Below are 72089 nucleotides of genomic sequence, written 5' to 3'. Positions count from 1 at the left end.
TAGGAATTAGATGTTTAGAAGGAATATTTTAAAAGAACACTTTGGACTTTTGCTATCTCATGATAGATTTTGGCTTAGATTTGCAGAGCTGGCATTCTAGAAGTTGTTTCATTTCTTCCTGGGTATTAATTAAGCTACCACTGGACATCATTCTCACAAACAGTGGTTAACCGGGTCAAAGATTGGCATGCTTTTAATTTTTTAAAAGAAAAATAAAGGAGCTAGACATGAATAATTCCTAGAATTATCCTCAAGTTTAAAGAATTATACACAGTTAGAAGCAGTTTCAAGGAATACCTAGGTATAATTAATTATATCCCATACTTACTTTGAAATATTATCAATCATTGCTTATTCTAGTGTTATTTGCTTACCTCATTTTATCCAAAGCTTAAAAAGGAAAAAATTTTTAAACTCACCCTGAACTCTTGTTGAATTTGGTCTTCTGAGGGCCCTGGTCACAGTTCTGGGACCTTCAGCAGCTTTGTCAAGTATCAAATGCTCTTGCTTCTTCTCCCGAGGTTTTAACAGCGTTAGGCTGGTGTCTGCTAATCTGGAATAAACTTAAGTAACCTTTCTCAGTGTACTTGATCATGTCCCTAGTATTCAGAGTTGTTTTCCTTCCTCAGCTAAGAAGAAATAGAGGAAGAACATTCTTTGTTGATTCCTTTGCAATGGTTAATTCTGTGTGTCAGCTTGGCTAGGCCAAGTTGTTGGTTAAACATCAGCCTAGGTGTTGCTGTAAAGGTATGTTTTTTGGAGGGGATTAACATTTAAATTAGTAGACTTTGAGTAAAGCAGATTACCTTCCCTAATGTGGGTGGGCCTCATCCAATCACTTGAAGGCCTTAACAACAAAGACGGAGGTTGCCTTAAGGAGAAGGAATTATCCTCAAGACTGCAACACAGAAACTGTGCCTGAGTTTCCAGCCTGCCAACCTGCCCTACAGATTTCAGACTTGCCAGCCCCACAAGTGCATGACCCAGTTCCTTAAAATAAATCTCCCTCTCTCTCTGTATATACATGTATATATCCTATTGGTTCTGTAGCTCTGGAGAACCCTAATACCACCTTTCTAATAAGAAAATTATCCCTAGTGAAATAAGTCAGACAAAAACAAATGCTGTATGATCTTACTTACATGTGGAATCTAAGAAAACTGAACTTATAGAAATAGAAAACAGGTTGGTGGTTGCAGGGATGAGGGGATGGTGGGGAAAAATGGGTGAAGGTGGTCAGAAGGTACAAACTTCCTGTTTATATAAATAAGTTGTAGGGATGTACAATATGGTGACTATAGTTAACAATACTATATTGTATATTTGAAAGTTGCTAAGAAAGTAGATCTTTTTTGGTTTTTTTTTAGATTTTATTTTTCCTTTTTCTCCCCAAAGCCCCCCCGGTACATAGTTGTGTATTTTTAGTTGTGGGTCCTTCTAGTTGTGGCATATGGGATGCCGCCTCAGCATGGCCTGATGAGCGGTGCCATGTCCACGCCCGGGATCCAAACCGGCAAAACCCTGGGCCGCTGAAGCAGAGCACATGAACTCAAACACTCGGCCACGGGGCGGCCCCAGAAAGTAGATCTTAAAAGTTCTAATTATAAAAAAATATTTTTTAGATATGTGAGGTGATGGATGTTAACTAAACTTATTGTGGTAATCATCTCCCTGTATACACGTATATCAAATCATTATGTTGCACACCTTAAATTAATACAATGTTAGATGTCAATTACATCTCACTAAACCTGGGAGGGAAAAAGGGTTATTCTTCTATCTTTACTTTAAGCATGTTCTTTTGAAACTAGAATTGCACTTCTAATTTGCATCAATTAGTTGTATTTATTTGCAAGCGTTTCTTCATGGGTTCATGGATTTCCTCAGTAATAGCTCTAACAAATTTCTACTGTGCAGCTTCTTTTTTTTTTTAAGGAAACATCATTTATTTGTCTTTTCTAGAAAAGAACATTTCAAAATTACATTTAATAGAAAATAAAGTAAAAACATAAACCCAAAGTGCTTCTTCATACTTCTTTGTCACAGTTTTTTCAGATGCTCTTAAAAATATTTTAAGTCTTTGAGGAAATCTATCAGATAATGTTCATTTCCTTTTTTACAGAATATAATTAATTATATTTGGTGGATTATGGATGGAGGCGAAGAAGCGTATTTGAATGAATTTATGACATAAAAGACTGCAAGATTGATAGTAAGAAAGACGACAGAGTACAAATGCCAATTTGCAAGGGAGAAGGTAGAGCTGTCAATAGTGATAAATTAAGAATCTTTAGAATTTCTCCTAATAAGCTGGTAGCACATAGAACATGGCTACCTTCAGTTCCTTTCTCCTAACCTCCCCTGTTACCTGAACCTCAACTGTGTCCCACTGGAAGAGTGACTTTCCAAGACTGTCATGAGTGCCTTCTTTTTTTTGCTTTTTTTTTGGGGGGGGGGGGGAAGTTTAGCCCTGAGCTAACTACTGCCAGTCCTCCTCTTCTTTGCAGAGGAAGCCTGGCCCTGAGCTAACATCCATGCCCATCTTCCTCTACTTTATATGTGGGACGCCTACCACAACATGGCGTGCCAAGCGGTGCCATGTTCGCACCAGGGATCCGGGCCGGCGAACCCCGGGCCGCTGAGAAGCGGAACATGCGAACTTAACCGCTGCACCACTGGGCGGGCCCCATGAGTGCCTTCTACACCGGGACTTGTGTGCCAAGTAGGTACTTTGAGTCTTGGTGATAGAAACACATAGAAATATGGTTTAGTCCTTAAAGATTAAAAAAGAACCCACCCAGTTCCCAAGTGGGAGAAAAAATTCAGAACAATCAGCAAAATTTCTTTCAAGTACCCGTCTATGCAAAGCACCTTACTCAGGCACTTTGGAGTGATTAAAAAGCAATGTAGAAAACACTTCTCCTATCTTCCAAGAAATTACAGAGGGGCTGATTTTGTGAAAGCAGAAGACATCTTACCATTTAAAAACTCCCAGAGGGCCTTAGATTCTACATCCCACGTGTGGCAGCTCTTTTCCCCATTACCATCATTTCTTAGGATCCTCTATGTCCCAGCAGAGGGAAAGCCAACTCTGTTTCTTTCTTCAATACAATCATCCAGCAGCAACTGTGACAAGTATGTGTGCTGCAAAGAACTTTTCCAGAGTTAGGTGTCTCCAGGGCCACAGAGATCCCCCTCAGCACTTTGTGGGGAAGTTGACCATTTGAGAGTAGAGGATAAGAGAACCCTGTGTGAAAGCATTTGGATGCGTATAAGTAGTGTGTGTAAAGGGAATGTAATGTCCAGACTTGTGTTTTTCTTTTCTTCTTCCTGCTGGAACGAGTCTGAATATTTGTTGCCCAGTTAGTAGGAGAGATTACGGGTCTGAATAGAAGTTTCCTCGTCGGTCCAAAGGGTGATTATAGCTGATGGTTGGAAGTTTGGCATTTCCAGAAAGGAAGAGATGGCAGCACCCTTTTACAACTTTTGGACAGTGGTGAGAATTCTGGCCCTTTGTCTTTAAGCATTATATTAAAAGCAGACTTTGACTTTTTCTTTCAACATTTTATTCAAGAGAAAGGAGTCAAGGATGGGTCCAAAATATGTAGCCTGAGCCATTGGAAGGATGGAATTACCTTAACTAAATAAACTGAAGCAGACTCAGGGAGAAGCAGGTTCTGGGGGAAAGATGAGGAGTTCGGTTTGGAACATGTGAAGACTGAGATGCCTACTAGACATCCAAGTAGAGATGTTGAGCAGGCAGTCGAATACAAGAGAGCAGACCAGTCAGGACTGGCAATATGAATTTGGATGTCATCTGTGTACATGACAGTGAATGAGATCCCCAAGGGAGAAAACGTAGAGAGGTGAAGACAAAGAGCCAAGACTGAGCCCTGGACCACTCCTGTGTTTAAAAGTCAGAGAGACAGGAGGAACCATGGAAGAAGACTGAGGAGTAGCAGCCGCTGAGGACGGAGGAGAGCCGGGAGGGGGGCGTCAAGAAAGCTAGAGGAAGAAAATGTTTCAAGGAAGAAAAAAGTGATCAAGTGTTGAGAACACTGCTGATGGGTCCAGTGAGGATAAAGAAGGAGATTTTCCTAGGGTTTTGTAATGTGGGAGACATCAGTAACTGCAACAAGAGCAATTTATGTGGGGAGGTGGGGGTAGATGCCTGAGTGAGGGGGTTCAGGAGAAAATGGGAGAGGAATTGCAAGACAAGGAGGAATAGATGATTGTTTTGAGGAATTTTTCTGCAGAGAGAACAGAAACAGAGCAGGAAGCTAGAGGGGTAAGTGAGGTCAAGAGTGGTGGTTGTTTTTGTTCTTTTTAAGTGGAAGAAATAGTACCATAATTGTATTCTGATGGAAATGTCTGGTAAAGAGAAAAAAAAGTGTTGACGTATCCAAAAGAGGGGAGAATCGCTGGAGCAGCTTGGAGAGTGTCTCGCAGAACTGAAGACAGTCTAACCTTGCGCCAAAGTTTGTTCTCATTCTCTGCACAACAAATACCAGCAATTCTCATTATGGAAATACTTTTCGTAGGGACAGAATGGAAAGAGTTTGCAAGGCTCGTTTGCAAGCCACAATCTCTGTTCCTGGAGCCCAAGGAAAGGGCGTGTGGATAAAAATGCTGACCTCAGTGTCTCAGCTTTGGCGGAGGGTACATTTTTCTGGGCGTCCACACAAATACCACCCAGGCATCCTTTCTGTGGGTCTTTCAATGTACTAACACAGATTTTACCATTGTGATCATTTGAAGCAACAAAATCAAAGTTTCTTCTTTTATTTCAGAGAGAGTTGTTTTCATAGGAAATTAAGTCTGTTTACATAATTATACGGGAAATTCTGATTAGTTGTTTTTTTCTTTTGAGGAAGATTAGCCCTGAGCTAACATCTGCCGCTAATCCTCCTCTTTTTGCTGAGGAAGACTGGCGCTGAGCTAACATCTGTGCCCATCTTCCTCTACTTTATATGTGGGATGCCTGCCATTGCATGGGCCAGCCGACAAGTGGTGTGTAAATCTGCACCCGGGATCTGAACTGGCAAACCCTGGGGCACTGAAACAGAATGTGAGAACTTAACTGCTGTGCCACTGGGCTGGCCCCTCTACTTAGTTTTTAAAAAGGTTTCAGGCATTATCTTTGATGTATATGCAAACAATAAATTTCAATTTAAGTAGTGAGTTAGGTTAAGCTCAGGCTTGCTTACATCAAATCAGTTCTTTTTTTCTCCCTTCCACAGAGGTTCTCTATTAGGCAATGCATTCCTAGCCGACTCTGAATTACTGCACTATAGTAAGAGAAAATAATAAAACCACTATTTGTGTAAAATGCTGCTATTGTGTAAAAATGTTTTATTAGTCTGATTTTTAAATAACTGAGAAAAATTTCCCCCATGGGTATGGTTTAGAGGAGTTTTAAATAATTCATACCTTCCTAAGCTTTCCGTAAAAAAAGAAAACCAATTCAATCAGGACTTTTCAATATTTTCCACCAATTACCCCTACTAGCAGCGGAGAGCAAATACATAATCTGAAGAGTACAGGGGCAGGGCGAGTGAAATCATAAAATTTCTTTGAAGAAATGTTGGTGTTTTGTGTGGATCACAAGCGCAGCATTCCTTAATTATTTCTGTTATTTGTCACAATTGTTATTTAAAGAACCACGTATGTATTACATGAAAATGTTATGACTTTTCTCTTAGTTTAAATAAACTCCAAGGTAACTGAGCTTCTAAAGTACCTTTCTGTTTGCCTGATATCTACTTTAGCAATAATTTTTTTTTATGACCCTCTGACTCAACAAAGTAAATAAAAGTATATTTTATCACTATTAAAAAAAAATTTCTGGGGCCAGCCTGGTGGTGTAGTGGTTGAGTTTGTGAGCTCTGCTTCCTCAGTCCCAGGGTTTGTAGGTTCAGATCCCAGGTATAGACCTAGCACCGCTTGTCAAGCCACACTGTGGTGGTGTCCCGCATAAAATGGAGGAAGATTGTCACAGATGTTAGCTCAGGGCCAATCTTCTTCACACACACAAATTATCTCAAGTCTCCTTTTTAAGTATTAAAATCCACATTAATTCTTCATTTTATACCATAATCATACCATTTAAAAATGTATTAAATTATATTTAATATTTAAATAAATTAAATATTGTATTTAATAAATTATAATTAATGTTTTAAGTTATCATTTGGAGGAAAAAAGTGTCCTGCTTATCTTGTTGGTTGAATGAAGAAGCTGCTTTTCATAGATTCTGTCCATGTCAGAAAACTGGGCTGACAGTCCACTTCCCCTATCCAATATTATTTTGAACCAAATCTTAAATATCATATTATTTTATCATAAATATTTCAATATACCAAAACATTTGATTAAGAGCAATTATGTTAAGAAATTGAATTGATTTGTAGGAGTCAATGGCTTTGTGTATAATCCAGGTATAATCACGTGATTTATAAGGTGACAGACTATTCTCAGATACAAATATCTATCGTACAATAGATATTTCAGCCTTCTTGGACTCACTGAGAAGTCACATGTTCCAGTTTGTCTACTCTGGTCAAAGCGCAAACCATGTGGACCACAGATCTGCACCAAATTTGTTCTTGCCTCATAGAGCATCTTGCATTCACTTAAAGAGACTCCAGAGCTAACATCAACGGGTTCCCCAATTACACCAAAAAATGTCAGAGTTTTCAACCACTCTCTATACATAAACATTTTCTACTCTAAAGTATGCATTCAAGAAAAACACAAGTTCAACATGGAAAAGCAGAATTTTGCTTATTTTATTTGCACGTGTCACGAAACCCTTTTAAGGGGGAAAAAATTTGAAACAATTTTCTTCCAAATCCTTGAATAATACTGACACTCTCTGAAAATGTGCCATAGTTATCCTAGAGCTTTGAGAACCCAGTTATAAAGCTGCAGTCATAGTATATATAAATATAATATATACAACCCCAGTTACAATACTCCAAGAAGAAGTATGCCCCTGCTTGAGACCAGACGGAAGCTTGAAGGCTGGCTTGTGCATGTGTGTACTGGCGAGAGGAGGAAAGGCGAGGAACGCTGCGGGGGGTGAATGTGTAGGGCCTCCTGTTGATCTCTCTCCATGTTAGCACGCATTAGGGCATGAGTTTCTTGGCTTGGAGAAGAGTGCAATAGAGAATTATTTTGGTTTCCCTCCCTCTTCTCTCTCCATTTTGTTTTTCATTCTTTGACCCACCCACTGGATCCATCACTCTTTTCTTATCTTTCCTCCCAACTTTGGACACTGGAATGGGGGAAAAGAGAGGTTTGTGAAGAAAGCAGCCCTTCCAGGAGTTTTTTTCCTAGAGTCTCTCTGCCTCTGCTTTTGAGTAATTATTGATAATTTCATTCATTTTGTAGGTGCTGATCAAAGTGTAATTATGGGGAAAATAAGTATACCACACCCACCTCATGAAACTCTACTGCTGGCAATGCTATTTATCAGGATAAAACTGTCGTGACATTAATCTGTATTCATTCATTTAATAACTCTTGTATGCCTATGGAGTACCTCCTAAGAGTGAGGAAGCAAGGAGGAATCAGAAATTAATTTTTTAAAATGGTCCCTGACCACAATAAGTTTACAAAGGAGATAAAACCTGTACATAAAAATTATAACACAAGTTGGCATGTGGTATGTTCCATGTCAGTATTTCCTTTAAAATGGTCTGAGCCTCTTACTCAGTCAGAATCTCCAGTTGTAGGACTACATTTTAGCCAGACTTCCAGGTGGTTCTCATTCACATTAAAGTGTTTTATTATGTTTAAACATTTTTCTGGGAGAATATAAGAAGAAAGAGATAATTCCAGCATAAAGAGAATCAGGAAAAAAACAATAGAGAAGAAAATCAGGAAAATTTTATTACTTTCTCCAGTAGTGATTAAATGACTAGGGAGAGAGAAAGTAGTATTAGACTCTTCTCTGGATGGTTGACTTCTTACACGTCATCACATTGCAGATTCATCACTGTGAATTGAAGATTAGGTAGAAATTCCTAAATTGCAGTTAAATGGATTTTAAAATATGGAAATTTCCTTTGTACTTGCATGAAGCTTTGAAAAACACTGCTGGAACTGTAGTTCAAGCTCAGAAAATACATCTTTGTATAAAGCAACTTGATATGACTTGTGGTTGAAAGAGCATTAGTTGTCATTGAAATGACTTTACCACACTATGTTTTGCACGTAAGCACTGTTTTACCTTGTAATTTTAGGTTGAATTTATTAAGAAACACCATCAAGTCTGCTGCAAAAGCTAATTTTCAAAGCTATTTAGTGTTCAATAATTTTAGTTGAAGGCAGTTCTTTTTCAGAAAAATTTCAATCTCAGCTTGAGCTCAAACAATTGCAATAAAGATTTTACCATTGCTAAGCCACTGGCCTACTCTGTGGGAGGTTAAGTCAGGATAGTCGTACAATTCTTCAGTCATGTTAAATTCGGCATTGATTCCTTGAATAATCAACAACTGAACAGTATTGGTAACATCCACTGACCCATCAAGAGCCAAGAAAAACCGCTCAAAATCATTTGCTTTCTTGTTTAACTGACTATTGATGTTGCTTCTAATGTCCTCAACTCTCAGAGCGACTCTTCACATCAAATGGCTCATACCTGGTTTTAAACTAGTTTGTTTTTTCCGGACCCTTTTCTTCAGCTGCTGTAATCAAACACGATTTAATTAACTCACCATCAGTCAATGGCTTTCCTGGCTTGGCTACCAAATGAGCCAGTAGGAAATGTACTTTTGCTGCAGCCTTATTTTCACTTTTTTATTTTTGTGAAGAAATTTTGCTGTGATGAGATATTCCATTTTAAATTTTCTAAGTTTTCTGACTATTGTTCTCCTGTGAGTTGGGAAATATTATTATCAGTGCTTAGTTTAATAACGTCAACATATATTCTTTTAGCACAGCTATAAGTCACTGTAGAATAAATACAATGCTTTGCCATCTAATTTGATCAAAATAATCCATATTCCCCGTGCCTTAAAAGCATGACATTTGAAGTCCACTTTTTTGTTTTGACATGATGTGTAGGCACTGAATATTTTTTACGAAATAAAAAATAAAATATCACAGATACAGTGATACATAATGCACTTGAAACCCTGTCTAGTTGTAACTGTGTCAGTATGATCTGTCAAGTTATAACTGTCAATGTGATTCACTGTATGCCAGCAGCAGTGTGAAGCAATGATAGAACCACATAAGGTCTCTGTCCAAACTACTCAACTCTGCCATTGTAGCCCAAAAGCAACCATAGACGATACGTAAATGAATAAATGTGTCTATGTCTCAGTAAAGCATTATTATTATTATTATTATTATTATTATTATTATTATTATTTGCTTGAGGAAGATTTGCCCTGACCTAACATCTGCACCAATCTTCCTCTATTTTGTATGTGAGTTGCCACCACAGCATGGCTTGAAGAGTGGCGTAGGTCCGTAACCAAGATCCAAACCCGTGAACCCAGGCCACCAAAGTGGAGGGTGTCAGACTTAACCACTATGCCATGGGGCTGGTCCCCACATACAGCATTAGTTTTGGACACTGAAATGTGAATTTCATGTAATCTTGACATGTCATGAAATATTCTTTTGATTTTCTTTCAACTATTAAAGAATGCAAAAACCATTTTTAGCTCACAGGATGTTAAAAACAAGTGGCAGTCCACATTTGGTCTGCAGGCTATAATTTGCTGAACCCTGCTATAGAGGATGAACCAAGGGAAGAGTGTTTCAAGAGAAAGCCTAGAAAAGGGCCACTAGAACTCTCAGTTCTTTGATGAACTCAGAGGAAGTGTGACCAGAGAGCCAGGCAAAGAAAGGGTTATTGAAGATCTAATCAAAAACTAACATGGTCTGTCAGATGTTTTCCAGACAGGAAGAAACTATGGGTTCTGTTTTGCAGAAATTGATGTCCCCATTTTGCAGATCTTGCTATCTTACACAGAAACTCAAATGTTTGCAGCAAGACTTCTGCAAAATGTTCCAGCTTCAAGCCTTCTAAAGTTACCTTAAGCTCGTTAGCATCTTACATCCTCTTCCTCTGGGAAGGTCCAAGTAGCCATTTTCAGATCACGCAATGTATGTAGAAGCATGTTTACCTGCTACGCATGCACCCTGAATGAGCACAGTTATTACAAATAAACCTGTTATCCTCTGCTCTCTTGTGTATAAAGTCTCCACCCGCACTGAGCTCGGAGAGACACTGCTTTCGGGAGGTATTCCTGGTGTTTTCCGCTGGTGCAAGCAATAAGCCTTTTTTCACCAATGCTGCCTTGGTTATGCTTTTCAGCTCTGCATTCACCAAGAGACGAAACCACTGAATTCGCTTACAGATGCAGTTTCTGACAACGTCGTGGGGCAAATTTCAGATGTAAGTGGATTGAAGTGAATGGTAAGAAAATGGATATGGGAAACATAAGCAATCCTTTCATGAAATTTTGCTCTGAAAAGGGAGAAAGAAATGAGAGCTAGCTGGGTAATGATGTGATTTAAAAGAGAATTTTTTATTAAAATAGGAGAGATTTGAACATGAGCACTTAACCTTTATTTTCTCTTTCTTTTTTAATAAGGACAATAATACCCTTGACGTTTATTAAAAAGGTCAGATGAGGTAAAGTTTGTTTTGTACCCAGGATGATGCCTAGCTCATGATAGGTTCTCAATAATAGGTGTTTATATTTATATATGCTCAGTATTTTTTTTTTGTAAAAAACCACTGAGTTCACGTTCCTCATGTTACTTTATTAGGTTCTTAGACTATCTTATTTAAAATCAAGATTGTACTCTTATTGAGGTGTTTTGAAAAATCGTTAAATAAATCGGAAGTTAACCAATTGGTCACGATTTTGTAACTTCAGTCATTTTGGTTTTGTGACTTCCTCAGTTTTCCTCCTTCTAGACTGAGTTCTAATCTATTTAGTCTATCTTCACATGGGAGTCACTTTTTCCCTTAGATCATTTTCATTGTATTTTTTTGACCATAATACAATCATACAAATAATTGTACACATGAATCATACAAATCATGCTCTGATTTGGTACATTAGTGGGTTTATTTTTATTTTTATTAATTTTTTAATGTAACTTTTTTTTTCTGTAAGTCATACATGGAATTACCATATGACCCAGCAATTCCATTCTATACCCAAGAGAAAGGAAAGCATACGTCCATGCAAAAACTTGTACATGAACATTCATAGTAGCATTATTCATAATTGCCCCAAAGTAGAAATAACCTACATAATCCATAAAATGTGGAACATCCATACAAGGGAATATTATTCAGCCATAAAAAGGAATCAAGTACTGATATGAGCTACAAAATGGATAAGCCTTGAAAACATTTTACCAAATGAAAGAACCCCATCGCAAAAGACCACATATTGTATGATTTCATTTATGTGAAATGCCCAGAACAGATAAATCTATAGAGCCAGAAAGTAGACTAGTAATGGCCTAGGACTTGGAAGAGAAATGGGGAGCGCCTGCTAACGGGTTTGGGGTTTCTTTGCAGGAGGATACTTTAGAGGCTATGTCTGATAATCTGCTATGTGGACTCCCTGTGGATATGTTCCTGTTGATGTCGTTTTGCTGAAAGGGTCTTTTCTCCTCCTGCATCCATCTATCTTTGGTTGTGTGTGGGACTCTGTATATGTAATTCTATTTTTAGAGATAATTTGAAGACTAGATGGATATTATATTTCTTCAAAGAAGAATGTTGATTGCTTTTTTCGGGCACCTGGGAGTGTTGGCAATCAGGTAGCATCTTAATCCAATTCCAGGCTAGAGATTTTCTGAGCTACCCAGATGATTGGAAGCTGGGGGGGGGGGGGAGACAGTGCAAAGGCTGGTTTACCTCCACTTCCCCTTAATTCCTAGCGTGCAGCTGGTGTCATGCTGCGCCACATTGGAGCCTGAGGCAAAAGAAACATCAGTAACACTGATGCTCTTTATTTAAAAATGTGATATTTTGTTCATCATGGATTGATTTTATTTATTAATGTTAATAATATTGCATTAAAGTATTATTTATCTGGCTTACTAAGTTTTCTGGTCCCCCTAAATTGTGTGCCCAAGGATTCCTTCACTTACTTCACTCTACTCCCAGCCTTGAGATGTTTACATCCTGAGAGCTTGAAGAGAGAAAATTGTGGGTCTCCCTAACTTCCTATAAAGTCTCATAAAGATTTGGGAGCACTCCCTCAATTTCCTCCTTTATCATGCTCTGTAGACTTAACTGTCTAAAGACTTCCACACAATAAGGGACTGAAGCGGATGACACACAAATATTTATCTTCACTTTCCCCAGAACCAGCCCTAAAATGATAGCAGCAGGATAACAGAATGAAAACCCTTAGGGACTAAGAGCAGGGAAAAGAGGGAACAGTAAATGAGAGCTGCCCAGAAAGTTTCGGAAGACAAGACAGCTGATGGAGGAGTGATGACTGATCTAGACAGCAGGGTACAGGAAGCAGAGACCAGTGTCTACAGAGATAGATAAGAAGAAGTCAGTCAGTTCACCCCACAAAATCCCACAGAAAATGTGTTGTTCTCAGCATCAGTCACCAGGGAGAGGCAACAGCAATTTGCATTCACGTGTATGGTCTGTACTATGCATTTACTGTACCACCTCAGGATATTTGAACTCTCCCACGTATTGTCACAGTCTGCAGGTGGGACCTAGACCTAACACAACTGGATGTGTTCTAATACACTACATTGATGATATTATGCTTGTCCCAAAAACTGAGGGTTGAGCTAAAAGAGACGATACTAAGGTCATAAATGATATGACTGATTGGGGATGATGGATTAACTCCAAAAAAACTCAGGGCCCCACGCAGACTGTGAAATTTGGGGGGATTTCATGAGCTGGAGCAAGCTGTGGCATACTGCAGACAACTAGGAACAAATTGTTGTTGCTTCCCACCTCTCCGACTAAACTAGGGACTCAATATCTAGTGGGCCTATTTGGCTTTTGGGAAAATCATATCCCTCACTTAAGGATACCGTTAGTTTCAATCCATAAAGTTACCCAGAAAAAGGTTATATTTGATTAAGGCTTAAACAGCAACAAGGCTTCTTGGAACCGCAGACGGGTGTAGCCCAAATTATCCCGTTAGGACCATATGATCCTAATGACGAAATATAATTACAAATATTGGCTGCCTGCACTCATGCCAACCAAAGTCTCTGGCAAAAACCCATAGCCACTGCTCAATGGTGACCTTTGGGCTTTTGAACTAGAAAAGTACCAAATGCTCCTCTCTAGTATACTCCTTTGAAAGACTGTTACAGGCTTATTATTGATCATTTATGAAACAACCCCAATAACTGAAGGATATAGGATTGTATTAAGGTCAGAAATACCAGGCATGTGAGGGGTGATGTTAGAAAAGTATTCCAACAAGGAGGACGATGCCCAAAGAAGTGCCATCCTAAAGTGGAAATGGAAAATACAGCACACTACTGGGAGTCTCCCAGGAGGAACTCATTGTATTCACAAGCCAGTAATCAATCTCTTTTCCCCTAGGACTGACTATGGAGCCTCCTGAGCAGGATTTGCCAGCTGTTATTTGGCCCCTTGATGCTCAAACTCATAATAAAAATTGCCCTATTTGCCAAGAGGAAAGGCAGGATTTTCAGTTCTTTTGGAGAAGTATTTCCAGGAGGAAAGGTCCATCATATAGCTGGCAGGTAGCTTACACTGTCCCTTTACCTGTCATTTTGACTTAAATATTGGCAGGACTTGATACATATTCTAGGTTTGGCTTCCCACACCAATGGCTAACGCCAATGATGCTAACACCATCAAAGGACAACAACAACTATATACATACACCCATCCGGTCTGGCTTTCCTGGTTCCATTTCATCAGATCAGATCAAGACACTCACTTCACTGCCTATATCCCATGAAACAATGGGCAAAGAAACATCATGTTCAAGTATCATATTGTCCCCCTCAAAGTCATGGGTTAATAGAAAACTAGAATGGACAATTAAAACATCTGCTTTTAAAAATGAGGGGTAGTGATTGAAGGGCTGGTCCACAAAATTACAGCATTGTGTCTTGCAACGTAACATGAGGGAAATTAAAGGTAGATCTCCACCAGATAATTCGGTAAAATTAATATTGTAGAAGCTAATAAAACTTACTGATTTTGATGATCAAATGTGCTGCAAGATTGAATTAAAACACCCTTAGGATATTATTCCTGGGGAGACTTGGTCTGAAGAAAATTTTCACCAGAGCAATGATAGGTCCATTACAGTTCCCTAATCCCTCAACAGACACACACCATAAAATACTGACGGCTGTAGAACAGGCAGACAAACAAATTGTAAAGTTAGTTCAGAAATACGAGAAAGTTCACCCTGGAATTTTTGGATGGTTCAGCTGTTTAAATCCATCCCAACCCCTCACGGGTCATTACAAATGTGTGGGATATGCACGTAGATTTCGACTGTCTGTTTGATTATATGATATTGTCAGACAAGTAATGGCTTTCAAACTGAGAGGGATCATTCTGTCATAAAAAGGCCTTGATGGTGGATCAGGGGGATGGACTGTGCTGTGAGAGTTAATTCCTGCAGGCCTGAAATTGGCCTGAGCTGTTTTACTAAAATAAGAAATGTAGTCACATGACATTGACCTCTGGTCCAGGTGCAAAGTCTACTGATTATTAGAGCGGCTTTGTAACCATGGGTAGGAGGAGTTTCAGAGCAAGCTGTTTGCATCATTTATTGACAACAGTGAAACTGATGATTTGCACCAGGTCTGAGATGCCCAGAGGATTCTGTCATTGGAGCTAGTTATAAAGCAAGTAAACGCCCACATGACCAACAGGGGATGAGAAATCCTGATCGAGACTCCATCTTGGGCTCCCTGGTTCTGAGATGGTGCATGCCCACATTGGTAGTTCCTGATCTGAGAAAGTGTGTATAGAGGGCCCTTACAGGAGGATAACAAATGGAGCTTGAGCTTGGCTGCCCTGGACCTTCTGCTGTGAAGCAGCCTTTGGCTGAGATACATATCCTTACTTTAGTGCTGATGCTATACTGTTACACTTTTTTTTTGAGGAAGATTAGCCCTGAGCTAACTGCTGCCAATCCTCCTCTTTTTGCTGAGGAAGACTGGCCCTGAGCTAACATCCATGCCCATCTTCCTCTACTTTATATGTGGGATGCCTACCACAGCACGGCTTGCCAAGCAGTGCCACGTCCGCACCTGGGATCTGAACCAGCGAACCCCAGGCCGCCAAAGCGGAACGTGAGCTCTTTAACCACTGCGCCACCGGGCCAGCCCCTACCATGTTATACTGTATCCTTCTCCCGCAATAAACTGTAGATTTATAAGCACTGTCATTTTGAGTCCTGCGAGTCTTTAGCAACCAAACCTCGTTTAACTGTCACTGTAGGTGCACTAAGTGATGGGAATCTGAGTATTTTTTATATTATTCTAATTTCTCAAAAGGAAAAAAAAAGATTCTACGCATCCAAAAGTTGGCCAAAAACATCTGAGGTGGTGTATTTTTACATTCTCCTGAACTATTGGGTGATATTCCTATGTAGTTATAAGTTAACACACTATAGCGGTCAGATGCATAAGCTTCATTTTAGAAAGGCTATTCCTGAAAGGAATATCATGCTTTTTACTAGGAACTAGACCTGCCCTACGATGTCAATTTTAGATATTTTTATTTGAAATTGTTTATTTTTGATAACAATGGGTTTGTCCTAATGTGCATAGCTGTTTCCTTTCAACAGTGAGTTACAAAGGGGCTTGGTGTTCACTAGGAAGAGTGGTAATCTGAAGATGTTGGCATGTGATCTGGAAACCTGACATCCATAGCAGCAGATGGTGAGCCTTCTGCCTGCTACAGATCACAGAGAAGCCACCGGGTTGCAGGAGTGGTGAATGACAGAAGAAACCTGATGGCAACTGTGTGTTGGAGACTAGGCTGCTTGTTTTCCTCCACAACCTTGACAAGAGAGCAAACCCATAAGCAGTGTCAGAGGATCTAAAAATAGAGACTTTATTAAATCATTCAATTGAGCTTTGTTGAAATAATTATCTTATTTAATCACAATGCGAAGGGTCAATGGAAAGAACGAGATGAGATGGGGAAGAGTAAAGAGTACAGGATGGCTTGGCCAAGTGAGTCAACTGTGATATTGTGTTGAGCCTGTGATGCCTTTCCACATCCAGATAATGTCCACAGGGAGCAAGACCTGGAGCTCAGGATAAGGTCTAGACTAGAAGGACTAGGCATAGGGCCTCCCCTCCCACATAACGCCTGGGACTTATTAGTGGATATGAGGGAGGGGAAGACCTGTGCACAGATGAGATCAGCCAGGAGGATCTAGGTGAGGAGAAAAGGCACAAGGACAGGACCTTGTGAACATCCACCTCTTAAGGGTAGGAAGAAGGCAATCCAGTGAAGGAGCTGGAAAATCAGTAAGAGATGGGAGAAAGTGTATCACAGAAACCCACAAGAGGAGAGACATTCAAAGAAATGGTCAGTAAGGCCTGAATAGTCTCCACTGGAAATGACACTTAGAGGTCAGGTCAGGGCTATCATTAGTACTTTGCAGTGATAAGGCAGAAATCATATAGCAGGAGATTGACGATTAAATAAAAGTGAAAATGTGGAATAGTATATGTATTCTTTCCGGAAGCTTAGCTCTAAGGGAAAATGCAGTTGCCAGAGGAATAGTTTTTGTTTTGAACATGATTTTGAACATGACTATGTGCTGAGAGAAAACACACACAGTGGCTGGAGTTACAAGAAAGACGATAAGTGATGCAGCGAGTTCCTGAAAGAGGAGAGCAAGGTTAGACTCAGAGGACAGTTGTGGCTTTGCCCGGGTAAGAAGGCTCACCTCTCTTCCTGCAGCAGTGAGAGAAGTGGCTCTTGGTAGAGGCTGAGAAGTAAAGGCAAGTGATGAGATGAAGGCCTGACTTTTCTCCTTAGAAGCTTAGCTAGTAAAGCCAAGGAGAGAAAGAATGTTAACCAGAGAATGCAAATGCAGAGAAATCTACAGGGGATCGGAGCAGAAAAGCTGAAGGAAGTGACACCTGACTTCTATTTTCTCTGTGAAAAATGAAAAAATATGATCAGATAAGAGAACACAGTGAAGGGTTGAAATAGCCACTGGGGAAAATGTGGAGGGGATGTCATAGAATTGCTGAGCAGTAGTTAGGCCTGGGAATATATACCCTAAGCGTGCACCAATTCACACGATTGTATAGATCTCTTAAGTAGGATTCAGTACAAGTGTAGCAGTGGTTTCTGTGGTGGACAGAAAAGGACACCAGGATACAAAGGAGTTAAAGGTGTTGGAAATGGCGTCGTCAAAACCTATTACTCTCTTGAAAGCACACCTCCCCCAACCCCCTGAGTTTTCATGAGTCAACACATTGAGCACCTTGAGAACGGAGACTTCTTTTTTGGGGGTGCCTAGGATTAGTCCCTCATATTTGGAAGACATTCAGATATTTTTGATTGAGTGAATAAATAAATAAATAAATAAATAAATAAATTCTGACTCTGCTAAACATTTCTGAGTACAAGTACTAGCTTTAAATTTTTATCTCCTAGGGATGAATATAGTGATTATTTCCGAACATTAGAATTCTGTCCCAAGAGCTACATTCCTATAATTTACTTATGATTAAAATAATTAGACTGATGCCAGACTCTGATAAAAGCCATTCTGTAACACAAAAGTTTATTAGAGTAAAAATCCATGTGCAATATTCAACATTAAAATTATTTCACATCGCATGTAGGTTTTACCTCCATTAGTTTTTTTAATGTTTTTAAAGTCTGCATTTTAAATAATTTGCACATCTGTAAACAAATCTTAGTTTACCAAAGATACAACGTACCCATTAGATATTGAACATCAAAATTTAAGGATAGGAACTGATAGTTATATCCTATTGCACTAAATATTTCTGTAAAGTTTTGGACAGAGAAGAAAAAGATATTCAAATAAATCACTTGAAATGAGGTAAGTTGTATGAAAAGGTTTTAGTAGCAAATATCACCAATGCTGAGATGAGAATATTAAAAACATTTATGGAAAATTCACTTAAATGTTTGCATAGTCTGTTATTTTTTTAAAAACAAAAAATTAAAAGTTATCAAAATCCTTAGTAGAAAAAGAGAGAATTATCTAGTTCTACTTAAGATCTGTGTACATTCTTTCTCTCATTTAGAGAAAAGAAGTGATACAAACATTCAAAAGTCTAGCAAAAAGGAAAAAAATAATGAAGATTAGGACCAACATTTCAAGCTGCCTTTTGGAAAGAAAATTAAAAACAGAGGTAGATGGTTAAATATTAGTGGCCAAGTTACTCAAATGACTAATTTTTGTCTTGGAACACATTCACCAAATTTTTACGCTTCAAGCCAAATAGTAAATTTAGGAGTGGAGAGCAAGACCTAGCACGAGTTATTTTCCTTATATCGAAGAAAAGTAATAAAAATAAACCAGGCTTAAGACCCCTGTTAAGGATATGATTGTTTAAAGCACTACAGTTCATGCAGTTTTTAAAGCGAGAGAGTGAACCTTATCCCTAAGCTTCCTAGGTTTATTTGAGGCCAAGCCACAAGCCCCACCAGGCCTGATCAGTCAAAGTAGGACTGCAGGGTGCCTCGGCGCCGGACATCGCAAGTCCAGCAGTGGAAGCCTCCTCCCAGGGAATTGGCGTTCCGAATGTTAACCTTAATGGTACTGATACCTGCAGTGAAAGAGAGAGACCTGGTCAGTTAGATGGACTCACCTGGAGATGCCCTTATCGAAAGGAAAGCCTAACGATGGGTAGGAATCTTGAGGTTCTAACCCTTAAGTCTACCCCAACTCAGGATAGTCTTTCAATTTTATTTTCACCAATTATATTTCATCTAATCTCTTCCACTGCTAATATAAAACCTTCACCAGAAAGTCAGCGGACTCTGAAGTCTATTTTGTTCTATTGACAATTCGCAAGTCAACAGGTTGGATGAGCAGATGTATTTGTCAAATGTTCAAAAATGATCGAGCACTAAAATTTCAAGCCCTTTTAGAATTACGCTTTAACTATTTTGTCAGACTGTTTCTAATTTTATCATGCCAATTTAGTAGGAAAAGTATAATTTAGCCAACCTGAAAAGTTGACTTTACCTACTCACATATGAGCAGAGTTTACCTAACACAATTAACTTTACCAGGCCACCTTAAGGAAACGATGGACTAAAGCTCGTATGTTAATATCTGGGTTGTGTGGGCATACAGGTACCAAAGCTATTCAGACAGTAAATCTGGCACCATTTGTACTGTCATGGCTATGATGCGCATGGCCCAATCAACCAATGGTATTTAGGAAGAATCTGTTGTGTTTGGTAAAATGGGGTTTTAAAAAGAAAATCTATTCTCTTCAAGGAACTTAATATTTTGAGGGAAAGATGAGCTACAGAGCCACTGATGTGTCCACTGGTATAGTCAGGGAGGGGAAGGCAGCAGGAGCCATCAGGAAAGACTTTCTTGAGAAAGTAAAACTATGAGGGGTGTGAAGACTAAGAATAGGGTTTGGGCAGGGGCAAGGAATGGGCTTGGGAGAAGGGGCAGGCTTTTAAACATGAGCATGTTTTCTATAGATAGACATAGCTATCTTATTCAGATGGCTAAAGCTATATTAATACTGAATTGGAGAGAATTAAGTTGTGTGCTAAACTCTGCTTAACAAATTCCCTGTGTCTAAAAAAACTTTATTAAAAATAAAATTATCAATCAGATATTTGGTACTTAATAATTTTTTTTTTGTGGCGAGGAAGATATGCCCTGGGCTAACATTTGTGCCAATCTTCCTCCATTTTGTACATGGGATGCCACCATAGCATGGCTGATGAGTGGAGTAGGTCCATGCCTGGGACCTGAGACTGAGAACCTGGGCTGCTGAACCGGAGCATGTGAAACTTTAATCACTCAGCCACAGGGCCAGCCCCCTTAAATATGATTTTAAGTTGAGAAACAATAAAATCTTAATGGACAAAGAACCCGAACCCAAGCAATTGGGTTATTTAATGAGAAACAGAAAAAAAAAGTGGCATAGCATGAAGGGTCAATCTAAAATTGACAGGCCAATCCTTTTAAACTGATAGTACATTAAGGAGGGATGTGTCAAAGGGTCAAGTAATTTCTTCTCAGTACTATACCTGAAATATAAGACATAGATCAAAACATGACTCCATTTCAACAAGCATACCTGGCTTTCCTTGGCACTTAGGATATGTCAAGTATGCTGAGTGATAAACAGACATGCTTCTATACTCTACATAAGAGCCATGTGAAAACCCTTTCTTTCAACACTTTTCTCAATAATACTAGAATAACTAGTCTAAATTTTGAATATCAGGGTAAGCAAACTCCTACTCAAGTAGATACCTGTTCTGCCTCTTAGCTCAAAGCTGAATGACTTAGTGACATCCTCTACTGCCATTTCATTCCTTTGTTCACCATGCTTATCACACTAATAACTCACTTCTGTATCTGGACTCTTATAAGTCCTTTAAAATATGTAATGACAATTAAATTACTTTTAAAGGACCCTCAACAATTTCCCATTTGGGGAAGGGCTGAATACTCTATATGCTCATCTCCACACATGGGCACCAGGAGGCTAGAGAAGTCACAGGAGACTGATAAACTTACTGCTAAGGGGATGTCTAAGGAGCCTGGCATATATCTCCAACCTTTTGAGGTTATGATTGTTGAAAACAAAAATATTGTGCATCTACAAAATAATAACTTGGTACCTCTAAAAGGAATGGAAATTGAACTAGATATATCATACATCAGACTTAGCATGTCCTTTCTTCACTTCTTCTCCTTTGATATTTTCTTGTACGACAATATGTTTTATTTATTGTACATACCCAGCTTTTCAAACATCTTTTGAATCGGGACTTCATTGGCATCCACCATAACACGCTTTTCATCTAGCATTAAGACATTCATGGAAAGCCATTTGGATGACATCCAGAGCGGGTGATCTAAAAACAGCAACAACTGTTAAATCATGTCTGCTATCGTTGTCTAAAGCAAGAATGTGAAAGCGAAGACTATTAGAATGACAGCTCAATTCTTTCAGTAGTTCACTTTCCCTTGTAAAATTTTATTTCAACCTTAAGACAATTTATCTATAAATGTTATGAATCAATCTATACTCATTGTACATCTGGATTTCACCTTGTTTTCTTTAAAAAGTCATTTCTTGCTTTATGTGATGTTGTTTTATACCGACTTTTCCCAACTTCTCACTCTCATTTTCTAGGGAAGGAGAGGTTGTGAACATAAGCCCAGCCTTGTTCTAGTATGCACAAGTCCCAAGTGCCAGTTTCCTCCTTACGGGAGAAATCTTTTCTCTAAATTGCGAAAATTTGGGCTGCTATCTGTAGGTGAAAGATCCTCGGTCACTGAAGGAATCATTTTAGTCTGTGAGTATATAAAAGTAAACATACCATCTGGGATGACGGGTATTGGAGGAGTCACTATGGTCCATCCTGCTTTCTTGAAAAGATCAATCTGCAAGACCAAAAGACCCCCCAAAACCCAAAGAGACTTAAATCTACATATATTATTCTTATTCTTGGTTTCTGATAGCCCTTATGACTAATAATTCTTTTTGAGAAGCTGTCTTCTCAACTGCCAAAATAAAGAAATTAAATTTTCAAAACATTTGGATGATTTTGTCTGAATCTTAATTAAAAATATACATAAAATCCTCAGACTACCAGATTGAAGTTAAAAAGTAACAGAAATGTTAAAGCTTTTAAAAATATCCTCATGCTTTTCTCAGGTCTCAGAGATTTTAAAATGCCAAACATGCTTTCCTTGAGAAATTATCATTAAAGAAAATGAAAATATTTCCTACGTATTTAGTTATAAGAAAACAAAAATGTGACTATGTCAAATCCACAGTCCATCTACTTCATAGTCCATCACTGGGTGTCTATCACCAGGGTATAAAGACAAATGTTAGGGATGTACTCCCAAGGAACCATAATTGTCCTTAGTGACCTACTATAACTCAGCCATCCCTATGTTCACATAGCCACTTAGGATATCAAGAAATTACATTAAAATGAAATGAATAAGTAATCTTGGTCATTGAGTCTAAATATATGGGATAGAAATAAACAGTGACATGGTAAAATAGTGATTTTAAAAAGGTGTCCTGCAGCCTAGCAAATAATGCAAAATGACTCACTGCCCAAAGGGAAGTAGGCGCAGCAGGTGGAAGTAGGAGACCACAGGTGATGGGGATGGACCAGCTGCAGTGCAGCGGCTCTGCTCCCCCCTGCTGGGTGGGGCTGGCTGAGGGGGCCTGACCTACTGGAGAGAATAAGATACCCACTGCCCACGGGCACTGCCCTAGACATGCAGAGATCATTGTACTTGTAACTCAGCTGCTGTGGAACTTCGGCTGCAAATTATGAAATCATACCACTCTGTTTGATAAAAACACACACAAATGCATAAACTTGAGCCTTTGACAATGGCAGGCAGGCAAAGTCTGATGCCACTATACTAATGATCATGGTTACAACATATATTTGTGAGTGTTGGACGTGTTGTAGTAAACATACCATAAACAACCCAATGTTTGATCACAATAATGTTGAGCATTGCTGAATTTGTCATTTAGAACCACTAGGAACCATGGAAGTAATTAAAATAAAAATGGCAACTATTTCAGTTGCTAGACGCTATCGCTTTTCAAGAGTCCTAAAAACTCGCTTACCTGGTGACATGGTCGATCAGGGTTGGAAAGCACAAGACCAGGTCCAATGATATTGAAGGTGGCATCAATATGCATTGGATTGGGATCTTTAAAGGAGATGATGTGCACTTTGTAGTCTGGAGCAAGATGCCTACGCATCCATTCAATGCCCAGGTAGTTTGTAACCTGAGAATAAAAGGAAAACATAAATCTATAAAGATTTGGTTCTATGTTTAGATAACTAAAAATCTTTAGGATCAAAATATTTTAATTTGGAAATAAAAAGTAAAGTAATAGAGTGCAAAATTTCACAGGCAGCCTTTATCAACCTGGCTTCTTTGTGCAAAAATATCTCTTCCAGCTCGAATGAAGTCAGCAGCATCAAAGCATGGCTCAAACTCAGTCGTCACAAATTTTCCCTGAGCAGCCAATTTGTGTCTGTCTTCTACAGAACGGATGGGGTAATCCTGGTTGGAACAAGAATGCACATACACAATGCACTGGTTCATGAGGAAATTATTTATAGGGCATCCATTACTAAGAAAATTAGTTCAACATCATCATTTCCCAAAATACTACTACCCTGTTTTAGACTAAAACACGCATGGGGAAGATGCAGGTCCATGCTAACCAAACCAAAACAAACCAACCAACAATGAAAAAGAAAAACAACTAGGCATGACAGCAATTTCCCGATCCTTAGAAGCAAGTGGTACAGAGGCAGTAATGATTCTGAAAATATTCCATGACCCATACATTGACTTATGTAGCTATCTACAATACTGAAAGTCAACAGGATGAAGTCATTCTGTTCTTTTAGAAAAGAAATTTGGTCCTGAGCCTAACTCATACATAAAATGAGATGCCATGTAGCCCCTGCCAGATTTGACTGGGTGTGGTGGAATGATGGCATTACTTATTTCTGTCTTCAGATCCCAATAACAAATTTTGATTTTTTGATTCTTTTTATAAATAATCAAATAGCAGGTGATCCTATAAGAGACATACACATCTTTTACTATGAGTTTGGCCTGTAGACCAACTTCTTTTTCTAGAAGAAGAGAATGGAGTTCAGCCTAATGACTTTCTGTCTCCACCAATGAATAGCTGTGCGCCTTCAGGCAAGTTTTCCTCCCTGTAATGGAACGATGCTACCCCCTCATGGGGTTGCTGTAAAGAATAAACAGGACTGAGGATGTAATAATGCACTTAGCTCAAGACCTGGCACATGGTAAGCACCAAGTAAGTGTTAGCAATCATTATTTCTATTACAATATTATTTACTCTTGTTTTCATCATAAAACAATCATTTCTTTAAAAGTAGGTGATGCTCTCAGTTTCTGATATGCATAATAAATACAAGGTATCAGTGAATTTCTATCCCACTCTCTGTGGATTATCTAGAAGAGTTACTAATAAGCTCACCTATAATTAGGGACTCACCTGGTCATAAAGCTCATCAGCCATTGTGGGCTTAGGAGCCGTTGTCCACTTGGCACCACGGTGGAAGTAGTCTTTGATAATTGATCGGTATGCGCGGTACTCAAAGAAGCGAGCACGCCATGCCATGGGAGCCTCGATGATCTCATTGCCCACAACTATCAGGATGTCTCGAGGCATCGCACCATATAAACCTGTCAGACCAAAAAGGTCCAGAGGAACCTCAGTAATGATAATTTCCAAGACAAAAAAAATCTACATAATACAATGCCATTTTTTGGTAAAAAAAATGTACAGAAAACCTATATGTGTGTGCACATATATAACTATGTGCAAACGGAAAAAAATATGGAATGATACATACCAGACAGGTAACATGAATTCTGTGTGGGGATGGTGAAGCCAAGCCAAAAAAAAAGGAAAAGAAAAAAAGACTGAAGCAATCAAGTCCCTGTTCAAAAAGATCTAGAACCACCAAGTTTTCACCTTCTGTAAGCTCCTTTCTTGCTACATAGAAACAGAGTTCTTCAGGGAATATCAGTATCAGGAAATAAAAATTGGGCCAAGGATCACTTCTAGAACTATAAATTAGAACACCGACCTCAGGCACAAGAAGACTGTGTAGCAACGTCAGTTAGAAATAAACTAGAAATGTTTCTTTTCCACTCTTCTGTTCTTGAGGAAAATTAAATGGAATCCACTGTTCTTATGTAAGGAAATGATCATAAAGTTCAGAAAAACTGCTGCTTTCGAGGAGATTTCGATTTACAATGGAGTTTAGAATATATACATCTCAATCATATCAAAAAGAACCAATTTTTTCCTAAATAATCTTTGAAGTTTCAAAGGATTATGAAAACAAAAGAATCTCTGAGAAATTATCTGAGTTTTCTCCTTACACATTAAGAAAGAATTAAAAATTAAGACACTAGCAGTTTGGGTATCTGACATCACTTACCCGTAGACTCAAAATCAGGAGTTTTATACTTCACGGACCAGTCAATGGGGTCAGGCCTCCTCACTGTCACTCCCTCCATTTTTAAAATATTGCACATTTCTTCAATTTCAGCGACAGCCTTTTTCAAGTGATCTTTGGGAAAATAGTTGCCTCCACGCTTCTGGTAAAATGGCCAGTACTTTTCATATGTGTTGGCCTAGAAGCAGAAGAAAGTAAGCGAAATACTTATAGGAGAAAAATATGACTTATGATAGGTTCACAGGTGGTGAACAGTGATTTATATAACAACAGAATTGGGACTAAGACCATGCCTTGCCCAGTGTTGACTCCCAGCCCAGAGCACACTGCCTCTCCAGGAAAACACTCGATATTTGGTGAATGAGGAATTCTAACCCCCCTTGATGTTTTGAGATCTTTTGTTCCTTCTGCCTGAAATCTCATGCCCTACCACTCACAGCATACCGGCCCTGAGACAGGCTTGCAATCCTCTAGGGCCAGGTTTTACAAGCTTCCTAGATGAAACAGGACACAGATGTTTGCATTAGACAGTCTCAACAAAATCAAATAAGAGAAGAAACAAAATAGCATAAGAGAAGAAAAGCACACCTATTCTAAGGTGAAACCGTGGGCTATCCAGGCATTCTAGAATTCTGTCTAGAAAACAGCACTTCAAGATATTTTTTGGGAAAATGGGACAATGCCCCCTTAAAGGTTAGAGATATACTCTTAAACATGCTTTCTTTCTCTTAAAAACCCGTTATTGATTTCTCATTCATATAGAATTGCCACTTGGCAAAATTGAGCTCCAGTGCAAGTCTGCCTTTGGTGCTTTCTACCCTTCCCTGCCAGTGTGTCTCATCCCAGCCACACTCTCCTCTCCCCAATCCATCTGAGTCTCATATTGCTTCAGGTCCTTTTGTCACAGAAGAATGTGATCTGATAAATGAATTCACAAATTTTTAGCAGCTCGAAAAAAGCTTCATATTTAGAAAGTGTTCAAGGGTTATAAGTATTTATATATGTATCCAACTGAATGGAAAACAGTTGAACGCTTTAAAAAGGCTCAATTAATTTGCTAAACATTACCGTTGACTTAGGGTACATACAACAACTGTAAAATTTTGGTTTTCAGAAGTATAAAAATCTAGAAGGATTCTTCATTCAAACTGTTTTTCATGTGCCTAAGTTCTCAGCCAATTTAAAGAAATACATTGGGAAATGCAGGCGATGCGTATGGATGTAATTTATCAAGATAGATGAAGCAGAATTCTAATCAGAAGATCCAAATGCTAAGAAAAAGCCTTGGACCTTCCTCAAAAGATTAGTAAAGCAATGTATATTTATATATTTTAAGTTTTAAAAAAAGTTTAAAGCAGGTATTTTAAAAAATATTTCCTTATATCATTGATTAACTGACCAACTACCAGTCCTGACCATATCATATAAAGGTTTCCATCGCAAATCGGACAAGTTTAGATGGTGGTAAGTGCTATAAAGAAGGGGAAAATTGGGTAATGAGATAGAACGTGTCTAGATGTCTAGCTCTTTAATATGAAAGACAATGTCTTTTCCAGATTTTCTCTATTTCCATTTTCTCCTCAGCCTGATAACTATCAAGCCTGTGGAAGCAGACCTGACTCTTGTTAGTTTAATATCTAGGCTCACATCAGTTAGGCTGGGGCCGAGCCTCCTAGAGACGGAATAAGGATCTGAAAAATATGTCTTCAGCAAACACAAAGGATGCCAGTGTATCTCTAAAACGGGCTGGGAAACTTAAAAGTCCACAGGCCAAATGTGGCTCGCTGCCTGTTTTTGTAAATAAAGTTTTATGGGAACACAGACACACTCGTTCATTTACACATTGTCTCTGGTTGCTTGTGCACTACACTGGCAGAGTTGAACAGCTGAGTAGTTGTGACAGAGACGGACCTATGATCTGCAAAGCCTGAAATATTTATTATCTGGCTCAATACAGAAAAACTTTGCCGACCTCTGTCTAAATTATTAGTTGCTTTACTTCGAAGATCTATAAGCAAACAATAGGCTCAAGTTTTGGCCCATAAAAAATGTTTTCAGGGGCCGGCTGGTGGTGCAGCGGTTAAGTTCACACGTTCTGCTCTGGCAGCACGCGGTTCGAATCCTGGGTGCAGACATGGCACCACTTGGCAAGCCATGCTGTGGCAGGCGTCCCACATAGAAAGTAGAGGAAGGGGCCAGTCCCGTGGCCGAGTGGTTAAGTTCCCATGCTCTGCTGCGGCGGCCTAGCGTTTTGCCTGTTTGAATCCTGGGTGTGGACATGGCACTACTCATCGGGCCATGCTGAGGCGGCATCCCACATGCCACAACTAGAAGGACCCACAGCTAAAAATACACAACTACGTACCGGGGGGCTTTGGGGAGAAAAAGGAAAAATAAAATCTTTGGAAAAAAAAATAAGAAAGTAGAGGAAGATGGGCACGGATGTTAGCTCAGGGCCAGTCTTCCTCAGCAAAAAGAGGACTGGAAGCAGATGTTAGTTCAGGTCTTCCTAAAAAAAAAAAAAAAAATGGGGGGGGGGGTGCCAGCCTGGTGGCACAGCAGCTAAGTTCAGACGTTCCGGTTCTCGGTGGCCGGGGGTTCACCAGCTTGGATCCCGGGTGCGGACATGGTACCACTTGGCAAAAGCCATGCTGTGGTAGGCATCCCACATATAAAGCAGAGGAAGATGGGCATGGATGTTAGCTCGTGGTCAGTCTTTCTCAGCAAAAAGAGGAGGATTGGCAGCAGTTAGCTCAGAGCTAATCTTCCTCAAAAAAAAAAAAAAAAGGAAAAGAAATGTTTTCAGTATTAAAAATGTGAGTCCTTTTTAAGATCAACCCACTCTTTTAAAAAACAAAGCAAAACAAAAGCATTCCACTGTTTTCTACTCCTAGGAAGTCCTGCAGCAGCAACCAGAAGGAGAGGATAATAATGGGTCTTTATATTCCTCTCAGACACGTCCTGGTACTACTCATCCATTCACCACTTTCCCCTTCTCATGCCGGGCACATCTCTTACGGTCCACTAAGGGACAAGAAGCCTTTGAAAATTTAACACTGGGTTCCAGCAGATGCACAGCTGTGTTGTCTTGCCTGACACATTCCAAACTATCCTGTGTGACTGTTTATGCAGACTGAAGCTTGCCTTGATAAATATAAAGTAAACTTTCCTGGGAGAAAAACGTTATTTGAACAAGTGTGAGTTTCCTTGTATAGCTCATACTTGCCTAAAGATGGACAAAGTCCAAATGATCAGGGCACATGACATTTTCCAAGAGATAGTTGGAAATTATTTACACTTCCTTTATAACCCTGCTAAATGAGTTAGCAATTATTTACCAAGTATCTGCAAGATAAAAAACACTATATATTAAATGCTGAGCATATGCCATTTTTAATAATCTATTGCAGAGATATGGCTGCATTCCTAGAAACTTTATAGTCTTTCAGAGCCTAAAATCCTTCAGGAGTGTTTGCCAAGTGAATTTTAAATACTGTCTTCGGAAGGCTAGGAAATCTCAATAGAAACTTATTTATCCAGCTGTAAACTTATAATACATTAACCTTGATCGACTTTCTATTTTATAAATGGTCTGTTATCAAGGGCTTCATTAAAAAAATATAAAAGCAAAACAAAAAGCGTATACTTTATGGAAAGCATTAACTGTTTTGTAGCATAAAAAGCCATATGGCTTTTAAAAATTGTGCTTCCTGGGGATGGCCCGGTGGCACCGCGGTTAAGCTGCCATGTTCCACTTCAGCGGCCCAGGGTCCGTGGGCCCAGATCCCTGGTGCAGACCTATGCACCACTTGTCAACCTGTGCGGTGGCAAGCGTCCCACATATAAAATAGAGGAAGATGGGCACGGATGCTAGCTAAGGGCCCAACTTCCTCAAAAAAAAAAAAAAGAAAAAATTGTGCTTCCTGACAACGATGTTCCTCACTCCCATAAAATTTCTCTAGCACTTACATCTTCCAACACATCTTATGCTCTGGTTGTCTATACATAGTTTACTATATTACTTCATCTTTCATTGTTCCCAAACTGATTAATATATCTGTGTCATTTTTCTCCAACAAGAAGGTAAGGCCGTTCCTTCCAGGGGCCACACCCATCTTAGACTTACTAGGTAACTTTCCTCTCCCTCAATACCAGTTTAGTATGTAGCATAAAACAGAAATAACCAGTACGGCTGATGCTAATAAAATCTACAACCATTACACCTCTAACATACTTTTGTAACGTAATTGGCAAACGGGATCCAGACAACTACAACGAGTTGTGGTTTTCTCCTTTAAAATCCTTAACATGTAACCTTTTACTTTCATATTTAATCTCGTTAGGTAGATAGCAAACCTCTTAATATCTTCATTTTACTGAGGCCCAGAAATTCGTGGAATTTTGCACAAGATCAAACATCTGATAACTGAGACTAGCTGTCAAGCTTTTATCAAATACCTAATTCAACCCTAATTCAATTCAGTCTAGCATATTTTCCACAAGCCCATGAAATTACAAAGTCTAAAGTCATAAATCAAGTGACAAAGAATTCAAAATAATGTCTGAGAATTCTGATTCCATCTGATCATATGGTATAAAAGTCAATAATTTTAAAGACAAGTGGAAAGATAAATTATTGCCTGAATTTGAACCTTAACTTCATCCAGTTAAAAAGGTTAGGCGATGGGACTTCTTTTCAACCAAAGACTTAAAAAGATCATGCCTTTTTAAAACACATGGATGGAATATAAATTAATGTGAACAAATTTCAAATATGAGAACCAAAGATAGTTTCAGAACAATTAAATGTTAATAATTTTTCTATTACCCCATCTTCAAGGTCTAACTCCAGAATTATTTTCCTCAAGAAGACTTCCTGACTATCCAGCACTTGGTCATTGCTTTTTCCTTAGCTCTCCTGGCACTTCAATTCAACTGCCTTGCCAGCTACTTGGCATAAGCTACTTAGTATTAGTCTTCATTTCTATGTGAACATCGCATCTCTCCAAATAGAAAGCAAATTCTTTTGTGCTAATACCTCTGGAGCCGTGGTACAAGGTAGGCAACATTTCTGAGGATGATGCAATGATGTAACAGACTTACTTCCTCAATCCACCTTACAAATAAAAATGTAAACATTCAGGAAGAATTTAAGTACAATGAAAATATATTTGTAACCCATTATTAATGGAAGCTTAGGCTGTGTCTGCAATGTGGATGGCACTCCCTTAGATTTGGGATTCTTATGCAGTACAAAACCTAACACCAGCTCACAGAGGCCCTGGCCATAATATTACAGATAAAGAACATTAGCAGTTTAAAAAAAGGGAGATATTAGTTGTTGCTAGGGAAATCCTGTAAGGCTTTGTGGAAGGTTCCACTGGAGCTAGGTGGTAGTAAGAGGGGGAGGTTTTAACTGCAGACTGGAGGGGTGCAGGAAGATAGGTGGAAGAGACCTAGGTGGGAGCAGAGGCAGGAGGCTTATCTGGGGAACAGTGAGTAGTCTAGTTCGGCTGCTTACATGGTTATCTTATAAAGTCTGCTGAAAACCAAGGTGGAACATCAGAGGTGAGAGGGACTCAAACAGGAATGAACATCTGCTGACCTGCCACATTAACATACCTCTACGATGATCCAGCGATTGAAATGGGGAGTCCTGGCAAGGCAGACAAGAGCCAGATTATGAAGGATCTTGATTACCATGAGGAATCCTAAGCAGTAGGTGTTAGGGGTTGGAAAATAGGGGAGTGATAGGAGAGGGATGAGTAACATAATCAAATTTTGGTTTAAAAACATCACTCTGATAAAAGCTGGAAGGTTTGGAGAGAAGAGCGAATGCGGGAGACCAGTTAGGAGTTAACTGCAATAGTCCAGGCAGATGAGATTCTGACCTAATGGAGTGGCACAGGGATGGAGGAAAGGTTCATTTTGGCAAAAGACTTGTTCCATTTTAGAGAACGGATGTGGAGGATGTGACTGAAGGAGAAATAGATGATTCATTGCTGTTTTAGTTTGAGTAAATAGGAATGCCAAAAACTGAAAGGAAAGCAGGCAGAAGGGTCCAGTTTAGCAGTGGCTGGCGGCTGAACTCAAGATAAGCCCGTGGCAATATCCACTCAGGAGTTTAACATGTTGATCTGGACAGAGTTCAGGAGAGAGATGTGAACCAGAGTGGCGGTGGGACCTGCAGTTGTGAGAACAGCTAAGAGAAGAGGGCCAAAAGTGAAATTCTGTTCAACCCCAGCACCACAGACAGTGCAGGAAGGTGTGAGGAATACTGAAAGAACTAACATACCCAGAAACGGTGTCTCAGAATCCAAAGGAAGAAGTCTCATTTGTGTAAATAGTGTCAAATACTAGATGTTTCAAGTAAGACAACTTAAAATCAACCACTGGATTTGGGAGGTCCGAAGTAAGTAAAGTGACAGCAGTTAGAGAGGAGAGTGGGAGCAGAAGGCAGACTGCAGGTCAGGGGGCCCGCTTCGCCACATGAACAGCCTTGCTTTACCTTCACCTCCACGGTGAATGGGGGAACACAGGCATTTTCTGCTCTGCCCACGATCACTTCCTCTAAGGGGTCCCATTCGTTGTAAGAGGAGACAGGGCAGTCTTTGGGAAGATCATCAGTGGCCTTGTCATCAGCTGCACAGGAAGTCCGGGGGGAAGCTGTAGCTGCCTGGGTGCTCTGGAAAGTTCGCTGCACCCATCCTGTTAAGGTTCTTCCAAGCTTTCAAGAACAAAGAAAAGATTATTGTGTAGTCCTACACAATCCTTGTGGCGAGAAGGAAGTAGAGGTGGGATGAAAACCCAGGATAACATAGTCAGACACTTAAAATCCGTTAGGAGAAGGTAAACCTAGATATAGATAGGTGGGTAATGGAGTTACAAGTGAGTTTTACCTTCTTGTTTATTTATACATTATCTTTTTATCTATTATGTTAATTGCCATAACTCTCTAAAGCCCCTCAGACGTGTTTGTCCCCAATGAACATGCACCCCCGTTTATATCTCAGAATGGTTTTTGGCAATCAAGCTTTAATTAACTCTTCCACAGATGACGGGTCGCCCTCTTCCCAGAAAACCACACAAAGCTGTTCCAGGTCTCCCTGCCAAGTTATGCTGGGGGAGGGAGGCTCCTTTACCCCTCAGGATCAAAGGTTACCAATATTAGGCTTTTTTCCCCCCCAAATGAAAATGTGGAAGCATTTGTAAAGGACCTTATCTTTCAGAATAATCAGCTTCAAACCAAAAGTTTTTCGTTGCTGAGACATGCTTCAGATTCTTTGGCACTTCAATTCTGAGAGTGCCCCAGTGCCATCTGCTCCATTTTACGAATGGTCCACAGTACCCCAGCCAAGATCAGGATTAACTCTGGCACAAATTTAAACAACTAGAAAGGAGATCTAAGAACTTCAAAAAAGCCTTTTGAAAATGCAGGGCTTATAAAAATCTAGAGCGGGGTGAGTCTCTCACCCGCTGGGCCAACGCCAACCTCCTCCCCCCACCCCCTCCACCCCGCCCCAAATCTTTATCCTATTCTGTTAAAAGCCTCAGAAAGGAGGCAGGAGGGGAGCCAGGGTAGGGACCAAAGCAAGAGGGAGAGTGCCAGCTGTCCTGGAACCAGTTGCTGGTTGCGGGGGGGGGGGGGGGGGGGGGAGCCAAACAGCCCTGCTATTCCTGTCCTAGGAGCTAGGGAGGGTCTCCAGGCACGTGCTTACAGACCAGGGAAGGGGAGGGCGGGGACGAGGCAGAAACGCTGGGTACAGACCAAACTCGCTCCAATTCCTCTCGCGACTCAGGACTCCACGTTACACTTGGAGTGGGCCTGACCCCGCTTCCCACTTTGCAAGCCCAACCCCGTCCATTCACCCCACACGCATGCCCAACTCTGTGTCCTCTCCGGGCAATGAACGCCAATAACGCCACCCTTTTGCTAAGTGGTGTTACTTGTCGCCTCCAACCCCTCACCCCGTGCTGAAAGCTCCGTGGAGCAACCGAGGTCAGGCTGGGGAGGGTGGCGTCCCCTGCTCTGATGGCAGCCGCGGCAGGAGAGGCGCAGAGTAACTGTACCCAGCGGGTGTGGCCCCAACGCATGCCCCACCTTCCCCGGGGACACCGCCAAGCTCCCGGCAGCCAGCAAGGGATCTTGAAGCCGAGCTTCCTAGGGGGATCACGGGGACACTGTCATGCAATGCCGGCGGAGGAAAGCGAAGGAACGAGAGCGGGAGAGCAAGAAGCCGCCGGAGGAGGCGGGCGAGCGCACGCACCCGAGAACCTATGTAGTGCACCGCTTCAGCGCCGCGGCTCCCGCCGCGCAGACACCGCACCCGAAGCATCGTCCGCACCCTGCTGGTCCACGAGCGTAATGTTCCTGCTGCTCCGCCGCCTGCGTCCGACCCTCCCGAGAGCGCGCCTGCAGCGGGGGGCGCCGCGCGCGGCCTTTTGTAGCCTCGCCCCGCCCCGCCCCGACTGCCCTGCGCTCCCATTGGCTGCCGGCACAGGTGGGGGCGCCCGCGCTGGGGGAGCGGGTGCGGGCCGCGCGCCGGGCGAGGGTGCGGCGCTGGACCCTTCGTAGCCTGTGGGTCCAACGACTGGCTTGTACTGCGCTGCGCGAGGAGGCCGCTGGTGTCTCAGGGAAGGGTCGGAGGACGCGCCTTCTGACGAAGGAAAGCTAATAGTATACACAGATATTGTTTTAAGTTTACATTCATGGATTTAAGTATGCAGAGCGTTTAAATTCATCCGTGTGCACTGACTCAGCCCCTTCATCTTACAGTGAACGAAACCACCCGAAATTTAGGTGGCTTCTTAGGGCAACACAGATTTGAGACTGGAGGGGCCTAAGTCTGGAACTCAGGTCATCCGCTCCCCGGCGGGCTGCGCTCTCCACCCACTAGGCTGTTAGGCTTTCTTCGGAGTCCTTGGGGTTTCAATAGTCTTTGGCCATGTGCCCCTGGCTTGAGAAAATCATGGGAATAGAGACAAATGTGGGCCAGAAATAAGGGAGGACTACAGACAGTTTCTTCCCTTCCATTTCATGTATTTAATTTTTTGTTTCAATTTGATTAGGATACATTTGTTAGAAAAGTAGTTCCCTAACAAAGTCTTAATTGCTGCGGAATGTGCAAAACTAGAGGACTCAGTGTAACGTTTAAATTCCTAGCAGGAGAGGGGGCGGAAAGATCTGAGTATTTCATTTTTATACCTACAAAATATGTAATTGTTTTTAATGAGCTGTCTTAAATTCTCGTGTCGCAAACTTGTTTTCCAGAGTTCATGGATGAAAGGCACAGACAGGCAGGATGGCATGGTGGAAAGACTAGCGCAGAGAGAGTTGGGAGAGCTGGTTGCTAGTCTTCACTCTGTTATAGACTACTATGTGTCTTCCTGAGTTGCAATCTTCTTATCCTCAAAGGGAGAACAATTGCATTTATTGTCCCTAGCACACAGAGTCATTGAGGGGCCAAAAGGAGAGATTGTACATGCAGAACTTGGTGTGACACTAAGAGCTATCTGAATAGGAGGTAATATTTTACCAGCTCTGAAAATAAGGAGCCCTCTAAATGTGATAATAGAGTGAAGGGAGTCAGTAAGTCTTGGTTCATATCTTAGCTATGCTACTAACTTGCTGTGTGACCTGGAACCAAATTCCTCCACCTTTCAAATGAAGCTGTCACACGTCTAGTGAAAGCATTGGGAGATCATTTTTCAAAATTTAAAAAGTACCTTCTCTCAACAATTAAATGCAGCCACCTCTAAGGTCTAATTCTGTCAGTGTACATAGGGTGGCCAGAGATGGGCTCCTCCTCAATTTAAGAGTACAGTAAGTACACATCACACATGGTATTGACATCACCCTATACCATTTCTGTCTGAGATGTGAGGACATCCTCATATCACTCATGGCACACACTGTTTTAATTTTGCAGATATAAGAATTGGGAGTGCCTTGGTGAGGCCAGGGTGTCATTAAGTTTTATATAAAGAAAAACTCATTATAGCCATAGAACATACCCTTATCTCCTGGAATCCAGGGGAAGTGTGTGGACAGAGCTACCTAAACCAGTCCTACTGCTATAAAAGCAAATCAAAGCACTCCCTGCCTTTTCCTGTCTGATTTATTTTTTGCCCTTGAAAAAATTCTGGAAAAAGTTTTAGATTGACCTCATCAATCAGAAGCACAAGTCTTCCATATTGGTTTGTTTAACATTGGGCCAACTCTGCAAAGCATCCATGGTGATACCTGGCAATTCCTTGGTCTTCAGTTGCTACTTTTTAAAGAAGAAATAGAATAGATTGCGAACTCTTGCCTTCTTCTCCCTCATTGGCAATAGGCTAGTGTAACACTAGTAACTTTGACTGAACCAATAATTTTAGGATCTTGGTGGTCTCATAATTAATGGTTATGCGTATTTAAGTCTAATAGTAGTTTACTCTTACAGGTTAATCTAGAGGCATGATTTATGGCAGCATGCCGGTAAAGGACGAGGAATAGGAAACACATCAGAAGCATGGCAAATGATTCTGCTCTCCAATTTTTCCTTCATCACTCTTGCTTTGGGGATAGGCCCACTCTACCTGGTTCCAACCAACAAAGTACAGCGTTTCTGAAATGTGTCCTGAGATTAAAATAAAACAAAAAGCTAGTAAAGTCTTTGGGTCAAGAAAATGAATGACAAAAGAGCCTATTGTAAGAATTCATTATTTTACTATCATGGTTGACATGAGAATCTGTACATAGAAAGCAACTATAACATATTCCTAGGACTTAGAGATTTAGCTACTCTCTGAAACTGGTAACACACACACACACACACAATGGATTACATTGGCTATCTGCTGAGGCCACCCATTCTAAAAGACATTTGTACATATAATTTAGGGGACAGGATATCTGTCAAATTAAATCAGAAAAAATATGGGATTACTCAAGTTTGAACAAGGTGGCTAAAGTATATTCTCATGACTGAAATGTAGTTAAAGAATGATGCAAGTTTTAAAAAAGTGTTATTTGGACTCATTAATAAAATGTCTCTGGAGGGATACACGAGACACTGATAACACAAATTATCCATAAGGTGGGATCTGAGTGACTGGGGGACAGGGGCAAGAGGGAGATTTTTCACTGTATACCCTATTGTACTTTTGAATTTTGAACATGTGAATGAATTACCTACTAAATAAACAAATAAATATTTAAAAGAATGCATTTACAGAGGTGTGATTGTCAAAATGGAGTTTTGTTTTTTTTAAAAAAAAAGGAACCTGGAGTGCACAATCTATCACAGTCTATTCATCCAGCTCTATCTATGGATGAAATCAGAATATTCTGGTCCCTGGAAAGGTGAAACCTATTGAGGGCAAGAATAATTTCATGGGTTTTGAGGAAATATCCTTTAAGAATGTTCGCCTCCTCCAGCTTCTGAGCTCACCAAGCAACCTTCTCATTCCTGAGAACCTTGACATGGGGAAGGGGTTACCCTGCAGGTTAAGCACACGTGATCTGGTGGCTGGAAAGATAGAGTCCTCCTTGTAAAATATTAAATCAGTAGTCTAGTTTATCCTTTATGGTCTAGTGAGTTTGGTATGTATAGCTCAGTCTTTGCTCTCAAAGTATGTTCCTCTTCTTTTTTTTGTGAGGAAGATGGGCCCTGAGCTAACATCTGTGCCAATCTTCCTCTATTTTGTATGTGGGATGCCTCCACAGCATGGCTGATGAGTGGAGTAGGTCTGCACCAGGGATCCGAACCTGCAAACCCAGGGCTGCTGAAGTGGAGTGCACAGAACTTTAACCACTCAGCCATGGGGATGGTCCACATGTTCCCCTTCTTAATGTTCTCCATTTCCTGCCTGCCTAGTCAATTCTGGGTAAACTGATGAAATCCAGTTTCTGGACACATGCTGTGGGACTGGCTTGCTCCAATAATACTGTTCTCCTGGCTCACAGCACCTATCATACCATCCTGGAATTGCCTGCTTGTCTGTTTGTCTCTTACCAGACTGTTGGCTCCAAAAGGGCAGGGAGCCTCTTTCAGTCACCACTGTATCTGAGCACAGTACCTGACACAACACAGGCTCTCAGTCAATCATTCAGTGAAGGAAGTGCTCCTCTGAAAGCCCAGGCTGGGATAACTGGGCCTCCTTCTTCAACATCTACCTTGCAGTCTTTGATTTCAGCATCCTTTGTGTCTCTGGAAATCCTCTCACATAACTTCAACTATCCCCGCTATTCAGATGATGTCCTAGTGGTTCTAGCACCACTTTCTCTCCTGGGTGCCTGATCTACGTTTCCAACTACCTGGCGATCAGAATGTTAGCCTAGGTGAGCCGGCCCCGATGGCCTAGCTGTTAAAGTCTGATGTGCTCCGTTTCAGTGACCCAGGCTCAGTTCCCAGGTGTGGAACCACACCACTCACCACTCATCTGTCAGTAGTTGGTGTGGCAGCAGCTCACAAAGAAGAAACCAGAAGAACTTACAACATACACAGCTATGTACTGGGGCTTTGGAGGGGAAAAAGAAGAAAAAAGGAGGAAGATTGGTAACAGGTGTTAGCTTAAGGTGAATCTTCCCCTGCAAAAAACCCAAAAAACAAAAGAAAGAATGTTAGCCTAGGAGCCTAGATACCAATTTTCTGCTACACCTTGGGCAAGTCATTCCTTCTCATTCAGCCTGAGATTTCTCATCTGAAAATAAAGGCACTGGTCACTAGAAAATCTCTAAGGTCCCTTCCAGCTCTGAAAATACTATGCTTCTACACTGGTATTTTGTCAGCATCTCAAACTCAGTCTGCCTGCAGTGGAACTCCACCAGCCCTTCCTCTTAACTCTTGTCAATGGTTCCATCCTTTTCTAGTCATTTAGTCTTGAAATTTCTCCAGGCATCTCTGTCTCCTCCCCCTCATCTAGCCCTCCATGTCTCATGAGCTGTAAAATCTTATGAAGGCCTCCTCTGCACTGACGTTTTACAGATCCTTTTAGGATTTTTGTTAGTTGTCAATAGCTGCATTATTAATACCCATCTTTTCTCACTGAGGGGGACCCTTCATCAGATGACAACTGCAAAATAGTAGCTCCAACTAACTTAAGTCCAGCTTTCTCCCAAGTATTTAAAATAACCTCAGCTTAAGTTAGCACTCAAACTGATCTGACTAAGAAAATTGAGGAGTCTGCTCCAAGGAGCCTTCTTATTTCTTTCACTTCAGTCTTCAGATACCATTATGGAATTCAAAGCTGTAAACACTATTCTCCTCTCTTAGGTCCTGAGTAAAGTTAAACTAAAAGGCAAAGATCATTGCATCTGATAGTGTCTTGATATCACGAGTATATGGCAGGCAATTTTTGTTAATAGAAAAACAACTGCATCTGTTCCAGTCTCATCCTAGCCTTTTTGTTTTTTAAATAACAGCTTTATTGAGATATAATTCACATAGCATAAAGTTCATTCTTTCAAAGAGTAGAAGTCAGCATTTTTTAATATATCCATAGAGTTGCGCACCTATCACCACCATCCAATTCTAGTACGTTTTCATCATCTCCAAAAGAAATCCTGTACCCATTAGCAGATGCTCCCTTCCTCCTCCTCCCAGCCCCTGGCAAACTCTAATCTACTTTTTATCTATTGATTTGTCTATTCTGAGCATTTCACATAAGTGGAACCATAGAGTACGTGGTCTTTTGTGTCTGGCTTCTTTCACCTAGCATAATGTTTTTAAGGTTCATCCATGTTGTAGCATGTATCAGTACCTTATTCCTTTTTAAAGTCAAATAATATTCCATTATACAGAGATACCACATTTTATCAATTCATCAGCTTATGGACATTTATATGGTTTTCATTTTTAGCTTTTACGAAGAATGCTGTTATGAACATTCGTGTACAAGTTTTTGTGTGTATGTATATTCTCATTTCCTGTGGATATATCCCTAGGAGTAGAATTGCTGCATCATATGATAAGTCCGTGTTTAACATTCTGAGGAAGTGGCAAACTGTTTTCTGAAGTGGCTGCACCAGTTTTACATTCCCACCAGCAATTTATGGGGGTTCCAATTTCTGCACATCCTAGCCAACACTTGTCTGTCCATCATTTTGATTACAGCCATCCAATGGATGTGACACGATATCTCACTGTGGTTTCAATATGCATTTCCCTAATGATTAAAATGTTGATCATCTTTTCTTGTTCTTATTGGCCATGGGCACATCTTCTTTGGGTCACCTCAGTCTTAGGATAAGTAAAAATTGAAATGCCTTTATTTGGGGGAGGAACTGAAGCCCATTTAGAGGAACTAACATCCTGCTTTTCAAAAGGCAAAATTAATAGTTGTTTTAAAATACAAAGGAGGAACACTTCCTTAAATACATTGCATAGGACTCTGGGGTTTAAAACACCCTTTTATCTTTAAAAAATTATGAAAGGTAACCTCAGAGCTAAATGATTGCAAGGAAATTTCTCTTTTAGAGTAGATAAATAAGTAGTAAATACAGATGACCCTTAAAGAACTAAACAATGGGCTTGTAAGAGACATTATCATCAATAATCCTCTCTTTTGGAGGAGCCTTTGAGACTTGCTTAGAAGTTAGTAGACAATGTAACAAATCAATTCCACTGCCTTGCAAAAGGTAATCATTTTAATACAAAGAATCTATACAGAGAAACTGAATTTACATAAAAGATAAAGTGTATGTGGCAGCGGGGGGCTATCACAGTGCCCCGCCCTATAATAGTGCTCAATTAATATTTGTTGACTTTAATTAATTTAAAATCACTTCCACTCTACTTAGCAATGACAGTTACTATTTACTGAGTGCTTACCACGTGCCAGATACGAGCTTCACATGTTATCTCATTTACTCACGTATGAGGAGGTATTCTTGTAATAATCTCGGTTAGATGAAGAAACTGAGTCTTAGGTTAAATAAATTGTCCAAAGTCAAACAGCTGCCAAGTGACTGACAGAGCCAAATTCAAATCCAGACCTCTAAGACTTGAAGGCTATGCCCTTAACTTCTATACCTCTGGATTTTCTCACAAATTCTCAGAGAAATATCTACTGAACAATACAAGGTATATACGTAGTTCAACTACTTCCAATATTAGATACTCTCCTGTAAGCTTCATGTTGTGTCACAGGCTTCCATTTACCCTTCAGGATATCTCTGCAGTCTCTGACATATTGAACTTCTGTAGGTCAGTTATAGTTAAATGCTGAAGATAGAGAAAGACCAGAACATAAAATGAGGCCTCTAAACAAGCGCAGAAATGGCTTAGACACTTTATCGAGAACTCTGCCGAGGCATGGAAGGTATTTTAGCATAGGTGTAGCTGCTGCCCACTGCGCTGCAGTCAAAGAAGGAAGAACATTAGGAAGGGGAAGGACGCTCCATAAGGGTCTGTCCCGTGGGAATGGCTCTAGAAATAGACTACATATTCACTCACAATTGAGTCCAACCTTAAGAGTTTTAGCAGGGGCTAAAATAGCTTCACCCACCTTGCTGAAAAAGCTGTATCTCAGATTTCCCCCCAAGTTGGCACTTCTCTTTCCTAACCCAACAGCCACTTGTGCTGGCCAGGGGTAGGTCACATCTAGTCACACTCAAGAGTGAGGAAGGCATATTGGCCAGTTCCAGAAATGATGCAGAAGTTAGTAAATCACACGCATTATGTTACGTAACATCAGCACCACAAAGATTCCTGTGCCCGGAAACGCTTCCTGGTTTTGTAGGAAACTTCATTTGGATGCCTTAGTGGTGGGAAAGCAGTTGTTGCTGGACCATCTCCCTCATCTCATTCTTTCAGCCCAAATTCCTCTCCCAATATTTTTTCAACCCTCTTCTTCAAACTGACTCTCTATTTTCATTTCTGGCCTAGATCCTAAGAAAAAAAATGCTATGAAATAAAAAATGGATTGACTGACCGACAACTAGAGAATGGTTGAGGAATTTCATTACAACGTATTCAGCATTTAGAGGAGTGTCTGACTCTTAATAAATAAATAAATAAATAAATTTTTCTTAATGAATATTTCTTAAATGAATGAGTAAATTTAGAATAAATAAATTTCATCATAGGACAAAAATGCAGCCACTAAGAAGGATGTTTACAAAGAGTTTTAATAATCTAGGATGATTCCAACATCATGATATTAAGAAAAAAAAGAACATGAAATTATACCTATAGTATTCTCTTAACTGTGTTGAATATATATGCATATAAAATCCAGGAAATAAATTCACCAAAATTTTAATAGTGACTATCTTTGGACAAAGATATAATGGGTATTCTTTATATTTTTTTTTCTGCCTTTCTGCAACTTGTTCAGTTTTCTCTAGGAGCCATTATCAGAAAAAAAAACCCGTAAATGCCATTTTTTTAAGAAGCAAAGTGTTCTGTGTATTCTTAGAGGCAACTCGCTTATTGTCACAGATGTTTTCCCTTGCAGCTCTGCCCCGAGAAAACTGTGGACACTGCTCTGGGAGAAAACCCCCTGTAGCCACCTGGCTCCTCTCATGTCCACACACGTGGTTGATCTGGCGGGATAGGGAGATTAGTGTGGGAAGGCACTTCTGTCTGTCTGTTGTGCACTTTGCTCAGCTCTCTCAGGTCTGTGTTTGCTATTTTACTCCTATCTGTCTCACTTGTTGCTGGTGAGGAATTTTCCAGAATTATCACTCCCAGCAAAAGGCACTTCTCTAGTTGGCCCTAAGGAAATGGAGAAGTAACATTTGCCAGTTTTCTGTGCTCTCTAGTATTCCTACTTGTCTTGGGCAACATCCCAGGAGAAAGTACTAGAAAGGACTCCCCATTCCACAAGATCATTTAAGTGTCAAAACTTCCCTGGCAGTCATGTTCTCCCCACTAAAGAAAGATCTTCCCAAACAGAACTATTTAGAATTTGCAAGCTTGGGATCCAATCCAAGTGGGAGCCAATTTTGAACTCTTGCTTAGGAACCCCAAATTTCTGTTTCCACCAAGCTATTCAGTATTTAAAAGCAAAGCTATACACTAGGACTGAGGATTGCAGGCCTAAGCCACAAATATTCAGCTGTAAGATGGAAATGAAATGATCTGAGAGGCATGAATTTTTTATGAAAGACTGATTTGGAAATGACAAAGTATGACAGTCAACACGTGATCTTTTCTAGAAAGTTATGTTGTTCATGTGACAGCAATTAAGTCACCTCAGGGGACAGATTCCTTGCATATCAACATTCCCAAGAAAGTACATCTGCAGTGTGAGACACTTGTGCTTTTCTGGCCCAGCTCTGGAGCAACCAGATTTCTGACACAGCAGCCAATTTATGGCTGGGAATATCCAATAACCCCAAATTTTCGTACATAGACAATTAAGATAAGTGTTTACCACTGTAGGACTGATTCTTCACTGACTCTGGTTAGATCAAATAGTGATATTTCATGGTCTTCCTAGTTTCTGAGGTCCAAAGCCTTCTCTAGCCTCTGCAGGCAGAGTGCGGGAGTCCCTACCTGGGCCCAGCGCACCCTGTTAATACCTCTATTACAGCACTTATCACATGGCTGCCACAGCTTGTTTACAGATCTGTCTTTCACCAGACCGAGACCTCTGGAGGGCAAGGGCTGCAGCTCTTGCATCTAGCCCAGTGACTGCCACTTAATAAATGTTTGTGGAACTAATTGCCTAATCAAATGTTAATATTTTCCCCTCAGAATTGATACCACATGTTAAAACAATGTTTGAAATATATTAGAGAGGCATATTTATAGAATTTTAGAACTTGGAGGGACCTCATTTTGTAGATGAGATAGCCATGGCTCAGAAAGGCCAAGATGACCCATCCAAATTCATCAAACATTGCTGAGCAGTGCAATTCTCTTTTTCAAGAGTTAAATGAGCTTTAGCAAAATGGACTTTGATTTTACTTTCTGGGAATTCAAATCTGTAAACCTTTAACTTCTAGGTTTAGCAAAATGGTGCTATAGACCTCAAGAAGGGTTTTAAGTGTGGATATTATAGGTAGGTGTTTTGTATAAGTCTGCTCTCTAAACTTGTGGAAGCTATGTATCAGAGAAATTTTATTTTAATAAGTTAAAACTGTTTTCATGAGTTTGTGGGAAATTTTATTTTTACTTTCCATTACAGGTTTTAGATTTATAGTAAAATTATAAATATAGTACAGGGTCCCTATATACCTGTCACCCAGTTTCAGTTTCCCCTAATGTTATCATCTTACATTACCATGGTATGTTTCTCAAAACTAAGGAACTAACACTGTGCATTACTGTTAACTAAACTTCAGACTTTATTCAGATTTCACCAGTTTTTCCACTAACGTCCTTTTTCCATTCCAGGATCCAACCCAGGATACCACATTACATTTACTTGTCATGTCTTCTCTGGCCTCCTTTGGTCCGTGACAGTTTCTTAGTCTTTGTTTTTCATGACCATGACAGTTTTGAGGAGTACTGGTTGGGTTTTTATAGATTGTCCCTCAAATTGGGTTTGTCTCTTATTTTCCTCATGATTAGACTGGGGTTACAGGTTTTTGGAAAGAATACCACAAATGTGAAGTGCCCTTCTCACCACCTGATATCAGGAGGTAAATGATACCCCATGGTATCACCGGGGATGTTAACCCCAATCCTTTGGATAAGGTGGTATTTGCCATGTTTCTCCACTGTAAAGTTAGTATTTTTCCCTTCCATTCTCTATTCTTTGGAAGTGAGTCACTAAGACCAGCCTAGAAGGTGAGAGGGGTTCATCTTCATATATTATTTGGAATTCTTTTGTAAAGGAGATTTCTCTCTTCTTCTCCCTTCATTTGCAGAAATTTGAGTTTAATAGATAATAGCAGTTTCTTGATTTGTGGGAAGTTAATCTAAAATTATAGTTGTATAAGACAGTGAGTTTGGCAGATACAAAATAAGCATATGGTTCAGAATTTGAATTTAAGAGAGAAACATCTCATTGGGGGAAACCACTATGGCTGAGGCATTTCATATCGATACACTTTCCAGATAACTGAAGTTTATTCCTTCAATCATCAAAAGTTTTTTAAATATATAAATTTCTCCCATTCCTATGACTGCCTTTCTAAGATGTATCATATGCTTTTACCTTCTTGAACAGAATATCCTGAATACAATTTAATCATTTTACAAAAATTGATCATTATCCTGAAATTCACAGCAATAGCGATGGTTGAACTTGATGATCTCTAAAGTTTCTTCCAATCCAAGTTTAATAACTATCAGATAAAATTAATGAAGTTATGTCTGCAGATAACCAAAGACTTCTTGTTTTCAACTTAAGGTTTTTACCTTTGGGGTGGGGATGCCATAGGCTCAGCCTTAGTTCTAGACCAGAGAGAAGCAATAGGTGTCCACATACAAGCATCCAGGATAGGACATACGAATCACTTGGGGGAGGTTGTTAAATGGCAGATTCTGATTCAGGCGTGAGGTTCTGCATGTCTAACAAGCTCTCAGCTGATGCCACTGCCGCTGGTCCATTGATCACTCTTTGAATAACAAGGACCCAGGGAACCCCACATACCTAACTTTGTAGTCTGGCTGTTGACAGGGCTTTATGAGGCCAGGGAGTGCCTGGGTCAGGGCAGAGCTTTTCTCTCATGCTGCAAAGACCTTTATATAGACAGGGATCACTCGCAGAGTTTAGTCAAAGCTTAGAAAAAGGAGTTAAGCGACAAAAATAAGTAACTTATTCTTCTAATATAAGCCAAAGGAAGGAAAGAGAATTCTCTTCCTTAAGAGAACTACTTTTCAGGCAAACATTTCCTCAACTGTGGTTCCTTTGATGTTGAAAAGAAGAATCTAGACCGCATCAAAAAGACAATAAGCTCGTTTTATGTAAAGATCAGCTTTGTGGAGAGAAGGTCCACTTCTAGAACTTAAGGCTTCTTATCCTAAAATCACCCTTGAGGATTTTAGGACAGTACGAACGTGCGTTTGATATGATCGCTTCTACTACTATTTTCTCAGAAACAGAAGGTGGTTTTATCTGTCCTTCAAGATCTTAGCCACAGCAGCCAAACCCTTACCTGCTTTCATATTAAGCTAATATGACATACAGAGTCTACTTATTTAAATATACATTGAAATGATGGTTCCTGAGTGAAACGTAGTATCTTTATTAGGGCAACTCATAAAGGGCTTGTTGACTGGGAGAAGTGTTTCACATCACCCTGTGCATGACAGCAGACTTGTCTGGGCTCTAGTCAGAAAGGCAGGGCTGAGGAAAGAATGCTATGCATGCCGCGATGGAGACCCAAATTCTAGCCCCTGCTTGACCATTAACCACTTGGATAATATCAGCTACTTGGACAAGTCTCTTAACCTTTCCAGGCCTAACTGTACGAACTAGTTAATCTCAAAGTTTCTTTCAAGTCCTAGTTTTCCACCACTCCATTCTGATATCTCAGAAAGATATTTTGCATACATTTCAAAACAATGCCCATCCCTATTATAATGCCATTAATAAAGCTGGTTCTCCCAACTTTGAGCCTAACCCCTGAGCAAATAGCAGCTTGAATGTTATATCAAGTGATCATCAGAGGAAAAATAGCTGAGATTTTGACCTCACTTTTTCGTTTTTTGTGTGTGTGAGAAATATTGGCCCTGAGCTAATATCTGTTGCCAATCCTCCCCTTGTTGCTTGAGGAAGATTGTTGCTGCTGCTAACATCTGTGCCAATCTTCCTCTACTTTATGTGGGATGCCGCCACAGCATGACTTGATGAGTGGTGCTAGGTCCACACCTGGGATCCAAACCCATGATACCTGGGCTTGCTGAAGGGCAAGTTCATGCTGGAGCGCATGAACTTAACCACTATGCCACCAGGCCAGCCCCATTGACCCCATGTCTTTTTTTTTTTTAAAGATTGGCACCTGAGCTAACATCCGCTACCAATCTTCTCTCTCTCTTTTTTTTAAAGATTTTATTTGTCTCCTTTTTCTCCCCAAAGTCTCCCAGTACCTAGTTGTATATCCTTCGTCGTGGGTCCTTCTAGTCATGGCACTAGGGACGCTGCCTCAGCGTGGTTTGATGAGCAGTGCCATGTCCGTGCCCAGGATCCAACCGGGCAAAACCCTGGGCCACCGAAGCGGATGGCGTGAACTCAACAACTCGGCCATGGGCTGGTCCCTGACCTCCTTTCTTAAATAGATATGTTTGTGGTTGTAAGCTAGCTAGTGGTTTAGTCAATATTACACTACAGAGTTATTGCTAAATTCTCCTTTTCCCCAGATAATGACCAAAAATTAAAGTTATAGCATAAATTATTACCAGTCAGTAAGATTCTGAATTTATCATAACTGGGTAACAAATATTATATTAGAGTTCATTTTAGACCAAAAAAAAAAAAAGATTCTAGTCTCATTGATTGAATTATAAAAGGTAAAGAGGAAAAATGCTGCCTGAAAACTTTTAGCTTGGTAAATATGTATCTAAGATTGTGGCAGCCACTTACGGCAGAGGGGGATGCAGGACAGCATGGTAGTAAAGAGCCTGGGCTCTACAGCTGTACGGCTAGATTTGAAGACTGACTCTACCACCTACTGGCTGCAGGACCTGGTGAAGTGATTTAATCCCCCTGTCTCTCAGCTTTCTCGAATGTAATAGGGATAACACTAGTACAGAACTCATAGAATTGTTATGACGATTAAATGAATACATGCAAAGCACTTACAACACCACTCCCTACAAGTTAGCATTGTTATTATCATCTTTAGGAACTGAAATGGGGAGAAGGGGAACTAGTCAGGACTGGAAGGCAAGCTTGGTCACATCAAGAAAGAAAAAGACGCAGAAAGCAAGTTCAGAAATGGGGAAGATAGTACTTTCCACATCTGCTTCCTATGTTGAGTATTCTCTGCACATGACTATAATACTCTTGAATAAAACTCTTCACTATTTGCATGCGCGTGCACGTGTGTGTGTGTAGTATTTCAAAGTGATTTCACATATATCATCTCATTTGATTAACAGCAATCTAGGGAGGTAAAGTCTCATGCACCCAGCAAACACTGCTGAGTCTCACAGAATGTGGGTAGGGCAAGCACAGGTGGACCCTGAGAGCCCCAAGGCACAGTGCAGGAGAGCACAGCAGAGCACAGCAGGCCATCCATTCCCACCTGGATTCTGAGAAGTGTTGCTGGGCTCTTCATATATCACCGGAGATGGGATGCAGAGCTATTTAGTTTCCCAAGATGATCTCCTCACACATTTCCTGAAAGTACTGTATTTGATCATCATATCTTCACGTTCACTGACTGTACTTCACGTTCCTTGGCAGTAAGCATATCTTGCATGCCTTCCCCAGCCTTAGCTATGTGTCAGAAAGTGGCCATTTAAAGCACTTTCTCTGTTTAGCTCTGATACTTGTATTGCTGCGTTTCGTTGTGCTTTGTTTGTTTTTGCTATGGTAGCAAGGCAATATTCTATAGAACAGTGCCACAAAAATGTTTCCAATGGAATTAGGGGACCAGTAGAAAATGGCTATATGGTGATAACAGTGAAAACAGGTACCTGAGGGGCACTGTAGATATTAAACCAACTTGCTATTTTTCCTGTTTAACTTGAGGGGTGACTCAGGGGTCTCGAGGATTTGTGAGCTTGTTCTCCAGAGGATTTGTGAGCTTGTTTGCAGAATAAAGAGAATGCCTTTGGGGAGGCTGCGATCAGGAATGGCAGGTCCCCAGCAGCTCCTGAAGCCCAGGAGTCAGATTGCCCAGGGGCTTATCAGAGCGACCCCTTTGTTTCCCAGAAGCTCCTCCTGCCAAACCCCTTAGTTCTGTAAAACCCTCCTGCTTTCTGTTCTTGGGGAGGTGGATTTGAAAGAACCCAGGCTCCTGCCTACTCCTTTTGGCCAATTCCAATAAACCTTTCTCCATCTCCCAGCACTCATGTCTCAGTGTTTGGTTTGCTGTGCATCGGGCACATGAATTTGAGATTGAAGGGTTCCATATCAACAGGACATAATCCCTAGCCAAATAATACGAAATATGTATCAGTGAAGTTATTGGCTTATATTATTGATTAAAATAATAATGAACATTGACGTTATATGTGCCTGGCAGTATGCCAAATGTTTTATGTGAATTTAATCATCAGGATACTATAGTATGCAAACAATAGGAGCTCCATAAATATTTGTTTAGTAAATGAATCTATGAGGTAGGAATTACTTTTATCAATTTTCCTAATGATGAAGATTAGGTTTAGAATTTTAAGCTTTGCCTAAGGTCATACAATGCTTAAGTAACTAGCGAACCTAGTCTGTAGACCCCAATTTGATTACAGCATAGTCGAGTGTAGTGGTTCAGAGTGGGACTTTGGAGCCAGCCCGATCACCTAGTTTTGAATCCCAGCTCTGTCACTTACTACCTGTGTGACCTTGGGGAAGTTGCTTAACCTTTTTGTGCCTCAGTGCCTTCATCTTTAAATTAGAAATAATTCCAACCTCCCAAGATTATTGGGAAGAGAATTAAATGAGATCATACATGCAAAGCACTTAGAACTGTGCCTGGCACTCTATAACTGTTTAGTAAAGCCATATATTACATACCAATAGGGCTTTCTAATTTGCAAAAGAAATTTCCATAAATTATCTCATAATATCCTTATAAGGTAGGTAATAGTAATTATAATTAATATAATAGTATGTCACTTAACCTTCACAATAATCCATTTTATAGATTATAAGAATCAGGCTCAGAAAGGTTAAATAGATTGCTCAAGATCACAAGCAAGCTGGTAGCTGGCTCCTGTTAGGAGAAGGTAGAATGAAAGGTTAAAGATGACTAACACACTTTGTCAACTCTTATAAATCAGAAGGGAGTAGAGGGAAGACAGGTAGGAAAACAACAGCTCATTCAAGACAGAATGAAGCCATGTGTTAAAAGGGGTGCAGGTTACACACTGAGGAAAGCCAGAGGAATCCATGGATTCTGTCTGAAGGTGGTATGTTTGCCTAGAATCATCCCAATGGCACCAGACGGGGTCAGACACTGTTTCATGATAATGAAACATAGTGAGTTTACTTGAAGTCAGAAAAGTTTGAGCGTCTGGGAGTAGCAGAACAACATGGAAAGAAGTTTCCCAAAGAAAACTTCAAAAAATGCCTAGGCAATCATGGCCACTCCCACACATTTCTGGATGTGGGAGGGAAACAGTGACCCTCATTTCAACGGACAAACGAAGTATTCAGTACCGAGGATAACGTGAACAATGCGATTATTCTGAAGAAATTCCCCTATCTGCTTGAGAAGATTCAGAATATGTATCTTCCTCCCTTTATCTTCAGCTTTGCTGCTTTGGAACCCAGTGGATCCATTTCTTCTGGAGTCAGTCCTCCCATTTGGAGGCCAAAAGGTTATGAGATCTCTCTCTTTCTCCTCTCTCAGGGTTTGCATTCTTCCAGCAAGGTCTTGCCAATCAATGAGATACAATGATGCAGGAAAGATATTTCTGTCTCCTTGGCCTGACCTTCGTGCTTTGGAAAATAGAAATTAAAGATTTCATTCCATTCTTGGATGGGGTGTAGCAAAGGACTAGAGGAAACTTTGATGAAGTAGAAACTTGTGAATTACTAGGAATAAACTATTTTCAGATAGATCTTCCCTATTTCTGTAGACTGGCCTGTTTCTGGCTCAGTTCCCAAAACCAGATCTTATTTAATATTAGGTTATCTCCTAGCCAAGTTTGAGAGCATGAAAGCTCTAGGATTCATTATGATTGACTAGAATTCTCGAACCTAATATATCTCAGATATAATACTCAAACCAGATTTTCTGAGATTCTTCAAGCTCATTCTCCTAAATTCAAACCAAATCTCCACTAATTGAGGGAAGAGACATATTTAATTATTAAGCACCTAGCATTTTGCTCAATGTTGCGGGTGGGGAACAAAAATAAAACATGGAAAAGAGTAGTACAAATTCCAAAATGCCTTAAAGATCTCACTGGAGACGTAATTCAAAGTCACATTAAATAATTGCCTAACAACACAAACAGAATGTAACTAGATACCTAAATGTATGGATAGTGCTACAGGATCTGAGACTAAGGCAAGAGCAATTTGAACCAAAGATGCGGAGCAGGAAGTTACATTTATGTTGAGGATTTATAAAACAATGGACTGGAGTAAAGGGTTTATTTGGGAGAATGAATACTATAATTCTGTCCTCTCCTCCCTTACGGTGCTTTGGATGTCACTCTCGCCCATTTCTTAGCACATTGCCTGGCACACAAAATGAACACATTGAAATAGGTATTCAAGGCTTTCCACAACTGAGTCCCATTTTACCAATCCAGCCTTGCCGCTACTCAGTCATTCGTTCAACAGATCTTTATTCTACACGTACATGCTTCAGGCTCCGTGGTAGGTATACAGCATTCAGAGAAGAGCAAGACATATTTTCTGTCCTTAAAGAGTTTAGACAGACAAGGACAGCTATGATACAGTAAGATAATCACTCTAAGAGGTATGCATAGGGTATTGAGGAAACCCAGGGCAGAAACACTTATCTTGGAGGGGGGAGCAGGTCAAAGGAAGTTTATTAACTTTAAAGTGATGAAAAATAGACTTTTAAAATAAAGCTTACTAAACTTTATAAACTTTCCTTGAAGCCACCATTAATAAACCATTTTCAGATGGTGTCTTCCCTATTTCTGTATGCTGGACTTCTTTCTGGCTCGGTCTCGAAGATTAGATCCTACATAATATTGGGTCCCCTCTTAGACAAGTCTGAGTGTTTGAAAGATCTAGGATTTATTAAGATAGATATAACCCGCAAACCAGACAAAGTACAGCAGTTTCCTAGCTGGATTAATATAGTGGCAACGTGAGGAGAGACTGGAGGGATGGAGTTTAGTTAGGAGGCTGTCGCAATAAGCCGATAAAAGTGGTAAAGACTCCAACCGATAGTAGAAAGAGAAAAGGGAAGATGAATGTTTACACAAATCAGCGGCACATGGGTTTCCAATTCGATGTTATACCCAACCTTAAGATACAGTATTTGAACATTAGCAATGATTATGGCAACAATCCTGAATTTTAAGACTATTATAATGATTGATTTATTGAAATTTTTAAAATTTACTGACATTTTTTAAATGTCAAACGGGGGAGAGATGAATGGTAGGAGTGGCCGGAGAAGCAGCCTCAGTCAGGAGCAGGGACATCCTCCTTGAAGATCATTATCCTTGAGGTCTACCTGAGTTTGCTCTGAATAGTGTCTGATGTGTCCGGATAGAACAAAATCTAACCCCCATAGCATGGGTCACCAGACTCCATTCCCTAATTTCAAACAAATTCAATTCAACAAGTGTCTACTGAGCACACCTACATTCTAGCACACTACTAGATTCCTGTAAAGTTACCATAGATAGATTTGTGTGTGTGTGTGTGAGGAAGACTGGCCCTGAGCTAACATCTGTTGCCAATCTTCCTCTTTTTGTTTGAGGAAGATTGCCACTGAGCTAACATCTGTGCCAATCTTCCTCTATTTTGTGCATAGGATGCCTGCCACAGCATGGCTTAATGAGCCATGACCAGGATCCAAACCTTCGAACCCTGAGCCACCAAGCGGAGTGCACAAACTTAACCACTATGCCACTGGGCCAGCCCCGACACATATTTTTAAAATTAGTTTCCATCCTTAAACAACTTGCTATTTATTCAGAGTAACAAAATATCCACTATATGTAAGACAATTAGAAAAAAATAGAATGTAAGTGCCAAAGGTATGGTAAAGACAAAACTTGCCTTCTTTTCATTTCTTAAACGCAGCCAGCATTTTCTAACATCAGGGCACTGGCTAAGGCCTTTCCCTCTGACTAGTATCCGCAACACCCCCCCCACCCCCCCCACCCCCCCCACCCCCCCCCCCCGCCCTCCATCTCCCATTCTTCTGCCTGGCTCCTTCTCATCCTTCAGGTTTCAGCTTAAATGTCACTTCCTCAGAGAGGCCTTCCCTGCTTTCCGTGTAAAGTAGTCTTTTTCTGTTTATTTTCCTTCATAGCAATTTTCGTCATCTTTAATTTTATTCACTTATTGAGTCCTTAAACGTCTGACTTCTCTGCCAGACTACAAACTTCAAGAAGGTAAGGATTCCATTTTTTTTTTTTTTTGCCACCATATACTCAGCCTCTGGTACTACCTGTAAGTAGCACACAGTAGATGTTCAATAAATATTTGATTAATAAATACATGAATATTTTTATTACTTTTATTAGTCAAATGGTTTGAACAAACATCACTGGGAATAATTATCTTAAAGACTTAACTTCTAAAAAAATGATGACATAAGCGGTTTCCTGAGAATATGCAAGGACAGACTGTCAGAATGGTGTTCTGTGAACTCTTGTCTGCAGGTCATTTGTAGTCTAGCAAAGATTTCTTTTCTTTTTTTTTTTGAGGAAGATTAGCCCTGAGCTAACATCTACCACCAATCCTCCTCTTTTTTTCTGAGGAAGACTGGCCCTGAGCTAACATCCATGCCCATCTTCCTCTACTTTATATGTGGGACGCCTACCACAGCATGGCTTGCCAAGTGGTGCCATGTCCGCACCCGGGATCCAAACTGGCAAACCCCAGGCCTCCGAAGTGGAGCATGCGAACTTAACTGCTGCGCCACCAGGCCAGCCCCCAGCAAAGATTTCTGATGACTCTAATCACCTCCCCCTTCCTCTGACTCTCTATCTTGTAAAAAATAAGTCTAGCTTTGACATATGACAACAACTAAGGGTTGAAAAATTTAAAGAACAATTTTAAGGATGTCCTATTTTAGAGAGTTTTCATTATATACTTTAAAATAAGAAAATCTGTTTGGTATATTAGCTATCTGTGGAACTAGGTCACTTGATATCTCTGCATGAACATGTTGAGATGAAAGCATCTGCAAATCATGCTTTTTCAAGTGTGCTTAAACGAATCTCTATACTTATCTATTACAACTCATAATCATTGCTACCTTTCAAATATATTAGGGTTGAACATAACACGAAAATGGAAACATAAGAAAAATTAGCATTCTGGGGTATATAGATGACTCACGCTACCGGCTTAACCATTTTCTTTAGATTTTTCACAATTACAGTATGTTTCACACCCTGAAATACACTTAATATCTACTATTATTGACTGCGAAGGCACACAAATAATGTACAATCATTATTCTAAAAAAGAAACAGGTTCCAACTATTTCTTTCGAACTTTAGACTTACTGCTAATGAAGAACGTTTACAGTTAATTTACTAAAGACAGATTGTAACCTTGAATGTAGCAAGTGAAATCAAGAGAAAGTATTTGTTAAATGCATCTCTTCAGGAAAATCGCACAGAAGATTTTGTTTAGCAAGACTATTTGAAACAATTCAAAGCTAGAATTATTTCTAGGCTATAGCAAGGTAAGTTCAGTTTGTTTGGATTTTGATCCACCACTAAATTTTGGATTTGTGGAGAGTCTCATTTTCATATTTAATACAGCAATTAAATTATAACTTGGAAAGTGAGTTCTACATAGTCTGAGGCATGTAGAAGTTATGTAAAAATAAGTAACTATATAGACAACAGACAATTCATACACCTGGGTGTGAATCTTGGCAAAACCTAGTAGAAGCCACAGTTGAGAACACTTCAAATTCCACAATCCTGCAGCCTTTGGGCTTATTTGGTTCTGGACTCCCTCTAGTGGTTCAAACTTTTGGTGCTTTAATTGGCACTACGGTTCACAGAATCAGCAAATTTGGGGTCTTATTAAAAATAAATAAGCAAAAGAACCACACAATTCCTATTAGAATAGTTTTCCACAAGAAGACTATGTCATCGAATGGTATGATAAATGTGGATATTAAGATAGTGGAAATAGTAGTGATAATGTTTGTTTTTTATATTTGGTTTTTTATTATTATAGTAATAATAATTGTTTTTTTATTTCAGAAAGTACACAGCTGTTCTTGAAAAGCCTGAGTTTGCAGTCTTTGTTCTTCAAAGAGAACAAAGCCAATAAGACTAAGAGAAAGAAGAAAATAGGATATAATGGGTGACATCCATTTCGGGACCTCCTCTTAGTATGCTATTTTCTGATTCCTTTTAAGTTATTCTCTCTAGCACTGGAGCTGGAAACATACAGCAGAGACCAGACAAGTGACTGTGGAATCCAGAAGTCAGCCAGTGTCTGCCCTGAGGTTTGGGTAGAGTGAGGCCAGGAAGTGGCATTGGTCTTAAGCTCCCAGGTCTGACAGTACTTTCCACTGAGAAGACATCGTTATAGAGACCGCAATCGATAATCTGCACCGGTAGGGGGAAAAAAAACCCGGTCCCCAGTGATTTAAGACTCTATCTGTAATCTTAATTTTCTAATCTCATAAATTTGGATTGCAGAGAAGGTGGGAAAACAGAGGTAGCAAGGTGTAAGATAAAAACAAAGCATATTTTCTTGACTTTGAATATCTGTAGCTCCTTTTGACGAGCAGAATTTAAAAGGATGGGAAATATATTCCAGCTGATACAGAGGAAATTCCCTGTGGGGAGGGGAAAGAAAAGGTGGAAAGACAATGGCAGGCAGTAGTCTTAATAATGTAGACAAGCATAGTCTCTAATACAGGACTTAATACTGCTGTGCCTCAAAAAGACAATAAGCATTCATCACAGGAACAGAAAACGTTATAATTAAGCTGTTGTCAAAGAACACTCAAAGGAGTAAATCGGGAGTCTGAACAGAACAGATTGTGCCACAAATGCGTCAGATGGCCTGCTTTTCCTTCTTTCCCGTCTCGGAGGGACTTAAAACGCTACACTGTACTTCTTTCTTCTTCTGCTGGTGCTTTTCTATACGAAGGGCACGCCTGGACCTTCCAAGCTGGTTGGAACCCAGGTTATCAAAGGCGCCAAGGCTGTCTCAGCTACTCCAAGTCGCCTAAGTAATTAGCACCAGAGCACCCCACAATGCGGCAGCCATGGGGACTGTCGAGGTTTCTTCATAAAATAGCAGAGTCTCTAGGCTGATACTCCCATAGCGCAGGTGATGCTGCTCGAGTCCGAGCGCCAGGGTAAGAGTGTGCTATGCCGGTGACTCCCAAACCACCAAGGGACACGCTTAATGACCCAGTGAAGGTAGCTTCCGCTGCCTCCCAGACACCCGCCACGAAGACCTCGTCAGTTAAGCTCTGGAAGGGGCGACTGGACTTCATGAAACCGGACACCACAACAAACTAGACCCGAGCGGCGGCCGGAGCGTCGTCTAACTTCCCGATTGGCCCTCTCGGCCTCCACTCAGGGGCTAGCAGCTGGGCGTCTTCCCTGGCGCATGCGCGTCCCCTTCTTCCGGCCGAGGAGCGTGGTGTGCTCGGTTTTCCTGCCCGGGTGGAATTTCCACCCAGCTTTGCTCGGCCTCGTTTTCTCCCTGTGCGATGGCTCCGGACTCAGGTCCCTTTCCCGAGGGGCCGCTCTTAAAACTGCTACCCTTAGATGCTAGGGACCGGGGCACGCAGCGCTGTCGCCTGGGCCCGGCCGCCCTCCGCGCCTTGGGCGCGCGCTTGGGCTCGGCGGTGAGGATCTCGCTGCCTGACGGCGGCTCCTGCCTCTGTACCGCCTGGCCGCGGCGGGACGGAGCGGACGGCTTTGTGCAGCTGGATGCGCAGTGCGCGAGCCCCGGGGCGGCAGTGGGGACGCCGGGGGCGCGGGGGAGCCTCCGCCTGAGCTGCCTCCTCCTGGTGCCCTGCCCGCCCCTTCAGCGCCTCACCGTGTGGCCGGTGTTGCGCGAGCGGCCGGGGGCGCTGGGTGCCCCGAATGCAGTCGCGGTGCTGGAGGCGGCGCAGGAGCTGCTGAGGAACCGACCGGTCTCCCGGGGCCACGTGGTGACCGCTCCGCCGGGTGCCCCCGGCCCGGTGGCCGCCCTGCACATCGTGAGCGGGGTGCCCAGCCCGGATCCGGCCGGCCTGGTCACGCCTCGCACCCGCCTCGGTCTCGCCGGGGAGCCTCCGTCGGAAGCGGAGCCGCAGGCCGAGGTGCCCTTGGGGGGCCTGTCGGAGGCGGCCGACTCGCTGCGGGAGCTCCTCCTCCTGCCGCTCCGCTACCCTCGCGCCCTGAGCGCACTGGGTCTGGCAGTGCCGCGCGGGGTGCTCCTGGCGGGCCCCCCCGGCGTGGGCAAGACGCAGCTGGTGCGGGCGGTGGTCCGGGAGGCGGGCGCCGAGCTGCTGGCCGTGAGCGCCCCCGCGCTGCAGGGCGCCCGGCCCGGGGAGACCGAGGAGAACGTGCGGCGGCTCTTCCAGCGCGCCCGCGAGCTGGCCAGCCGCAGGCCCACCCTTCTCTTCCTGGACGAGGTGGACGCGCTGTGCCCCCGGCGGGGCGGCCCGCACCGAGCCCCGGAGAGCCGCGTGGTGGCCCAGGTGTTGACGCTGCTGGACGGCATCGGCGGAGACCGCGAGGTGGTGGTTGTGGGATCCACCAACCGGCCGGATGCGCTAGACCCAGCGCTGCGCAGGCCTGGGAGGTTTGACCGAGAGGTAAATAGGCCGGGTCGGTTACCCCGGTGCCTCGGGATACTCTACCTGTTCTGGCCTTGCCTGAAAGTCGGGGAGGCCGGAGTGGGGCTCTTTGTAATGCAGAGAACACATTCTCTCTCCATATGTGATCTTTGGTCCGGGACCTGTTTTTCCCCCGAGTCAAATTATTCTGAGAACCAAGGTGGCCAATAGGGATTAGTTTTATTCAGTTCCTAAAGATGTAATGTTAATTTTTAAGGGACTAGATCCGCTACAGGCGTATTAAACTCTTACGGATTTGGAATGAGAGTCTAGAAGGATAGCCTCAAGAAATAACTATGTTGACATAAAAAGGGAGAAGGCAGGGAAGAACCAAATCAGAGCAGACGTGAACTCTTCTGGATTTATTCATTCCTTGTCAGGATACCAGCGTCCTGTCCCACAATTGCTCCCTGAGTTGCCAGGAAGGTTGAGTATTCAAAGCTGTCCTATTTTATAAGCTTCAGTCCTAAATTGATTCTTGATTTCTATTAAATTGTGTGAATAGTGGTTAATTTAAGTGATGTTTGAACTTTGTGGTAGGATCTAAAGAGAGATGATAGTTGCGCACATTGAGCTTAATCTCTTTAGAACTTGAATGGATTTCTTCCTTGCACCGTCTTAATACCTGTTTCCTGAATAAGCTCCATAAGGGCAGGGACCTAGATTATCTGGTTTGCTGTCGGATCCATGGCTCCCTTGGTAGGTTCTCAAAAATAACAAAAACCTATTAAAAACATATAATTTTCACTGCACAACTTTCTAGCCAGTGATGCTCCTCTGGAAAATTAGGATTTTCATATATTCAGAATCTAAGCCATGCTTAAGAGTGCTTAGTAATAGTTCTGAGTTTGTTCACTAAATTATTATACATGTTTGTGAGGGTAAAAAATATTTTAAACCATAAACTTTAATATTTCTTTTTTTGCTTTCTGTATAGGTTATCATTGGGACTCCCACGCTTAAACAAAGAAAGGAGATTCTACAAGTGATTACCTCGAAGATGCCCGTCTCCAGTCAAGTCAATCTGAGCCTCCTCGCAGAAATGACAGTGGGCTATGTTGGCGCAGACCTGACCGCACTCTGTAGGGAGGCTGCCATGCATGCTCTGCTTCATAATGAGAAGGTAGAAATAGTGATTTATCACCATCTACATTAATCTTTTTATTAAATGTAAGAGATTAATATGGGGATAAAAAAAGTAGTAAGTACATTTTCTTGGAACTTTTGATATCTTCCACAGCTGTTTCTTACAATACAGTCAGCCCTCTGTATCTGCTGATGGTTCTGATATCAGGGCCGACTAAGGGACTTGAGTATCCTCAGATTTTGATCCTGTAATCAATCCCCCGTGGATACCAAGGGGCTACTGTATATTTTTACATCTCAACTCCATATAGATAGCAAATGACTGAAAGTGAAGATGGATGGCTGAGTCCTCCAGGTCTACCCAGGGCATTTTCCCCCACTCCCCTAGTAACTCCCCAGTGCTGAAGCCCAGAGCAGTCAGGAAAAAGTGTGGCCCCAGAAGAATCAAACATTTCTTTTTCATTTCGAATTTTGTTTATTTTTGAAGCACTTTTAGACTTAGAGAAAAGTTGCAAAAGTAATATAAAGAATTTCTATGTATCCTTCACCCAGATTCTTCGAATGTAACATTTTACCACATTTGCTTTATCATTCTCTCTTCATGTGTGTGTCTTTATATATGTGTGTGTGTTTTCTGAAACATTTGAGAATGTACTGCAGCCGTGATGCCCCTTTAGCCTTGAAAACTTGAGTGTATATTTCCTAAAAACAAGGACTGTAACCACAGTGCAGTTATCAAGATGAGGAAATTAACACTGACATGGTACTTCTACCTAATCTATATAGATCTTATCCAAATCTCACCATTTGTCTCACTAATTTCCTTTATAGCAAAAATTTAAAAAGAAAAAAAAATTATTTTCTAATGCAGGATTATATATTGCATTTAGTTGTCATGATTTCTTAATCTTCTTTAATCCAGAACCTTTCTTCAGTCTTTCTGTTATGACTTTAAATTTCTAAGGGTACAGGTCAGTTATTCTGTAGAATATTCCTCATTTTGGGTTTGACTGATGATTCCTCATGATTTGATTCAGGTTTTGTGTTTTTGGCAGGAATATCACATAAATGATAGTGTTCTTCTCATTGCATCTCTTAGGTAGCAAATGATGTCTCTTCATCCTCTTACTAGTGAAGTTAACTTTGATTTCTTAGATAAGGTGGTATCTCTGAGTTTTCTCCATTGTCAAGATACTCTTTTTCTCTTTGTAGTTAATAAATATCTTGTAGGGAAAATAACCTTTTCCGACTCAGGAGAAGATTGAGTGCCTGGAATTTTATTAAAATTTGTCTTTAACAGTCTAATCTTTAATTCATGTCTACCTTTCTTAAAAATGTTTAGGATATTTGCTTAAGTATTATAGTTTTCAACATTATGGATTGGAAAATTTGTTCACTTTTTATGTTTTAAGTAATCTTGAATCCCTAAACTCCTTCAGAAAAAAATCAATGTCAGCATGCTGAGGATTCTGGCACAAAGTTTTTAATCTCTATTGTAACATTAAAATTGTCCTTTGCTCTTGTAAAATTTTTTTCTTCTCTGAGGAAGATTACAGATGAGCTAGCATCTGTTGCCCTGAGCTAACATCTGTATTAGTCTTCTTCCACTTTGTATGTGGGTTGCTGCCACAGCATGGCTTACAAGTGGTGTAGGTCTACACCTGGGATCTGAACCTGTGAATCTGGGCCACTGAAGCGGAGCACGCCAAACTTAACCACTATGCCATGGTGCTGGCCCCAGATCGTATAATTTTTAAGACTCAATTTTGAGTTTATTTAAACTATAGAAGGCTGATGTATCATCCTAAATTTTGAAAATGTTTTTACCTGCATAATTTCTGTTCTTCTTCATTTCCTTTTCTTTATTTTTGCTCTTACAATGAAGGTGGGGAAGGAATTGTGTGAACTTGTAATTCCTCATCTTCTGGGTTTAGAACCAAAACTGCTTCAAAGTCCCGTATATAAAGGTGTAAGAATATATGCCTTTTGAGGGGAGGATGAGCATACAGGGGATGGGAAAGGAGATTTACACTTAGGATTCCCTCTGCTTTGAAGTTCCAGGTTTGACCTTAAGCACCTTGGCTTAGGTGGACCAGCCAGCTGCCGTCTCCTAGGGTGGAGCCCACTGCTGCTCCAGGAGGGGCCTGCCCAGGCGTAGTCACCACAGGTGATGGCTGAGTTCATAAACAACCAGGGGCAGTGGAAGGAAGAAAGGCAAAAAGGAAGAAGGGACAGAGGCATCTGGGAAGGTACTGGTTCTGTCCTTTTCTTCTTTCCCCTGACAGGCAGCTGAGGGGGCAGCTGCTGCCTCTGTCTGTGCCATGGCAGACAAGGGACATAGTAAAATTCATTCAGCTTTTTGTGACGTATTCCCATTAAGGGATTAGAAATATAGTTTGACACATGCACATATACACACAGAAAGGAAAGAATTTTATCTGTCTGAAAGGATTATGAGAATCAAGTGAAATAATGTACATCCAAGTGATCTTGAAGTATAAATGAGGTCTTCAAATGTTAGTTAGTTACTAAAAATTAATTAATTAGTATTCAGGTACCTAACATCTAATACTGCTAGCTAGTAAGGAAAAAAAGCTATTTAAAAAATTATTTAATAGTGTTCTTTGTGAGAAATTATACAAGATAAAAAATTATAAAGAAAGTAAAGGGTCCGGCCCTGTGGCTGAGTGCTTAAGTTTGTGCACTCCACTTTGGCAGCCCTGGGTTCACTGGTTCAGATCCTGGGAGTAGACCTACACACTGCTCTTCAAGCTATGCTGTAGTGGCATCCCACATAGAAGAACTAGAATGACCCACACCTAGGATATACAACTATGTACTGGGGCTTTAGGGAGGAAAAAAATACAAGAGGAAGATTGGCAACAGGTGTTAGCTCAGGGCCACTCTTCGTCACCAAAAAGCATAAAAAAAAAAAAGTAAAATTTGCCTGAAATCTCACCTCCCAGAGATTATTATGATTAACATTCTTTTGTTACACTGTTAAGAATAGGTCTATACCTATGTATTCACTCGTATAATCTTACATATATGGGATAAAATAGTTTGTTATTGAAAATGGGAATTTTGGGACAACTGAATGTTCAGAATTTGATATCAGAAGGCAAATACTTAAATATAATACAGATACTACAAATAGAAATATAGGGAGTCTTTAACTGTAACAGAAGATATGCTTCACTAGAATGGTAAAGGAAATTGCAAGAAGAGTTCTCCAAAATATAATTTTAGAGTGAAGACAACCTTTCTAAGCATAACATAAAACCTAATAGCCAAAAAGGAAATAATTTACTAATTTGACCGTTTTGGAATGACAAAAAAATACGATAAGCAAAGATAAGACATGAGAAAGACTGGGAAAAATACTTTTAGCTATGACAAAAAGACCAATTTCTTTGATATACTTTGATATAGAAAGAGCTCTCACAAATCAGTTAGACCAACAATCCAAGAAAAAATGGGTGGTAAGATATGAACAGGTGGTTCACAGTAAAAGGATTATGAATGGCCAGTAAACATGAAGAATCTTCAACTTTACTTTCTTTAAAAATTAGTCTCTTTCAGTTCTTTTTCTTGTTTAAATTTTTTGTCTTGAAATAATTAAAACTTCAGGGAGGAGTCGCGAGATAGAGAACTCCCTCTAAATCCTTTATCCAAATTCACCAATTTTTAACATTTTGCCAAATTAGCTTTATCAGTCTGTCTGTCTTTCTCTCTCTCTCTTTATATGTATACATATTACTTATTTTTTCTGAATTGAGAATGTATTGCATACATCATAACCTGTTGTCCCTTAATGGTTTAACATCTGTTTCCTAAGAACACACTATGTTCCCATACTGACCATAGTATGGTTGTGTATAATCATTATATTCAAGAAATTTAACATTGATACAAAATGTTGACAGATCTACAGTCCATGTTCTGATTTTTGGAATTGTCTCAATCTTTTTAACATTTTTTTCCTCCAGTACAAGAGCTAGTCCAGGATAATGTATTGCATTTAGTTTTTAGTTTCTTTAATCTTGAATGCTTTCATAGCTTTTTTGTGTGTGAGACATTTGATGTTGACATTTTTTAATAGACTGTCTCTCAGTTTGGGTTTGTCTAATGTTTCTTCATAGCCAGATTCAGGTTATGCATGCCTGTTGGGAATACTACATGAGTGACAGTGTGTCCCTCTTAGGGTTTCACAGGTGGAGGCACAAGATGTCCTCCTGCCCCTCATTGGTGATGCCTCTAATCGGTGACTGATGTGATCAACCAGTCAAGGATTTGTCCAGTTTACCCACTGGATAGCTGCTGTTTTTCTCTTTGCAACTAATAAGAAATCTGTGAGGAGACCCTTTGAGATCATGCAAATATCCTTTTGTTTTTAATAACAAAAGACTGGAAACAACCTAATGTTTAACGGAAGGATGTGGTTAAATTATGTATACTCATACAATAGTGTCTTATGCATTTATCAAAAAGAGTGACGTAGAACTGTATTAGTTGACATGAAAAGATTTGTAAGATAAGTGAAAAGTACAAATTAATATGTAGAGTATGGTCCCATCTGTGTATCTTTTTGAAAGTATATACATATGCTTATTGTCATAAAACATATGGGAAGAATACACAGGAGACTGCTGACATCCTCTGGGGTTGAATATTAGCGGGAGTTGGGTGGGAGAAGCATTTAATTTTGTGTACTATGTATATAATTTCTTTCTAATGATAACAAAATTTACAAATTCAAAAGAAGATTAAAAAAAATTAGGCCCACCTAATTTTTGGTTTGATTTTTCTTTTTTGGGTGTATTTCTTCAGAACCAGGACAATCCGATGATTGATGGAAGAGACTTTTTTGAAGCTTTTAAAAAGATTCAACCCTCATCATTTCGCAGTGTCGTTGGACTGATGGACATAAAGCCTGTTGGCTGGGAGCAGATTGGTGGCCTTGAAGATGTAAAACTGAAGTTAAAACAGGTAAAATAGAGAGTGCTTAAGCCAGTAGAATATTACACTTTAAGGATAGTGCACATATGAAGAAAACAAGCTACGCTGACACTGTTCTTGCTGCCGTCACCAATGTGATCCTGACATCTAAATCCAGTGGTCACTGTTCAGTCCTTGTTTAACTGGACTTCTGTAGGCACCAAATACCATTTTTTGTTTTTTCCAACCTCACCCTCTTTTTGTTTGTTTTTTTGCTTTAAAGAACTTATAATCTAGAACAAGGGTTAGCAAACTTTCTCTGTAGAGGGCCAGATAGTAAATATTTTAGGCTTTGTGGGTCATGCGGTCTCTGTTGCAGCCACTCAACCCTGCCATCATAGCGCAAAAGCAGTGTAGACAATACATAATGAGTATTGTGTTCTGATGGAACTGTGTTTATGGACACTGAAATCATTTAATTTTCACAGTTTTCACATATCACAAAGTAGTAGTCTTTCTTTTTTGAGCATTTAAAAGTGTAAAAATGATTCTTAGTTTATGGGCCTGAGTTTGCCCTGGGACTGGTAAAAGCACAAAATTAGAATAAACAGTCTCTGTGGCCTGGATGGCTACTTGATCCTGGTTCTCATGGCGGGTGTTGAGAGACACAACCCCCCAGATCCTCTTACCTGCACTGCAGTTTCAGATATTGATTTTGCCAACTTACCTTTGGGTGATCTAATAACACACACAAAAGACTGTGATTTATAAGTGTTGATTATAATTTATTTGTCTTAATTAGGAGCTATATCTACATTGAACCCTGAAATCCTTGTGTCCATGGGTAAGCACATTTATAATGTGCCCTAACTTTTTACATGCATTGTCTCATTTAATCTCACGAAATACATGAGAGAGATTAGCCACACCTTCCCGTTGGAAACACTCTTTAGCTGTGAAATGTTAAGCTTTCCTGCCTTTCTGAACACTCCTTTCCTGTGCCTTCACTGTTGGTGCTCCAAGCTCCTGGGAGTCCTCTTTTGCATTCTCTGAGTAAGTCCATGATCCCCTCAATGTCCAAAGCTTCAACTGTCCCCTAAAAACTGTTAACTTAAAAATCTTTATATCCAGTGCAGATAGTTCTTTTGATCTTCAGAACTACTTAGCTGCCTGTCTACTGGATAACTCCCAGAGATCTCAAACTCAGCATGTCCAGAGTTCAGCTAACCAACTCCACGTCTATACCTGGACTCCCTCCTTCAGTGAATACAGCCAGCCACCCCATCCCCTAAGTCGGAAACCTGTCTTCTCAACGTATGGATCATGTCATACATGCATGCACCTTCCCTCTGGATTTAGAACTTAGTCCTTGTGTAAAACATAATTACATTTTATGTTTCAAATCCATCCCTTCGACACCATCTCTACTGCCTGTGACACATCCAGCCATATTACTTCTGTAGTCTGAATCATTGGAAAAGACTTCTAACTAATCTCCCTTCCTCTAGTTTGACTTCCTTCCAGTCCATTCTACATACTGCTTCCTCCATATTGACTCAAACTTTGAAGGCCCATTGTGACCTGACTCCTTCCTCCACTTCATTCCTTGCCCCATTGTTTTCTGTTTCTGTTTCCTGTTAGGGGATGAATTAGACGGTTTCATATCTCTCTTTTTGTATTGTTCCTTCTCCGTGGAATGCCCTTCTCTGGCCTGGTTGTTAGTTTGCAAGCCTTCTCTCCAACTAAAATATGAGTTCCTTAGAGACAGGGGTCTTGTCTTATCCCCCTTTTGTAGAGAGGCAGTGTATCAGTAGTCAGGACACTGCCTGGGGTCAGTCTTTGTTCTGCCACCTCCCCAACAACATGACCCAGTGGAAGTTACTTAACTTTTCCAAGCCCGAATTTCTGCATCTGTTAAATTATGATAGTAACAAAACCATCTATCTCAGAGGTAGTGAGGATTTATTTACCATTCAGTTATCATTTATTGAGCGCATATTTTGTGACGCTGTCATTCTAGGTGCTGGGGATTTAGGGGTGATCTTTGCTTACATTCTAGCAGGAGCAGAATGACAGCCCCAACATGGGAACATAATAGTTTCAGATAGCGAATGAATAAGTGCTCCAAAAGCAACAGATGGGGAGTCAGTGCTGATGGCCTAGTGGTTAAAGTTCAGCGCTCCGGGTTCAGTTCCTGGTTGTGAAACCACACCCCTCGTCTGTCAGTGGCCGTGCTTTGGTGGCGGCTCACATAGAAGAACTGGAAGGACTTAGAATTAGAATATACATCTATGTACTGGGGCTTTGGGGAGGGGGAAGAAAAATAAAAGATGGGTAGTAGCTTAGACTGACTAGGAGGAGGGTCTGCTTTAACTACACTGGTTAAGGAAGACCTCCCAAAGGAAATGACATTTGAGACCTGAGTGATGAGGGGTAGTCACACAAAGATCTTGAGGGAGTGCTCAGGCGGAGAGAGAAGAGCAGGGAAAGGCCCTGAGGGGAATGAACTGGGGTATTGGGGTGACGGTCAGGTTACATGAGGCCTGTGAGCAGTGGTGGGAAAGGAGTCTGGGTTTGGACTGTATTCTAATTCTGATGGGAGGTCACTGAAGCAGGAAGTGATGTGACCTGACTTAGATTATAAGATCGCTGGCTACTGTGTGGAGGATATACTGCATTTCCAGCTCATAACAGGTACCTGAGAACTGTTGAATGAACAAATGAATTGACTGAATTATTTGATGTTTGATTGTTGTACTAAAACAGCTGTCTCTTTTTGTGTACTCGTAGAGCATTGAATGGCCTCTGAAGTTCCCTCAGGAATTTGTTAGGATGGGCCTGACACAACCGAAGGGAGTTCTCCTGTATGGTCCCCCTGGATGTGCTAAAACCACCCTGGTGAGGGCCCTGGCCACCAGCTGCCGGTGCTCTTTTGTTTCCGTGAGCGGAGCTGATCTCTTTTCACCTTTTGTTGGAGATTCAGAAAAAGTCTTGTCTCAGGTTTGTTTGTTTTTTTTCCCTCATGTAGTTAGGTTTATTTTTGAGTTTTCATTTCATGCCTTAAGGGTAAACCTTGTTTTTAAAAATAATAACTTTTTTTTCTATTAGAAAAGTTATACATATTTATTTATAGAAAATATAGAAAAGTGTAAATAAGAAATCCTCTATAATATCTCTACCTACTATTCATATTTTGGTGAATTTCCTTTGTCTTTCTGTTTCCTTGGGCAGGAGATATATGTACATACATATATTGTCTAAAGATATATTTATCTTTATTGTGATTTTTTTAACTTAACATTATCACTTTTAAAATTCCATAATATTAAATATTCTTTAAAAATACAATTTTTAACCCCTACATAATACTCTGTGGTTCCTTGTTTATTCATTCCCTAATTCTTAGACATTTAGAATCTTTCTCTTCTGTTTACATTTTTAAAATTATAAATAGTAATGCAGAAAACATAACAGTCACATGAATAAGGCATAATGTGTGGCTTTTTAATATTTTTGTTTTCCTAACAAAAGGTATTTCGACAAGCAAGAGCAAATACTCCAGCAATTGTGTTTTTGGATGAAATTGATTCAATCTTGGGCTCTCGATCAATCAGCAAAACAGGCTGTAGTGTTCAAGAACGTGTTCTTTCTGTTCTCCTGAACGAATTAGATGGTATTGGGCTGAAGACTATAGAGAGAAGAGGAGGTCCATCAGATCAACAGGGTAAATACAAGGAGCTGAAAAAAAATGAAGAGGTATTTATTAGCCAGAATGCACCCCAAATCCAGGCCAACATTAAATAGAATGCATCTGCCGTAGGTTTTCCTCTGCTGGATTCATCTCATAGAAAGAATTATATAATTTCAATTCGACTCTGTTAGAATTTTTACAGAGCTGGTAAAAGTTGTAATTTAGTTGGGAAAGGTGAGGTTAATTTTATGATAAATTATATTAGACGTATATGAATGTGAATTTTATTTTTCCTAAGTTTTAGAAACATAACTTTACATATTGCTAATGGGGAAGGGAGTTTCTTCTTATTTCTATATCCTGAAAAACCGGTGTTCATCCCTTTCTAAAACTTTTTATGTGGAACAAAACAGACAATTATTTCCAATAATCTTAGTGATTGACAACTTCCAGTTTTCTTGAGGACTGGGTTTCCTCGGTTTTAGCGAAGTTAAAATGACCTTTGGAAGTCCCCTTCCTTCTGAGTCTTCTCCAGATAGAGTTTGGTATCCTTAAATAATCCCTGACAGTAATTTTTCTTTTATTCTTTTCTTGTTCTTACTTGTTTCCCGTTTTTAAAATTGTTCCATGGAAGGAGAGTCTTAGAGCTCCTTAAGAACACATGCCACTAGAATTCGAAGAGACCCAGGAGGTTTTTCTAATCCAATCTCAGAATGCAGGAATTCCTTCCACAGCATCTGAGAGGTGTTTCCCAGCCTCTGCTGGAATTCTTGCAGACACACGGAACTCTCTGCTTTGAGAGATCGTGCTGCTGAAGGACTGCTGTGATTACTCAGTTCCACAAACAATTTTGAATGCTGAGCGTGTGTAAGGCACTACCCTGGCTGCTTTTAGATATTTCTTTTCTTCATCGAGGATTTACAAACCTGCAGCTTATGTTAATTGTCATATTTCTGTCTCTGGAAAGAAAAATAAAAGTAAAGTAAAGCTCCCTCTTAAGGACAGGAGAGCCAGGACTTTACAGCCATACATCTCCACGTGTCAGTCATATGCTTCTGTCTTTGCAAGTTGTCCATTTAAGTTGTAGTCATTCACTGGGACTCAGGTGCATTCAGATCACCAGGTCGATGTTCTCCTCTGGGATGTAAGGCTTTTCATCGGTTCTCATATGGAGAGGTGTCCCTCAGGATTCGTCACTCCATTCACCATGTGCACAAAGTAGCTCTTTGATTAATATCTGTATCTGGGGTACCTTGATATTGAGAAGGTGGTTTGGATAGGAGGTGTAAGCATTCTGGCCCCAAGAAAAAGATATCCCTATTTAAAAGCAAATGGACCTGGGGCTGGCCCGGTGGTGCAGTGGTTAAGTGTGCACGTTCCGCTTCGGTGGCCCGGGTCGCCGATTTGGATCCTGGGTGTGGACATGGCACTGCTTGGCAAGCCATGCTGTGGTAGGCATCCCACGTATAAAGTAGAGGAAGATGGGCACGGATGTTAGCTCAGGGCCAGTGTTCCTCAGCAAAAAGAGGAGGATTGATGGCAGGTGTTCGCTCAAGGCTAATCTTCCTCAAAAGAAAAAAAAACAAATGGACCTTCTGATTTGTAATTTAAAAAAATACCTTTAGTAATTAACAATGTATTGACATGACTTTGTGTTGTGTGTTTTCCCTCAGTCAGAGTTTCAAGAAGTTTTTAATCGAAACGTCATGATTGTCGCAGCAACAAATAGACCTGACGTGTTAGACGATGCCTTGTTACGGCCCGGAAGATTAGACAAGATTATTTATATTCCACCTCCAGATGAAAAGGTAATCATTGTACACATATACTCTGCGCGCGCATTCTTAACAACACAGCAATGTCTGAACTCTGAGGAGCCTGGCAGCATTGAATCCCACACTCCATGTGGGTGTCCATGGTGTGTGTCTTACACCGGGTTCTGCATTCTTCCTTGCCTGGTAGCCCTTCCTAAATCATCCTTTTGATCTGCTTTTCCTGGGTACTCAGGCCCTTTTTTCAGAGAAACATATGCCTAAAAGTAAGGTAGTTATTTCAGTGTTGTGGCAGATGCAAAATACTGAGTTTTTTGAGTCTACTCTACATTACTTTGCAGCTAGAGGGGAGGAATCCTAAAGTGTTAAAAGGGTTTTGGAGATTATCTGCATCAGCATCCTTATTTTACAGTGGAGAAATCTGATATTACAGAGATTTCAAAATGTATCCATAGCCAAAGTATCAGTAAATCCTTTGCTCTTAACATCCAGACCCTCTGGCAGGGAGTGTGAAAGACACAGAGAACGAATTTTTTCCTTTCTTGGGCTTTTATCAAGTTTCAAAAGGATGAAAAAAATTTTTTTAATGTCTATTATATTTTTAAATTGTGTCTGATAATTCATATATTTGCTTTTAAACCAGTCTGATGGCACTGTTTGTACCCAAAAGGGAGATTCATCATGTTTCTTAAAGAGATATATCTACGGTTGGCTATTTTAAAAATTGATTATAAAAATATGAAAAGTTTAGGGGTTGGCCCCGTGGCTGAGTGGTTAAGTTCGCGCGCTCCGCTGCAGGCGGCCCAGTGTTTCGTTGGTTCCAATCCTGGGCGCGGACATGGCACTGCTCATCAGACCACGCTGAGGCAGCGTCTCACATGCCACAACTAGAAGGACCCACAACGAAGAATATACAACTATGTACCGGGGGGCTTTGGGGAGAAAAAGGAAAAAATAAAATCTTTAAAAAAAAAAAATATGCAAAGTTTATCATGATGTCATTATTTTTACTGTTGTCATATGAGCCATTGATGAGTTACTCTTTCTTACCTCTTCAGAAATGATTCTTATATGTACTTTCCCTAATTTGGTAGGAAATTCCAACTTGAAGTGTTTTAATAGTGCATTGTGTCAAACATAAATGTTATAAGGTTATAAACATATTTTTAAAAATTTTGTTCCAGGGCAGGCTTTCTATTTTAAAAGTCTGTACAAGAAACATGCCACTGGAGCTTGATGTTTCTTTAGAAAACCTAGCAGCAGAAACCTGTTTTTTCTCTGGAGCTGATCTTGGAAACCTCTGCAGAGAAGTAAGTTAATTAGTGAAGAAACCTATGGTTGAAAACATTTCTTCATTTATTCAGATCTTCATTGACTGGGTGGTATTTACTGAAAGGCTTCCGTGTGGCAGGCACCGTGTGAGCTGCAACAGATGTGGCCCCTTCTCTCCCTTCCCTTATAGAGCTTACCCACTGATGGTGGGGTGGGGATGCAGACAGGCAAATCATAGTGCTGAATTGGCAACTGAAAATATGTCGTGAGTCAGGGAAGTTTAGGGTGCTGTGGGAGCACCCAGGAAGGACACCAACCCAGACGTGGGGGTGTCAGAGAAGGCTTTCTGAGAGTGGACGTGTGTGAACTGAAATTGGAAGGATGATTAGGGTGTTAGCCAGGTTAAGGGAGGGAAGGGCAGTGTTTGGGGCAGAGGGATTGCAGGGAAGAAATGACGTGAATTATTGAAGAGGTGGGTCATCGCCAGATCACATAGGTCCTCGGAAGCCACGGTAAGGCACTTAGACTTTATTTTGAGGGCAAAAGAAGCCATTGTAGGTTTTTCTCTTTTCATAAACTTTCATTAAATATATAACATTCAGAAAAGGGCACAAATCATAAGGATACAGTTCATTGAATTAACAGAAAGTGAACACACTTGTAGAATCACCACTCGGGTCAAGAAAGAACGTTATCAACACCCCAGAAGCTTCCCTTGGGCCTTGCTACTCTCTGTCCCAGGAGGGAGCCACTCCCCTGACTGCCAGCCCTGGAGATGAGTTTTGCCTGCTGTTGCACTTCCTATAAAGGGAACCATCTGGTATACTCTTCTGTCTGCTTCTTTAACTCAAGGCTATGTTTGTGAAATTCATCCATGGTTTTGTGTGTAGCAGTAGTTTGTTCATTTCCATCACTTTGCAATATTCTAGAATATGAATATACTACGTTTATATATCTTATTTTTGAACATTCTGGTTACTACTTTTTTGCTATTAGGAATTATGCTTCTGGGAACAATTTTGTACATGTCTATTGGTATACATGTGTATGTATGTGTGTTTCATATACTATATCCCTACAAAGAGAATTGCTGGGTCATAGAGTATGTGTTTGATCTGTTCCTTTGTGATCAGTGTTGTGCTGTTTAAAAACTTGTGCTCTGGGACCAGCCCGGTGGCAAAGTGGGTTTGCATGCTCTGCTTTGGTGGCCCGGGATTCACGGCTTTGGATCCCAGGTGCGGACCTATGCACTCCTTGTCAAGCCATACTGTGGTGGCATTCCACATACAAAATGGAGGAAGATTGGTGCAGCTGTTAGCTCAGGGACAATCTTCCTCACCAAAAAAAATAAAATAAAATAAATTAATTAAAAAAATAAATTAAAACTCCTGGGGCCAGCCCAGTGGTGTAGCGGTTAAATTTGTGTGCATCACTTCAGTGGCCCAGGGTTCACAAGTTTGGATCCCAGCGTGGACCTATGCACCGCTTATCAAGCTGTGCTGTGGCATGCATCCTACATATAAAGTAGAGGAAGATGGGCTCAGATGTTAGGTCAGGGCCAATCTTCCTCAGCAAGAAGAGGAGGATTGGCTATGGATATTAGCTCAGGGCTAATCTTCCTGAAAAATGAAAAAAAACCATGCTCTGAGGTCAGGAAGATAGTCTCTCATCTTTAAAAAATGTATATATATGGGCTCATAATGTATATATTATTCTGTAACTTGCTTTTTCTTTTTTCCCATTTAAGGCTAGAATTTAATGTAGAAGAAAAGATGGTTTACCAAGAGGACTTTTTAGTGTCATGAATATTGGAATTCTCTGAAGTGGGACTGAGATTTTTCCATTCGTATTTTAAATTATTCCCATATATTGTAAAACAAAAATGAAGCCAATTAATTACTTCCTGTTGTGTGTCTCTTATAGGCTGCCTTGCTGGCTCTGCAAGAAAATGGACTAGAAGCAACCACAGTGAAACAAGAACACTTTCTAACATCACTTAAGACTGTAAAACCATCCTTAAGTCACAAAGATTTGACTTCATATAAAAACTTATTTCAGAAACAAGAATTTTCTAACTTAGAGGATATTTAAAAATTATTTTACATACCTACTCAAGGATTAATTGAAATGTGAGCTTGCGCTATAGTTTGCAACTTCACACTTTAGAGTTTGTGTGTATGTTATTTCCTGTAAATAAAAAAACTTGTGCCTGATAAGCTAGGATTTATCTTATTTCCAAAAGGTATATTAAAATACCATAATTTAGGAAGAAAGCATATGTACGTGTGTTGATTTTGTACTGGGGGTGGTGGTGGTTGGTTGTTTTGATTGATTGCGTTTTTTAACTTTATTTTGAAATAATTTTATACTTATAGAAAAGTTGCAAGAACAGTACAAAGAATTCATATATTCTTATCCCAGATTCACCAGTTTTTACATTTTGCCGAATTTGCTTTCACTCTTTCTCTCTCCCCCAACACACAGGCAGTATTTTTCTGAACTATTTAAGAATAGATTTTATACACCATACCCCTATTTCCCCTTAATACTTCAGTGTACATTTCTTACAAATAAGGT

The 72089-nt window shown here is 40.5% G+C and overlaps 2 protein-coding genes across 6 annotated transcripts; one reads left to right on the top strand and one right to left on the bottom strand.

Moving 5' to 3' along the window:
* Positions 1-17751: 17751 nt before the first annotated feature.
* Positions 17752-34126, bottom strand: GATM (glycine amidinotransferase). Of its 2 annotated transcripts, none has more exons than XM_023618259.2 (9): positions 33499-34126; positions 31740-31958; positions 25214-25409; positions 24259-24449; positions 23145-23282; positions 22837-23001; positions 21554-21617; positions 20969-21085; positions 17752-18795 (listed from the first exon to the last, which is right to left on the bottom strand). In XM_023618259.2, the coding sequence occupies exons 1-9, from the start codon at positions 33715-33717 to the stop codon at positions 18683-18685; spliced, it is 1422 nt and encodes a 473-aa protein (XP_023474027.2). In that variant the 5' UTR covers positions 33718-34126; the 3' UTR covers positions 17752-18682. The 2 variants fall into 2 exon arrangements, with proteins under 2 accessions (XP_023474027.2, XP_023474036.1); XM_023618268.2 differs by having other exon boundaries at positions 30854-31958; positions 33499-33648.
* An 18236-nt stretch (positions 34127-52362) lies between these two features.
* AFG2B (AFG2 AAA ATPase homolog B) lies at positions 52363-71785 on the top strand. Of its 4 annotated transcripts, none has more exons than XR_002799897.2 (8): positions 52363-56732; positions 57691-57876; positions 62670-62828; positions 65568-65777; positions 66309-66501; positions 68142-68276; positions 69425-69550; positions 71436-71785. XR_002799897.2 is itself a non-coding variant. In XM_023618247.2 (8 exons), exons 1-8 carry the CDS (start codon positions 55638-55640, stop codon positions 71601-71603), a joined length of 2304 nt encoding a protein of 767 aa, XP_023474015.1. In that variant the 5' UTR covers positions 52363-55637; the 3' UTR covers positions 71604-71785. The 4 variants fall into 4 exon arrangements, 2 of the variants coding, with proteins under 2 accessions (XP_023474015.1, XP_070093258.1); XR_011426759.1 differs by lacking the exon at positions 71436-71785 and adding an exon at positions 70177-70887; XM_023618247.2 differs by having other exon boundaries at positions 66309-66533.
* The last annotated feature ends 304 nt before the right edge of the window (positions 71786-72089 follow it).

Source organism: Equus caballus, chromosome 1 (assembly GCF_041296265.1).
Source record: "Equus caballus isolate H_3958 breed thoroughbred chromosome 1, TB-T2T, whole genome shotgun sequence".
NCBI lineage: Eukaryota > Metazoa > Chordata > Mammalia > Perissodactyla > Equidae > Equus > Equus caballus.
Note: the sequence above shows the minus strand (reverse complement) of the source record. Positions and strands in the feature narration are given on the sequence as shown.

What these genes read in the sequence shown, in the direction of transcription:
- GATM (XM_023618259.2), bottom strand. Translation starts at nt 33,717, where the DNA reads ATGGGAGCGCAGGGCAGTCGGGGCGGGGCGGGGCGAGGCTACAAAAGG. An exon ending in TCCTGATTTTGAGTCTACGG is followed by an intron (nt 24,450 to 25,213) that starts GTAAGTGATGTC and finishes TTGGTCTGACAG; the next exon opens with GTTTATATGGTGCGATGCCT. An exon ending in TTTTTGCACAAAGAAGCCAG is followed by an intron (nt 23,002 to 23,144) that starts GTTGATAAAGGC and finishes TTTTATTCTCAG; the next exon opens with GTTACAAACTACCTGGGCAT.
- AFG2B (XM_023618247.2), top strand. Translation starts at nt 55,638, where the DNA reads ATGGCTCCGGACTCAGGTCCCTTTCCCGAGGGGCCGCTCTTAAAACTG. An exon ending in CTGGGAGGTTTGACCGAGAG is followed by an intron (nt 56,733 to 57,690) that starts GTAAATAGGCCG and finishes CTTTCTGTATAG; the next exon opens with GTTATCATTGGGACTCCCAC. An exon ending in TAAAACTGAAGTTAAAACAG is followed by an intron (nt 62,829 to 65,567) that starts GTAAAATAGAGA and finishes GTGTACTCGTAG; the next exon opens with AGCATTGAATGGCCTCTGAA.